Below are 50,491 nucleotides of genomic sequence, written 5' to 3'. Positions count from 1 at the left end.
TCTTCTGAGTGGACAGCGCTCGATACTACGTCAGAACAAGCCCCTCACGTTGGCGGCACCTTTTTTGCTCGGAGGGGGGACGAATAGCTTCCACGCACGGCGAGGCTGACAGCGGCGCGAACCCGAAATCCCGTCGAGCCCGAACTTGCGACGAAACGTGCGACGGATTCTCGAAAGGGGTCCAACGCCGACCCGAAGGGAACTGCAAAGAGCCGAGGTGGGAATATACATGGCAAAGTCATAGGAGTGGGCCGAGTCGCGCCAAGGAAACCAAAGACCACAGCAACGAGAAAGCATTGGTAGTTGGAATTGTTAAGGGCCATTGGTCGGCTCGGAAAGCATTGTACAAAGACTTGTTTAGTGACTGGGCTGAAGCTGCGTCGTGGATACACCGAAAGACGTGGACGGGGACAGACACGGCATGGACACCCCCGAGGTCGCGACGCCCACGTCCGGCGTAGCAACGCCGCTGACAGTGCCTTCGACGCCTGCGAAGACGGGCTTCATCCCGCTGGTGACGGTCGTCGACTTCCACCATGCGCGCGGGCCCGAGGTCGAGATGTGGTTTGGCGTGCCCGAGGGCAGCGACCCGGCTGTCGAGTACGACTGGGGGCTGCTGCCGTTCATGGCGTTGAGCGACGGCGCACATCTGTGAGAGCGGAAACCCCGTGTGCGGCAACAAGACAGGAAGCTAATACTGGACAGATCGAGCGAGGACTTTTCCTACTTCACCCTCCTCCGCCCTGCGACCGCCACCGGGCCCGCGACGTCCCTATTCGGCATTTCGTGCACGCGGCAGCTCGACGCCTCACAGCTGATCAACCGCCCCGCCGACGTGACCCGCTCGACGGTCCAGAAGGCCGTCGTCGTCATCGCCGACACGCCGCAGCACTTTGGTATGATGCGCGAGCGGCTGAGCGTCGTCACTCAGGCCTGGTTCGCCCAGCGCGAGTTCACCGACACGGAGATCCTACGCCGCTTCCAGGAGAGCCTGGCAGAGGAGAAGGAGCGCGGGCTGTTGACCGAGGAGGAGAGCCGCGACCAGTATCTCGGCATGAGTCTTAGGGAGCTTGTGCGCGAGTTCAGATGGCAGACGTTGGTTCTGTTCAAGTGCTGTTTGCTGCAGCCAAAGGTGCGTCGCGCAGTCAGCCCTCGACGCGCTCATACTGACCGTTCACAGATGCTCTTTTTTGGATCACGTTGCGAGCGGTTATGCATGATGCAGTTTTCTCTCATTTCATTGATACCCGGTCTTATTCGTAATCTCATTGACTGCGCCGATCCCGAGCTGAACAGGTATGAAGAGAAGCTGAGGAAGCCCACGAGTCTGCGGACGAGCGATCGCAACTCTCTGCTCACTTACATGGGCCTGCCGCTGCAAATCTTCGGCAAGGTGCGTCGAACGTCTTTCATCTCTTGAGCATAGGCTGACACCCAACAGGGCAGCTTGTTTGGCCCCTACACACCCCTCCAGCAGCTCGACATCCTTGCCGACTTTGGCACAAAGTCCTACATTGTCGGCAGCACAAACTCGCTGCTCCTGCAGCAGCGAGACCGCTACAGCGATATCCTAATCAACCTGGACGAGCACACCGTTAATGTCACCTCCACATCCCTTCGCAACGCCCTGGCACTTTCGGCGGCCGACCGCCGCTGGATCGACTATCTGACTAACGAGGTGAACGAGACCTGGGATGAGGCCAACCCGGGCCGGCCCAAGACCATGGGCTACGTCGGCAGCGAGGAGTTTATCCGCCTGCAGTTCGAGGAGTACATCCTGTCGCTTGTCGCCTCGGTCAAGTACCGCGCCCACCTCCTCGCCAACCCTAACAACCCGCGCGCCCTCCTCCCGCACATCGAGGGCGACCCGTCGCTCGACTTTGGCAGCGACTTTGTGGAGTACTGGACCCGCACGGAGAACCACCGCATCTGGAACGCCAACACCGACTCACACCTCTTTGACGTGGTCGAGCCGCGGCATCCATGCGCCGGTGGCCTAACGATCGACGACGTGCAGAGGCGCATCGCGCAGCAGGTGCAGGACATGCACCTCGACGAGCGCCTCGCCGTCGGCAAGGAGGTGCTGGGGCGCAACTTCGCCGCCGGCAAGGAGAAGGCGTCGACCATGTTCAACAAGTTCTACGCCGACATGGAGGCGTTCCGTGAGAAGAGGGCGGAGGAGCAGCGCATCGCCCAGGAGCAGGCCGAGAAGGCTGGCGCGTCGGCGCCCCCTACGCCCACTATCGGATCCGAAACGGAGAAGAAGAGCGCTCAGGGCACGGGAGGCAAGGCCAGCTCATACGTCAGTTCATGGGTCACCTGGGCCGGCGAGAAGCGAAAGGCCGGATGGGGCGGCAGCGGCGGCGGTAGCGGTAGCAATAGGGACAGCACGAGTAGTAATACCAGCGGAGGGGGCGGAGGATACGGCGGCTGGGGCAGGGGATGGGGCAAATCCAAGACAACGGACGCCAACAAGGACGGCAGGACGTCCACCTCGTCGGCGAGCACCGAGGTCAACGAGAAGAAGGCCCTGGAGAGGAGCAGCACCAGCAACCACGACTTCCGTCCCCTGACGCAAGACTCGTTTACGGAGTCGCTGTTTTCTGCGGGGACGGTAGAGTCGGCGCCGGGCAGCCCCGAGAGGGAGCGCCGGCCAAAGTCAAAGGACGGCCCTGCTGCTGCCGCCGCCGCCGAGACACCCGCGGCGAGCGCTGATGGCAAGCTGAACGGGCAGGAAAAGGAGAGCACCATCAAGATGGTGGCGCCCGAGCCTGACAAGGAGCAGCCGCCGCTGACCCCTAAGCCCGCCATCATCGCGAAGGAGAAGCATGAATCGTCCGACGATGACGAGGACGAAGCCGCCCAGGACACACACGTCACGACAGAAGCCGCCGAAGCGGCCAAGGCTTGGGGTAGCGAGCGCGACTAAACGGACGTAGAACCCCTAAAGTCTTGTGTTCTTTTTATATATTGTAGTGAACATGGCGTTACATTGTCATTATTTAGCATAGTCCTATTGAAGGCAAGGGTGGGTGGGATGAAAGAGAGAAGGAGATTGTTTGGTGTGTCGAGACAACGCATAGCGAAGCATTCGGCAAAAGAAAGATTGCCGTTGTCGAGGGATGAAAGTTGATGGGTTGCATCTAGAAAGGGGTATGTATATGTGAGTTTGGGTGTGTGGATCTCTCCGCGTGTGCGTCGATCTCTTTATTCATATTTACACATGCAATGATGAAGTGCGTAACGGCCTTGGGTAGGTAGACAAGTCTGGTGGAGGAAGAAGGGAATACAGAGCATCAACTAATCTGCTGCGTGCGTGTGCGTATGTCCTGTCCAGGTGCACGAGTTGGGCCATGTTTACAATCATGCATCTATTCAAAGGCGCGAACCGCAGCTATTTAAGCATACCTGTTGCGTGTGTTTACTGCCAACCTACATCCCTCAACGGCCTCTCGGTCATGGCACTCTGGAAGGCCATCGTCGGCTTGCGTGGCAACCTTGTCACCGCGGCCAAAAGCGAACAAATTCCAAGACTCCGGGTCCATGCATCAAGCTCATACCTCACGTCCGCCCTCACTTCCAGTTATTCAAACCGGCCCAAGGATCGCTGTTCTGCTGCGGCTGTGCAGACCTGGGGTGCGCGCTCGAGGGATACTGGCCTTGTTGTTGGTAGTTTTGCTGCTGCTGCTGCTGCTGCTGGTAGTCTTGCTGGCCGTAAAAGGTCTGCTGGGGACCCAGCGGAGGGGGCCCGGGAGGGGGAGGGGGCGGCACGAAACCCGCAGGCATCTGCTGCGGTTGCCCGGGATAGTTGCCGTAGGGCTGGCCTTGGTTAAATGACGTCTGGTTGGGAGGAGGAGATGCAGGCCCGCGAAGGACGGTCGGGCCAAAGGTAGACTGATGAGGCGGCGGAGACGTCGGGCCGGGTGTGCGTCCGTATTGGCTTGGGTTGTACGCCGGCTGGCCGTATGTGTTGGCCGGCTGGGGCGTATACGATTGCGTCGTTGGGGGGGCGGCGAAGCTGGGGTATTGCTGCTGGTTGGCCGGAGGGGACTGAGGGACTTGATACTGCCCTTGGAAGTTGGTCTGGGGATACCGCGGCGCGGAGTTGCTGGCAAAGTTCAACGGGGACGGCGTCGGGCGGTTCGAGGTGGGCTTGGGCGAGGTCGCGTTCGGTTCCATCGACATGCGTTCCATCAGTCCCCTGAGGCGCTCGCGCTCCAACTCGGCGTGCGCATCCTTGCGGGTGGACCGCTCTTGTTCGATGCTGTTGAGCAGCTGCGCACCCTCCGAACGCCTGTTGTTGACAAACGTCTCGACGTTCTTCTCGAGGCTCTGCACGGTCTCCTTCATTTCGGCGTACCACGTCTTGGCGCCCTGCAGCCCGGCCTCGAGGTCGAGGAACTCTTGGTACGCGCGCTTGTACTTGTTCATGACCGCCGTCCTTTGTCTCTGCACCGCCTCGTACTTGCTCTGCTCCGACCTCACCCGCTTGTCCTGCAGAAGTGTGTTGAAGCTGGCCGTAAGCTCCTTCATCAACGCCGACTGCTTGTGGTTTGCCTGAAGCAGCCGGTTCTGGTATGGCCTGAACTTTTCCAGCTCCGACTGGAACAGCTGAGACTCGTAGTTTGAAATGGACTTTTTGTTGAGTATGAGAATCTCTGAAATGTCGTCGTTGTGAACCTGTCTTGGTCAGCATCTTTTCTGCAAGCATCAACACCAGGACCTACCTTTTCCTTGAGGTCTTTCAACACTTGATTGCGCTCCCTCTTGACCAGGTTCAGCTTCCTCATGATCTCCTCCACTTTGTGGATCTGATCGACGACACTGGGGCCCCCTTCGTCAAAGTCCATATCCAGCAGGTTCTCGTTGCCAGAAGGGCTGGCCGTGTTGCTCGTCTTGCCGCGGACCTTGCCGACCGCACGCTGGAACAGAGCGTCAATGTTTCCGTGTGCCGCGGCAGCCCTCATCTCCTCGAATTCAGCCTCGTTTTGCCGCAGCTTGGCCGCTAATTGGTTGTCGCTCCGCGCTGCTTCCTCCAATGCTTCTCGATAATTCCTTATGTCGCTCCGCAGCGTCGTTGTCAACCTGGAACTCGGTTGTTGCGTCCATTCGTTTTCGTATTTTGAGCGCATCTTTTCGCAAACACTCTCCTCCATGTCCAGCTGCTTCGTGTTCTTGTCCAGCGTGGTGATGATGTAGTCCTTTTCGGTCCGGAGTGTCTCAAATATGGATGTCGGGTCCTCGTGTCCTGCAACGTCCTCGCACCAGGTCCTAAACTCGTCGTCGGGAAGAATCTCCTGGTCGAAACCGCCCTTTAGAACCTGCAAAGCACCGGGTAACCTTAGATAATCCAGACTGGCAGCCATCTCGCTGTTGGCAATGTCCACTCGTTCCGTCTCCGCTCTGATAAGCTTGGCCTTCTCCTCGTCGTAGAGACTGGCCGACTCCGTCACAGCCAGGGGCACAATCTTGGAGAACAGGTCTGAGCCGGTGATCCGTTGAATATCCTGCCCGGCGTACAGTTCGCTCACGGGAATCGGCTTGGATGCCGGGAGCTTGGCGACCGGTGCGAGGCTCGCCTCCGCCGGCACGGTTTGGTGGTAGATAAAGTCATTGTCCTTGCTCAGCTCCTTCAGCTTATCTTGCACGGTCGACAAGTGCCTTTTTGTAAACTCAACGAGGAGCCCTCCCGTCTCAGCGCTGAGGTTGGAATTCGGTGGCACGGAATTGGGGAAATTAGAAGCGATGCGGTTGGCCTCCTTCCCTTGCGATTCGGCCGCCTGCAACCTGGCAACGGCGTTTCCGTGTTGGCCTGCCTCGTCGTCGGCCAGGGCCTGATAGTACTGGGACATGGAGCTCATGAGGTTTGATTTTACCTGCGGGCGTTAGCCGAAGCTCGCCAAGCTGCACGGTGGGGAGACAAAAAGACAGATCTTACCTGCACCATGAGAAGCCAGACCTTCTCGAATATGGCCCTGTTGAAGTTGTCCTGGACGCCTTCGACCGCCTGCGCATACAGGTACGCAGCTTGGCTGGCAAGCTTGGCAAGCAGCGCCACCTTCTTCTTGTCGGCCACCTGTTTCTCCAGGAACACCTCCTGCGCTTGGGCCAGCATGATGGCGATGAGCGTCTTGACGGTCTCGCGGCTGAGGTCGGACGAGGGCGCGTGCAGAAAGTTCTCGTTGATGTAAGTGAACATGCCGGCGGACGCCTGGAACGAGTGGTACGCCGTCTTGAGGCCCGACTCCTCGGATCTCGTCTGGTGCGCGGCGTGGCATGACAGCACGGCGGATATGTTGAAGATTATGGAGGCTTTCTCGAACGCGAGGGAGTACTGTGCTGTCGACTTGTGGGTGAAGGCGTCGAACCTGTGATCGGCGGGTGTCAGTCTGCGGGCGCGGCTAGCTTGGGGAGCGGGTAGTACCATGTGAAGGAGATCTTGATGTGCTGCTCGTCGACGGGGAAGCGCAAATCGAGCAGCTCGAGCTGGCCATAGTATCTGTAGAGCATGTCGCGACCCGAGGTGCTGTCCTTGCCGGCGCCCCTCACATCCTGTCGCAGGCGGTTGAGGGTGGCGCATTCCTCGGCGTAGCGCTCGGGATCATCGCCGTATGTGTTGCGGATGTAGTCTTTCAGCGGGGAGACCCAGTCGATCTCGTTTGTGGCCTTGAGGGGCGAGGAGATCATGGGAGACTGCGTCATTTTGAAAGATGAGGGCGAGCTTGGAGCCCGGGCGATGGATCAAGTGGTTCGCAGTCTCGCGGGGGGTGAGTGTTTTGCTGTGGACGGGCAGCCTTATTCAGATGCCGTGATGATTGGGTGGCATACGGGGCCTCGTCGGAGGTGACCTCTGGGTGTTTGGTCAGGAACTCGCAGCAGGAGGTGGACGGATGCAGCTCGCCGGGTCAGGATACAGTCGGTGGTTGCTGTCTTGTGCTGTTGTGTGCGGAGTGCGGGGTGGGGGCGGGAAAGCGGCGATTGAGGCAGACCAGTGTCAGTGCACTCTGGGATCCGTCACCCTCTTTCTGTACGTACTCTGTAAGGTACGGATACTGCTCTTCAGAGGTTGGCCGGTGGTGCTGATGGAGAAGAGCTAGCGTGCAGCGGCTCCTCTCGGCGTCGAGGACGGCGGCGGCGGCGGCGTCGTGTCCGTCGGTGGGCTGCTGCTCTGCGGCCGGTCTCAAGTCTTCCGAGGTGTGTGTAGTTCGGTGGCACGATATGCTGGTGGCAGCGAGGGCCTTATTAGATGTTGCGGGTGCGTTTAGTTCTATTGCTTGTCAAAAGGAGTCCCGAGTTGGTCTGCCTGTGAGGTCATAGTGCTGGGGTTGAAATGAGAGACGGGCAGTTGATTGAGGCGGGGCAGACGGGCGCTGAGAGCTCCCTAGATAGGTAGCTGCCGGCGCGTCGAGGTGTCTGGTCTTTGTGTGACTCTTGTCGTCTCCGGCGGCGGCGGCGGCGGTGTTTGGTGGACGAAGCGCCCGACAGACGGTGAGTGCCGGGTGGGAGGGCAGGGCTCGGAGAGTTGGGGGCGATGAGAGAGGTGGGAAAGGAAGGCTGAGTGATGGAGGAGCGGTGTCCCGTCGTCTTGTAACTCTCAGCTAGGCGAGCTGGGCGGGCAGGTCGAACGAAGCTTTGTGCGTGGTGTTGACGTTGGCGCATAACGTGGTCCGCAGCAGGGCACGTTAGGCTGTCGTACGTAGCCGCCAGGCAGTGATGAATGATTGCCCGCCCACCAGGAACCGGGGAGGTGCCTGGCTTTCTGGCGGGGCCCGACCGAGGGGGCGCTTGAGGTCGATGAAGAGATGCAAGGTACGTCCTTCTCTCAGAGGATGCTTCCCTTCTCTCAACGAGGACATCAACAACGGGAATCTTCCAAATACACCACATGCAACGTCCGTCATTCAGCACTCATTCCCCATTCACCCCGGTCAAGCCCAACGCCTGACCGACCTGCGGTTGACCGACGCTCTTCCTGCATTTTCCATCACGTTCCGCAAGTGCGAGGTGCCAGGCAACCTCAACACCAAGCTATTCGTCGGGCAGCTATCCCACCTCACTTCTACCTGACATCGCCCGCTGTCGCTGCGGACCCGGCAGCTATGCTGTCTCCAATGAGTAAAGCCGTTCGCGCAGCAGCAGCAGCAGCAGCAGCAGCAGCAGCAGCATCGCGTATTCAGCCCCGGCCAGCAGACATTCACCAGTATGTAATTCGTCCTCCCTCGACACAACCGGACGGCCTATCCTTTGACTTTGGCCGGAGTAGAGTGAGACAACCCGATGCGACGTCCCCGTCTCTGCATGCTGCCTCACTCCACCCTGCTTAGGTACGATTAGCCGGCCATCTCGTGATATCCGCCGGTCTGCCCCTCAGCCAGACCGCACCGCTTCCTCGTCACGGTATCATCGCTGCTTACACCATGTGCGTCTGCTGCAGTAAGCACGAAAGCGAACCATCCGCATCTCACACAGGACCATTGACTCAGCATACCTACTTCGCAGGCTTCACGATGCCGTCTTGTCCCACCAAGTCGACCAGATTAAAGCACCGCTCGGCCTCAAACACCAGAAACACGATAATTCCACCAAAATCTCCAGCTCCTTGAACATCCCATGTCCGAGCAACGACATTGGCTATGCTCCCTTCCCGCCCTCATGCAGGTGACGGGCCACGCGAAGAGCTGCCCCTCCTCTAGTACCCCTCATTGGCCGGCGCTTCGCAACCCCACCACAGGGCCGGACAGGGGGGGCCAGAACTTCATCCCGACCCCTCAAGAGCGAGGTAAAGTTTCAAGCGAACTGGTCCGAACGGCCCGCTCTGCAGGGTTGGGAGCTCTTTGTGCGAGATCGATAGTCCGGCGTCTCTTGTCTGTCGTTGTGTCTTTGACATGTGTCTTTTGCAAGGTGCTGCAGAAAATGACCCAGAATGCCATTGTCACTGCAAGACAGACTGATCTTCATGGGGAGGCCATTTCTGCGACCGCAACGCTCGGCCTTCTGCGCATCATCTGCCATCATGCCGGGGTACATGGCGAGATGCGGAGGCATGGAGATGTCAATCAGCGGCCAGAGCCAACCGCGCGTTTTCCACAACCGAGCGCCTCACGCTTCAGACCTCAAGCGCAGCGGCCCCCATCACAATTAGGCGCCTCAGCCTCCCTCTCACAGTCAACCCGCGGGAACAAGTGTTGGTTGCTCATGTACATGTCTTCGTGATATTGATTGGGTGATTTCTCTGTTTGTAAAGTGTCTGAGGTGAGTGGCCTCCGCGGCGGGAGCTGGCTTTTCTTCCCCTCCCCCACCCTCGTGTGTCTATACTACATTGTACATTGCGGAGTAATACAAGCATCAATCGGCTTTTTCTCCAAACCACATAAGCAAGGGCTTCTTTCTAGGTGGTCTCCCCGCTCTGCCGACGCCAGGGATAGTTTCGTAAATAAAAGGACAGGACAGAATCAGTAAAACAACCGTTTTGAACACCTTCCATGCAAACACCCCACCACCGTCTAATGATGATTAACGTAAGTCTGCTGCACGTAAAGAGCCGCCCGCCGTCGGAGGCCGATATCGTTACAGCCAACGCTCACCGTCCGGGGTCAGCCTCTCACTTGGAGCCGTCCTTGTCGTCCTTCTTGTTGGGGTCCGAAGGCTTGCCGGCGGCGTCGTCGGGGCCCTTGTGGGCGGGGTGGTTCGTCAGAGTATGCCACATGGACTTGAGGAAGCCCTCATTCTTGTGAGACTCTGAGTCTTCCGGCGAGATCGGCTGCGACCTGCGCCGTGGTGGTTAGTAACCGGGTGACAGGGGCACAGCGGACGGAACTCACCCCTGGGGAGTGACGTTCATGATTCTCTTGGCCGTCTTGTCGCCCATCTCGTTCGCCAGCATCTCCACCAGGGTGCGCTGGTTCGCGCTCAGGTACTTGGGCATGTTGACCCGGAACTCCACCTTGAGGTCGCCCGAGCCGCCCCTGCGGCCATTGAGCTTCTTCATGCCCATGCCCGAGAGCGTCAGCTTGTCGCCCGTGTTAGTGCCCGTGGCGACCTTGACGTTGACCTGGCCGTCGAGCGTCGGCACGGTGACCTCGCCGCCGAGCATCGCCGTCGTGATGGGGATCGACGCCGTGTAGAGAATGTCGGAGCCCATGCGGCGGAACTTGGGGTCGGACGCCACGCGCACGAACACGTAGAGGTCGCCCTTTTGCGTGCGCATGTTGGGCTCCGTGTTCTTGCCCGTGACGGGGGCGTCGCCGGCGCCGTCGACGCGCAGCCGCATGCCATCCTCGATGCCGGCGGGAATGTCGACGGTGATGGTCTTGCGCTCCCTGACGACGCCGTTGCCCGCGCAGGATCGGCACTCGGAGCCGCGCGGGATCGTCGTGCCCGTGCCGCCGCACGCGTTGCACGTCGACGCCATCTGGAAGCCGCCGTTCATGAAGTGCACCCGCGTGCCCGAGCCGTTGCAGGCGCCGCACGCCGACCGCTTGGTGCCCTGCTTCAGGCCGCTGCCCGTACACGTGCCGCACTCCGTCAGGGGCGTTATCGTGATCGTCTTGCTCGTGCCTTTAGCCGCCTCCATGAACGATATGCTCGATTGCACCTCGATGTTGTCGCCGACGAGTATCTCCTGCTGGAACGGGTTGCGCCCGGCGCCGCCGCGACGGCCAAACGGCGAGCCCTGGCCGCCGGTGAAGGCCGAAAAGATGTCGTCAAAGTTGAAGCCGCCGCCGAATCCGCCCTGGCCGCCGAACCCGCCGCCGAACGGGTTGCCGGCTCCGCCAAACGGGTCACCGCCGGGTGCCCCGCCGCCGCTGGGGTCGAAGCCGGCGGCGCCGAACTGGTCGAACTGCTGCTTCTTCTTGGGGTCGGAGAGAATCTCGTATGCGCTCTGGATCTCGCCGAACGTCTCCTTCGCCGAGGGGTCCTTGTTCGTGTCCGGGTGGTACTTCTTCGCGAGGCCGTAGTACGCCTTCTTGATGTCGCCGGCCGAGGCCGACTTGTCGACGCCCAACGTCTTGTACGGGTCGCTCGGTGCGAGGGCGGGCGACGTTGCGTGGAATGCCTATAATGAAGCTCGTGAGCATGCTGTGCAGCTTCATGTCAGGTGGTGCGTCACTTACACGCTTGGATGAGGGAGCTTGACATGTCACCCGGGGAGCTGGAGACTTCGTGGATCTGGCGGTAAAGGTTCCGCCGCCGGTATGGATGCCCGCGCGCTTGCAGACGGCATCCTTGAGCTTGGTTTGCCGAGAAGAAATACGGCTCGACAACAGACGGCCTGGTGCCGCTGCCTTTGTGAGAATGCTTGCATTCATTGTGAGCTGTGTCGACGCATCTGAAGCAGTGGTGTCGTAGAGTTTAGAGGGTTAATAATTGGCTGGGGGACGCGGAAAAGCATCTAGCGCGCAAGTGGAACTCTCCCGCAAATTCTTTGCCCTTCGATGTGCCATTGAGTCGGGACGGTTATGATATCAACTTTTTTTTTTTTTTTTTTTTGGCCCGATGCTAAGCCGAACACCGGTGCCTGCCTGAGGCCACTGGGCCCTCGCCCGGAGCCTTTCTGCTCAGGGCGGTTTACAGGGGCCGCGGGGCTGCTGCACGGCGAACGTCAGCAATTTGCGACGACTTTAAGTGGTGCGCGCAGCCGCCCCACTCCAAGTTGCGTCCTGGTGGAAATTCGCGGGTAAATGCGCGTTGTGTGCGCCGCCCTGCTTGCTCTCTGCTCTGCTCTACTCTGCGCCGTGACTGGGAGCCGGCACCGGTTGCACACAGCCATGCAGAAGGGAAGGGATTGTGTGAGTGACCGAACCCAAAACGCCCAAATATCATTATGTAGTATCGTAACTATGTAAAAGGCCTGCGACGGAGGGTCTCTTTTGCCCCCGTCCGTCCTTTCTTTTCCATGTGGTTTCCCGCCTAGGATGAGGTATCATTATGCACTCCGAAGTCGCCCACGCAGCCTGTTCAGGCTGCACTTTCCAAAGCAGAATCGCATGCCAATCAGCTCCTGTAGATGCATGTTGTGGTCGCAAAAACAATGTGGTGTACGTCATATAGCGTCGTCAAGCGTCGTGGGGATTTGCTCGCCTGCTCCGATCGGCTTTAGTGATGGAGTGGCTCCTGACCTTGTGGATAAAGTCCACGATCACGTCGTTCTCCTGGACCCCGAGACCGTTGAAGTGTTTCCGCACAGTCATGGCGAGCTGCTCCTTGCTCTGCCTCCGGTTCTCCTTCTTCCGGGCCATCGTGGGGGACTGCAGCCCGATGCCTCCGGGTCGTGACAGCACCAGTTGGCGGTACGAGCAGGAGAAGGAGGTTGGGGTGTTGAGGTGGTGCTCGCGACGGTAAGCGTGTAATGTCTCTCGGTCGAAGGTGTTCCATTGCAGCTGGGAGAACGAAAGTGTTAGCAGGCTGCTTCGTGATCGTGGCGTGAGGGTGTCTGTCTCCTTACCCCTGGGTTCTGTGCCTCCTGCTTCGTGGGCACCGCCTCGGCAGCCGCGCTGGCGTTTGTGACCTCGCGCAGGTTGGAGCCGGTCGAGCTGGCTACACGCCGCATCTTGCCATTTGTATGACTTCCGGGGCCGGACGAGTGCTTTTCTTTCGTCGTTGGGCCCTCGGCTTTGGAGTCGTCGTGTGCCGCAGCGGTCTTGGAGTTTTTAGGAGCCATGACGAAGGCGACCAGGGTGAGAAGGGCTATAGAGTGGTTGTTAAATCGCCGAGGCCGTCTGTAGTGGTTCGGTCGGGTCTCTAGAGTGAAAAGTAGGCGTCGGACGGTATCACATTGTATTCGGAGCAGCAATTGAGCAGGAAGTGGTGCGAGTGGGAGAGAGCAGCCGGGGGGAAGATTTCACGTCATGGCTCTCTCTGTTGGTTGCTGGACCGGCCGGTTGCCCAGGGCCTTGCCTGCCTCAAAAGTGAGCTGCGGGGCGCTGGCGGCATTCGGGGACTCAGCGAGCTGTGTGCCTGGTGGTGCGACAAGATAGCACTGATTAGGTACGTACCGCGTGAGCAGCACCCTAAAAATGCCTGCCAAACAGCCGCCTGCCTCGGTGAGTGCTTGCTCATTTTTCAGCACCAACCACATTAGGATAGTGGGTGACCCACGCCGCCCACTTGGCTCTCTTGGCAGTCGGCCCCTCCCCCATCCATCCCGCGACTCATTTTTCGTGCAGGAACTCATAGGAGCACGCAGACGATTGAGAGCCAACGAAACAAACTGTCAACACGGCCAGCTGACATGGACCTCTACGCTTGGGGTGCTTGACTGGGGGAAGAGGGGGCATCGAAGGGGGCAGAAGGGGGCAGAAGGGAGTCATGCTCACTATGAAGCAGACCGGAGCAGACGACGCCCTCACCAAGTCAGATTACACCTACGATTCATGGGCTGCTGCAGCCCGGGCTTCACTCAGTATTACCTACTCACGGAGTAGGCGAGCCGGAGCCGGTGACGGCACAGACTGAGCCCTGCAACATGCCAAACATCAACGACGCAATAACGGGAGTTCCCATTGTCGTCACACCTTAAGTCGACGGAACAAAGAAGACAGACCAGACAGACCGTTACAACTTGCCAGCCAAACGACATAGTTCCGTCCAATCTAGGGGTCTCCCACACGGGCTGGGGCGCTTTTCGGCTTACCTCATGCGGATGGCTCGCAGTACGCTGCACGCACAGTTTCCCCACGCCGCATGACCCCTCAAGCACAAAATTTTACCTTACATCTGCGTTCCATACGGCTCCTGACAACAAGTAGAAATTCAATGCATGAGCCCGAACAACGGCGAACTGGAGGGCCGCTCGCACCCGGAAATCCCACAGACGGTGTCAACCCCAAGTTCTCCGCACGCCAGTACAGGTAGCCATACGAATACGTTGGGTGCGTGGGAATATGCCATACTGCTGCATGGTCACCGGCCAGCGATACCTTGGAGCAATAGCGTACGACAGGCCGGCGAGGGCGCCCAAGTTTGCTGTGCTCGCTGGTCATCCCATACCGAAAGAATGTGTGTGGTTTCTTATCCCGCGCTGGGCGACAGGCGTGGCTGGCCCAGCGGTCTGGGTCACGGCTCGCACGTAATTGATATCCCGCGTCCTGAGGGTCATCCCACGTCCGGACGCAGGTGGACCAAGAGACCCCCAAACTTTCTTTCAACGCCAGCCCGAGATCTGATCGATTCTCCAGGGCACGTCTCTCACAGCGCCGGCGTCGTGGACCCCGCAATGCCGAGAATGCCATCCCGGGGCCGATGGGCGAGGCGGCAGTTGAGCAAGTGCCAAGCTAGTCATTGGCACACATTCCCCCTCAACGACCCGCAAGGCGATGGTTGGCTGCCAGAACGATGGGCTGCTTTCGTCCGTCCGGTGGCGAGCAACGAATCGATTTGCAGAGATTTGATCAGGTGCTGCAGTCGAGGACCTGCATCGATGCAGCAACCTGCAGTTGAACCAGTTCGCCGCCGCTTGCTCGACAGAAAGGTCCTTTGTTAGAAGCACAGCACAAGCCCCGAGCGCTGCTGCTCGCCGGATATCCAAGAAAAGCAGCCCGTCTTCTTTCGTCGCCCTCAGCCAACACGCAAGGGAGACTGGCGATTCGATGGCCACCCTGGAGGCTGGCTTCGGGAGCATTTGTCCAACTCCCCATGTCCCTGATCGCGGCTCGCTCTCAGTGGGGATTGTCGCATGCTGACTGGCGATCGATCAAGGACCAGCAAATCACCCCTGTCCCCTTTCGACTAGGATTCTCGGTCTTCATTCTCGGAGCTGGAGAACGCGTCTGGAATTTTGACACCGCTTCACTCTGGTACGCCGAACGACAGGATTGTCTCAGAGGCACTGTGCGTTGCTAAGCAGTCATGTCGCTACTTCCGGCTAAGTGTACGGAAAGATAGTCGCCTGCCAAGCACAGCTCAAGCTGACCGGGCACATTACAACTACTTGTGTGAACGTCTAAACCCCAAGTTAACGACACGTCAGTGAGACATTCCCCCCTGTTGGATGACCTTCATCGAAGGCCCGCGGAAGTCGACTCGAGCCCACGACGCCCACTCTCGGTTGGTTTGGTCGAGTGGTGGGGGACCAATTCTCCACAGGGTGTGATCAGCAAGGGGACGACTCCAACAACGGGAGGTGCTCAAGATGCACGGTTTCTCCAATCTCGAATGCCAAATGGACTCTTTTGCGACTAGCGAGAGTCGTGTGCTGCCATACCTATTTGAAACCACGCCCATGCCCCATCAGGAACCCATTACGAGATGAGATGGACCAAGAAGATGATAGCGCCCAAGGTCATTAGCAGAGATGCGAATCGGCTTCACTGACGCACCGGCACAGTGCTCCCACGCCAGGCGGTAGACCCGGGAGTGCGGTATTTGTACCTGACGTGCGCTGCGCACCTCAGCCTCAGGCGTGGGGTGTTAGCGACCGACCGGCGACAACATGACAGCTGCCTGCGAACGAAGCTGTCTGCGTCTAGTGCCACGGCATGTTTGTCTATGGACGAGGATGACGGCTGGTCTCACAACTTAGACGCGATAGCCGGGAAGGCCAACGGCGCCGTTGGGTACGACATGGCACCAGATGAGCTGTGCCGGGAGGCTACTGGAGGAGACGGTCAAGTGAATGCAGAGGCGCTGTGGCCCGATGGCAGCATCAACTCCCATCGCAGGCCTCGCCCACCTGACTCTGCACGGTGCCGATGTCCATCTTCGTCTGTTGCACTATGCAGTCTGTCTGATTTCATTTCGTCATTCTCGAGCGCCGCTAACCCTCGCCAATATTGACACCAAGACAGCTTCCAGCGGCAGAAGGTCCCGAGAAGTGCGTGTGGCCGAGCACACTAGTGAGGACGATCCTGTGTTGAAATAAGCTGCAGTGTCTGTGGGCAAGCTCTCGCCCAGGCTAGCAGAAATTCGATGCCTTACAGATGCGCTCCCAGGAAAGCTCAAGGTGACACCGGCGGCCGATCCACGCAACTCGTGCGCAGGTCGGGGAATGGCGCCCCGGATGGGCCATGTCCAAGCTCCAGACCGTGCCCATCCCCACACGTCTCGTCTTCTTCAAGTGAACATCCTACACCGGGCATCCCTGCGAGACTAACCGCGCCGGTCACTGGGGGGCCATGTCGCCCTACAAGAGAGGGACTCGGGGTCTGGAGGGTCCTCTGCCGCTACAGTCGATCAGGCTGAACGCACACTGTCTGTCGTTATTCTCTGGTTTCCATCGTGCCATCGTACGACGAGTGAGGGCCGTTGAACACACATCATGAGAGAAGCCTCCATCGCATGCTGTTGTTCCAAGTGGAGCCAGCGGTGGAAGTAATGAGTCTGGAGGGCTGAGGGCTGAGGGCTGATGGTTAGTGCGTGGAACAGAAGACGAGGCGGGCAACGTGACAGAAGACGCTCGGTCGCCAACGCCTCCATTTGTCCACCTCGAAATCGCAAACGCACGACAAACAGTCCTTCGAATCAAGCCGGGATCAAACGGATCTAGACGTGACAGTCCCTCGACCGCCCGCGCCCGATGAGACACCGAGGCCAGTCCTGCTTTGGGGTTGGCACGATGGCAGACAATACGGCTGTCCCGGGCAAATATCACGCACCACAGAACCAAGTAAATGACGAGGCGCAGGCACAAGAGTGCAGTTCCTGTCACTTGTCAATTCTCGTTGCAACGGTACCGAAGACTGGCTGAACGCCCTTGTGGTTTGCCAGTGCCAGCCTTTGGGTGGTGGCTTGCATTTGAGCATCGGATATAAGCAGGTCGATGACGGCGCGAGCAGGGACAAGGGAAGCAACATGCTGGGACGTTGAGAACCGCCAGATCGATCAGATGAGAGCACCGAGAGAAAGCAACCCAACGGTGGACGTGGATCGACGACACGACACCGTGACCGGCTCGCTGGAGATGATGCCGTCGACTGACAATACACACGTCGTCTCACAGTGCGGGCTGGGTGGCCAGAGATGGGCATCTCGTTCTCGGGGCGCCGTCTGTCCAGGTACCTTGCCATGCAATTAGTGCCAGCCCAAGTCGAGTCGCCTCCCCCTCTCCGAGTGCACCCCCAAAGGCTGTCGCAACGGGGGCCACTTCGCGGCCCTAACAGCGTTCCAACCGCCTTTCCCATATTATTCGGGGCTACTAAAGGACCCCCATGGCGTGTGGTACACCACACTTTTTGGCAGGTTGCCGTCTCTCGATGCTCCTATGGGAGCTGGAAGCTGGCAGCTTAGTTGCTGCAATTACTGCTCCGGGACAGGTCGAGACAGGGCAGGCAGGGCATCGCATCGCATCGCATCGCATCGCAGCGCAGTAGGTACATCACGCCGCGGGCCTCACACCCAGACCTGGACATGGACCTGACTGGTCCCGACCTAGACCCGGGGGGAGGGGCTCCTCATTCACACCGGCCGGCTCATCTGGGAGGAGGTGGTGGGAAGAGACGCCTGGGTGCCAGAGGCGAGGTCGAGGGAGACGAGGGAGACGAGAGTGGGAGTGCCATAAGACCCCCCACACTCCCACCCTGCGTCTCTGTCCTGCTTTGCTGCTGCCCACTTCCCCAGGACCTGGACCCCGACTTGTGCCATTGAGGTTGATCAGTGAGACTCGACTTGACGACAGCAACCGCATCACGACGCGAACGGGCACCACCCACGCACGACACCACGCGATCACCAACCGCAGCCTCGAGGCCAATCTCGAACCCGCGCCCGCACGTCAGTCAACCTTCGAGAAGCTCCGACGAGTTTGCCTCTGTGTTTGCCAGTTCTTACTGCGACCCTACCACCTGCGAAATCCGCCAGACTCGCTTTCTCTGCCCTTGCATCTCTCGACTTGGCAAGGTAAGTCTGTCTTTAGGTAGGCCATTCCCGTCTCCCGTATGTCGCAGCTTTCCCTTTCCTCACCCGCGCCTGTTGTCTCGATCCTCCCCTTTTCCCCCCCAACCCCCAGTCCCGTTCGACATTCCACGGCACAGCAACGGCTTGGATGAGTGCCGTCGCGGGCCATGTCAGACGCGGGCCGCTACGCACATCCCATACCGGACATCGGCCAGGTTGGAGTCGTGGAATGGACCTGATATCCCTCCCAAGACGGCAGCCTGGCAGACCCCCGCCGCTGCTACTGCAGTTGTGAGGAGCGCCGGACACCGAGACGATGACGGCGCATCCCGACGAGCCCTCTCCAGCTCGACCTAAGGCAGAAAGAGGTGCCTTGTCCCCTTGAGGTATCTGTAGCTACGGCCAAGGTTCGCTGGGGATGCCATAGGCGGACATCAACGGCTCGCTTCGGTTCGTTTCGCTCCAGGGGATCATGCCGCGCCGGTGCGTGTACCTTTAAGCTACAGATACCCGCCCGCACTCAGCGAAGACCAAGCGATCGGCGTACCGCGGTACATCCCGCCCTCATCTGGTCTACTCCCTGTCTTGCTTCCTCGAGGCTGGACTCCCCCAGACCACAGCGCGTGCGACTTGAACGGCGGCGTGCGCCTCCCCCAGGAAAACAGACGGAACCTTTTTCTTCGCCCTCCACGTCCTCCAGTCACCTCCAACTGCTCCCTTCCTGGCATCGGACTAGTCCTTTTCGTCGCCCGTGTCCTGGCAATAGTACACCGAGCTATATCGTGCTTTGCTTCACGGGGCGGAGGGCTCACTTAGGGCTCAAGGCCTTGCATCACAAGAGGCCTTGCCCCAAGGTTGTCCCTCCTCCCACGGCGGGTAGCGGATGGCGGTTGGCAGGCCTTGGTCTTCTTCGTCTCTCGTCGTTACACCCCCGAACGGCAACGCTTGGTCCACGGCCCTTGATGACGGTCCACTCCATCCGCAACCTCCAACCTTGCCGTCTCTTATTTTTTTGACACCCACCCCCTCCTCTCATGCAGCCCGCGCTCGTCCATTTTACCGCAACAGGCGGCAGGCCCATCATTAATACCACGAACTCCACCGACATCCACTTGCTAACCCATCCCCAGCAGCACCAGTACCACCAACTCACCTTGACTTACCTCGCCTCAAGAGTGCCTTCATATAGGGAAATCTCACTCTGCCTTCTCAGCCGGCCACTCTTCTCGTCGCGCACTCGCATCTCCAGCTTGGCCGCCGTCGACTCTACTGGCGAGACACCTCCCCGACAGTCATGTTTTGAAAACCCCTCTCCAATTGGCTTTGGAGAGGCCGAAACCAACAACCACGAGTGCGATTTTGCGCACTTCGTTGTACATTGCGAAAAAGGACGGAAGCCTGGTGGACTGATCCGCCCCAGTCTCGCCGCGCCACCCACTGCACATATTCGAATCTCACGACGTATACGGTTTCCCTCGAGACGCCACCGCACCCCGCGCTCTCGAGGCTTTGTTGCGCGCCTGATCACAGTAGACGCCCGCGCCACATAGTCCCTTGGCCATCCAAGAAACATGACTTCCGTACTGCCGGCGCATACGTCTGACTTTACCAGTTCGATACCCCTCTCTCCCCGAAGCTCTGCGACAATGGCACCGGGCCACGACTCGCGGGCGAGCCCGCAGCAGTTCATCAAGCAAGAGCAAGACCCTGGAAGAGGGAGGCCGCGGGAGGGCTCCGAAGAAAAGGACGCCGACCTGGTGGACGACGATGGGGCCGACGGTGACGACGGCAAGGCCGGTTCGTCCAATTCAGACGGCGGCCCTGCGCGGAAGAGACGGAGGAGCCGCAAGGGCTTGGACAAGAAGTTTGAATGTCCCCAAGAAGGCTGTGGGAAGAGCTACTCGAGAGCCGAGCATCTGTCAGTAGACGCACCAAAGCTGACGGCTTCGACTAACACGTTTCCAGATACCGACACCAGTTGAACCACACACCCAAACAGATCTACACTTGCGACTTTCCCGACTGCAATCGCACCTTTGTCCGGCTGGATTTGTGTAACCGCCACAGGGACCGCCACACGGCCAAGGGATCGGCTCTGAACCGCAAAGACTCGATGATGAGCCACATTTCTCCCACGACCGACCGGCCACCGTATCCCCTGCCCGGATCGGCGTCGCCCGAAATCAGTCGGCCGGGCACCGGCTTCGCCAATGTGCGACAGAACCAGATGCAGCAGTTCCAGTCGCCCAAGGAAGCCACGGGAAGCCCTTTTGCGCAGGCGACTCATACGCCTCCCACCGGATATCCCATGGGGGCACCCCCGAACATGGACGGCTACATGCACCACGACGGTGGTTACGGAAACGTCCAGGCGCTTCGGCCTCCGCATCAGTCTCCAAACAACGGATCACGGCCGACGGTACAGACGAACGGGCCATACATGTCTCCGGTTTCCAACCAGCATGGATACCACGGCCAGCAGCACAACACCCCGCAGTCCGCAACCTACACTACCCAGCAAAACTTTCCGCCGTTCAACCTTCCACCGTCCGACTTCTCCAACGGGACGGGTAACGTACCCCGCGAAGCAGGCCAGACGTACGCACCGACCACCTCGGCCGAGTACAGCGAACAGGGGCATCCCCAGCAGTCAGGCGAGATGATGCTGCTCGACCAGATGTCGATGCCCGGGACCATCCCGGTCTTTGGGACCGACAGCATCCTCAGCAAGTCGCCGTACGTGACGATCCCGGAAGACTTTGTCGCCTACCTGTTCAACACCACCCAGCAGGGCGAGGGGTCACCAATGGGGCAGATAGTGCCCCCTCAGTATGCGAGCAAGTGAGTACATTGGATGTTCGTGCGTGAGTTGCGCTGACCTTTCTCAGCTACGGAGAATATGGAAACTCCTACAGCGTACCTTATGTCGGGACCGACGGCGTGCCGATGGGATACTTCCCATCCGGCTCGCACCAAGTCATGGCCGTCAACAACCTGCTGGACCAGAACCTACCAGAGGCGACCATTTCGGAAGAGAAGAGCCAGGAGATTTACGACTTCATCAGCCAGAGGTTCCATGAGAACGACCAAGCGCCGGCACTGCGGCAGCGCGACAGCATTCTGGAAGGGGACCGGACCGACGGCGACCACATGCTCAGCAAGCGCATGATGCAGGCCTACATCGGATCATACTGGGTCCACTTCAGTGACCAAATTCCCATCCTTCACAAGCCCACCTTCTCTCCCGATCGGACGCCGAATCTGCTGCTTCTCGCCATGATGACGATCGGTGCCGCCTGTCTCGATAAGACGCACGGGCAAAAGGTCACCAAGGCCGGCGCGCAGCTGTCCAACTTTTTGGCATGGCACTTGCGGTGGGAAATCTTCATGGACCCCAACTTCCGCCCGCCGGCGAAGCTTTGGCTGTTCCAGACCCTCTTGCTGCTGGAGCTGTACGAGAAAATGTACTCGACGAGAGAGTTGCACGAGCGGGCCCACATTCACCACGCGACGACAATCACCCTGATGCGCCGCGGCAGGTCGCTCATTGGCAAGTCGGCACTGGATTCGCCTCCGAACCCGCGAGACGATAAGAATAGCTCACGGCACTCCTCGGCATCAGGGGTCGCCCACACCGCCGACGAATGGTGGAATCACTGGATCACCAACGAGTCGACGCGCCGGGCCGCGTTTGCCGCCTTCGTCATTGACTCAATACACGCAACCATGTTTGGCCACTCCACGGTGATGGTCACCCACGAGATGCGGCTCCCATTGCCCTGCGACGATGCCATGTGGAAAGCCAACAGCGGCGCAGAGGTCGGCCGGATCGAGTCCAACATCATGTCAAACGGCATCAAGCCGATATCCTTCCTGGAGGGTCTCAAGCGGACACTCAGCGGTCAGGGGGTTCAGACCAACCCATTCGGCCGCATGGTCCTGATGGCCGGGCTCCTCAGCGTCAGCTGGCACATGAACCAGAGGGACCTCCAGGTCAACGTCCTCGGCGGTGGAGTCTCGCAGGCGCTAGGGGGCCGGGATAAGTGGCGGGGGACACTTACACGCGCCTTTGATGCGTGGAAAGAGGACTTTGACAAGTCACTCTCCCGGAACGAAGGCTCGTCGGATCCTTACCGGTTCGACTCCGCCAAGAAGAACGAGGCCAACGTGGTGTTTGAAAGTCGCACAGTGCTGCACCACCTTGCCCACATGGCGATGCATGTCGATATTGTTGACTGCCAGATTTTTGCTAGGGCGAAGCGGCTTTTGGGGCGAGCCATCGGGCAGCAGGACCTCAACAGCGCTCAGAGAAGGATGAGGGACCTCTGGGCGCCGTCCGCAAAGGCGCGAGACGCAACCTACTACGCGCTCAAATTTCTCTGTTCTGTCCTGATGCCTGACGGGGGAGGGTCGCCACAATCAAACGGCTTCAAGTACGACGAGCCGTATACGGCCCGAGACGACGTGCTTCTCAACAGGCCGTGGGTTCTCTACTTTGCAGCACTTGTCGTCTGGTGCTACGGGTTCGCCCTCGAGGGGCCCTGTCCCGGGGTGCCTCTGCCAACCACGAAGCAGGAACAGGTGCGGCAGATGCGGGACTACCTAGCCAAGTACGGCGGTGTGTCTTCGCCAGAGGAGCTCAAGAGCATGAAGGGCATCAACACGAACACGGCGCTACTGCTCGTGCTCAAAGACTCTTTCGGAACCACGCGCTGGGAGCTGCTCCACGAGGGAGCCAATCTTCTCAACAACTGCCTCCAGCTGAATTCTGGGGCAACGGCATAGCGAATCAAGACAAAAGGCGGCAAGCATGATTTTTCATCGATTGGCATCGGAACGAACCGTGACGGCGGCATTATGACGGGAGGATTCGGATTTACAATATACCACTTTTGTGCGAGTTATCATTTGAGGAGTCGGGACGATAATTTGGCATGAGAGACCTTGCGACCGCACTTCACATTTTTTCTGTACTGTATCTATACCCGACGAGGCGCCCTTCCCTTGAAGGCGTGTCGCAACGTTTGTGACATACGAATAGCATGAAGGCCGAGACAGAGAATACCTAGTCTCGGCGAGTACATTGGCGAACTTGTCACTTTTCACATTGGTGCACCCTGTGGTTCTCATTTCATTGCTGACATGGTCGGTCGTCTCAGTCGGGCCGCGGCCCATGGAGAGAACAGAGGCAACGGGACGTGGGGTGCGTGTGAACCGAGACGATGAAATCCCACCTATCCGGTCCCAAGGTGATGGGCGATCTTGGCGGTTGGGCTGCATTCTTCACGGCATTCGCTGCGCCGTGTTGGTGCCTTCATTTAGGCTTTTTTGAATAGGGGGCGACGGCGGGGCACGAGTTGGATGGGTGTGTGCATATGGACAGGCGACTTGCTCGAGGGGTGGCACATCTCTAAGGCATGTAGATGATGCCGTCTCCTGGCGATACGCGGCCCACGTGGTCCGGGGCTTTCGGCCTTTCGTCCAGTGATGAAGCTCAGCGTCTAAGCTTGTTTATTGAGTTGAAATACGCTTTGCGGCCTCCGACGGCGCCGGGTAAGTCCGCTGGGGCCCGGGTGGGCCGGGTGTATTTGAAGCTTTGCCAATGAGGGTGGTGAATCGGTGGCGTGAGGGTTGCCTTCATCTGGTCGGTTTGCCTGTCTATGCTGCCTCGGTAGACTGCGGGCCCGCCCCGGGCCGTCTGCCGGGTCTCGGTGGGTCCATCGGCGCCGATGGTGTAAGTGCAAGAATTAGACGAAAGAGCATGTGCGTCGACTACGTCATGATGATTAATGCAACGGTCCAACAACGCAAGCGCTGGTGAAGCAAGTAACAGTTGGGGTAGCTGGAACGGCGCCTCACTTTCAGGCAGCGTGGGACAGGCTTTTCTTTACTTGGTTGGTTGGAGAAGCGAACGGTACGAAGCAAACCTCAGCCGGTGAACCGTGATGGCATGAACTTGCCTGATTCGGTCGTAGTCTCCACCGCGCTGATACGTCGGAGCTTACCTCCTACCTCCGGAGAGTCGCCCGCCCACGTCCCCGCATGATGGGTTGGGTGTGGTGGACCAATCCAGGCCGACGACGTAAGTTTAAGCTTCTGTTGCGTCGTTCATCTCCCACCTCACCACATCTCGCACTCACCTCTTGTTTCGAAACGTTCTCATTCGTGAGCGAGCTGCGCGCACCTTGACTTGCAGAACAAATGGGTCACGCCGACGGGGCATCCAAGATGCTGCATCTCAACCTGCTGCCGGCGGAGATCCTCCACCACATCTTTGCGGGCCTCGAGCCGCGCGACCTCGGCCGCCTGCCCCGCACATGCCGCTTCTTACACACTTTTGTGAAGGGGAACCAGAAACTCTGCAAGGACGTTTATCTGAATGCGCTGGTGAGACGGCTGCGTGGTGATGCGATGAATGCGGTCTAACTGCGGCGACAGGACACCCCGGCAGACGCGGAACTGGACTGGGAGAAGGAGATTCACGACTACGTGAGGCTCAGTCTGCTCTGCACCAGTAGTAATGTAGATGAGATGGTGGGTTAACTTTCCAGTTCATCGCATGGTCATGAGGCTTATCATACTAGACTGACGAACTACCGTTCGTCTACGTCACCGTCAACAGACTCCTCAAGAACGCCTCATCCACGGGCGAAGCACAAAACGAAGCCGGGACTCACGCAGCGTCACGAAACGCAGCGTTTCTGGCGCGCGCCTTCCGCGAGGAGCCGGCGCGTCTGGCATTCCTTTGCCGCTCCTTCATCTTTGAGCGCGCGCGCAGCGAAGTACGGCCTATCCGCATCCCAGAGAAGCCCAAGGAGGCGCACCAGCAGAGCGCGAAGCTGCACTGCCTGTATGGCCGCCCGATCCTCAACTGTGGGCGCACGCGATCTTCGCGGGTGTATCCGTACGCATGTTCCAAGGTGTACGACTTGCGGCAGTACACCCCGCGGACGAAATGGGGACCGTTCATGGACGACGACACGGACCGTGTGGACTGGGAGAAGGTTGAGGCGATTCTGATTGTGCTTGGGAGCAACATACGCTCGCAGAACCTGACGGCCAAGGTGTTTAGTAATCTGTGGGAACGTCCGTTTGTTGGGTCGTGGGCTGGGAGCTACGTGCCTGCTCCGAATCGGGGGATCCAGGACTTGGATTTGAAGGACCCGTACGGTGTTGCCGGGACATGGCTAAGGGTAGGTGGTGGTTCTCACAAGTTGGCCGTAACTAACAATCCCAGGTGGTGTGCTTCATCGACTACAACGACTTTTTCGGCTACAACTTTCCCCTTGACGACCAAATGCCGCGGGAGGTTCCCCGGCCAGCCCTGGACGTGGGCGAAGCCACCCGCCTCATCGTCATGAAGATTCACGTCACGGACGTACAGCCGCCGGGCGAGCAGGACGGCAAAGACCTACCCGTCGTGCACTTTGAGGGCATCTCACGGTCGATCGACGACTCGTGGGACGAGAACGCCAACTCTGACCTCCGAGGTAGGTGCATGTGCTTGGCGTATCGTGCTCGTTGTCATTGTTAATTCTCCTCTAATCAGCAGTAAAAGGCACCGTCCGCCTGACGAAAGAGGGCGAGGTCCGCTGGACCACGTTCTCCATCTTTAGCGGCCACGCCCGATGGCGAAGTGAGGGTATTCAGATCGGCGGTGTCGGCTCCGCGAGAGGCGTCGTAGGGCATTGGTTCGACACGTACGTAACATCGACGACCGATGCGGGTAAAGTGCTGACTAGGAACAGAGACTACGATCCTCACGGCCCCTGCGGGCCCAGCGCGTACTTCAAAGTGTCTGACCGGGCGCCGAACCCCAAGGGGGACGATCAGCAGATCAGCTTTCACGACTTTTTGCCAATCATGGACTTTGAGGCGGACCTGGGCAGCGACGAAGACGACGAGGACTTTGTCGTGGGCGAGTGGGGTGAGGACGAGGAAGACGAGGAGATGGATGTCGAGAACGACAGGGAGGCCCTGGCGCAGGACCTGGCGGCGCTGGCCTCTGCGGACGCCGAGATCATCGACATGTTGCTGAACGGGCATCACGTCATTGGCGAATGATAATGCAGTGTACAATTATGGTGTTCTATATTCTAATGAGGGCCCCTCTGGTCTACAATTTGCTGCTCACAGGCGGGTCCGTGTTGTACTTATGGTGCTCACACGTAACCAGGATGACGTTGTCGCTCTTCCTCCGCAGGACGCCCTTGAGCTGGCATAAGGTGCGGCCGACCTGGACAATCTCGCACTCGACGATGCACTCTTCCCCACAGGGGGCCGGGCGGAGGTAGCTGCAGCTAAGGGTGCGCGAGACGCCGAGGAACTGCCAGAAGCCCGGCTTGTCGTTGATGAGGGCCAGCGGGAGGGTGGTGAGGAAGTCGAAGAGCGTTGCCGCGCAGCCGCCGTGCAGATTGCCACCCCTATTGCAGTGGTCCGGCTGGACCGTGAAGGAGAAGATCGCCGAGGGGTGCGGGCTTGATGCGTCTGTCGAGAGGAGAGTGACATGGGGCATAATCTCACGCATCCAGTTCTGTGTCTTGTTAGTCGTTTGGTGAGAGTCATATGTGAGAAAGACGCACCCCGGACTTGAGCTGACCATTGTCGTTCTTCTCAAGCGATATCCATGCTTTGATGCGATCCTCGGGGGTGTCGGCGTCGAAAATTGTCTTGAAATGAGACGGAGTGCGTTTCGAGTCTTTAGCCATATTGTAAACTTGATGCGGATTGGTGAGTCTCAAAGATGTGTGCTCAATGAAGGCTTCAAAATGATTCTACAAAATGAAAGTGTATTGGTGTCTATTGCATATTAAGTGATGTTGTTGATGAAGGAACTCCATTGCCATTCCGGGCTCCTGGGTGTCCGTCAGCAGCACTAACCACTGACACTACTTCCCCGGGTTCTGGGTCCCAGCTTCGCACTCATTTGCGTTTGCCTTACCCGAAACCCCTATCAGTACGCGATTTATTACCCCTCTACGCCACTTTTTGCTATTAACGACGACGCTACTAACATTAATTAATACGTTTTTTAATATAATTTAGGCTTTTTAATACTATTTAGAGCGTAATATAAGTATAATATTATAATACTAAAGTAGGATAATAATAATCCTACTTCTATATAACTAACGTAGTTATTAAAGCTAGTAGTATTATATAAAAGTAAGAATATTTCTTCTAAATTAGGATTTATATTAATAAGATTAGTAATATAAAAATCCTTCCTATTTACTTTAGTTCTCTAAGAAGAAAATTATAAAAAAGAGCTTATATTATATTAACTTTAATCTAACTTAAAATATATTACTTTTAATAAAATAGCTATAATAGGGAGCTTTTAGCTAATTATAAAAAGGATAATAAAGTTTTCTATTAGCTTTAAGAGAGGTAAAGTTAGCTTAATTAATAAGGGGTATAGTAGTAATTAGAACTCTTAAAGTAAGGTAAATATAAGAAGAAGAAGGTTTTATATTAATAGTAGTATATATAAACCTATAATTATAGTTATTACTTAATAGCTTTAGCTATAAATAAACTTTATAGATAAGTAGTATAACTTATTAGTATTAGAAGTAATAGAGGATAGTATTAGTAAAGTTAAGGAAATACCTATAGAATAGCTAGAAGTTAATAATATTAAGGCTATTATTAAGCTTATAGTTAAAACTTCTATTAAGCTACTAATTAATCTTACTACTAAAGAGGATAACCTATTTAATAAGTATTTTTTACTACTTCTATTATAACTATTATTATTATTACTACTTCTTATAGAGGTTTAAGTTTATATAGAGATTAAGATTATTAGGAATAAAGTTAAGATATAACTAAACCTTAAGCTTAGAAAGTTAAACCTAAGTAACTTCTACTTAGTAGTTAACTATATTATATATAATATAATCTAAGACTTTAACTATAAGTATAAGTTATAATATAGTAACTACTCTTTTAAGTTTCTCTCTACTTAAGTCTTTTTTACCTCTAAGTTAAACTATTAAATAGTATTTTTAAAGGAGATATTTTATATAAACCTAGAAAATATTAAAGTATTATAATTATAGCTATTTAATTATTAGTAATAGTTTATTAATACTATCTCTAATAATAATAAGAAGAATAAGCTATTATAAATTAAGATTCTTACTAACGCTATAATAAAAGAACTTAACTAATATATACTAATTTCTATAAGCTACTATTATAAGTCTTAGTAGTTATCTTTAATACTATTTAGTATAAGTTCTATTTAAATAAACCCCTCTATTAGAGTAATATTAGTTTAAAACTCTATTAAGATACTTTTATAACTAAGTACTACCTTATAAACTTTATAATAAAATAATAACTTTATTAAGCTTCTTCCTATTAAGTTTAATAATACTAATAAGCTATTATATTAATAGAGATAATAGAGTAACTTATTATTAATTAATAAGTTAAAGTAAAAGCTAACTTAAGATACCTATTAAGTAATCTAAGCTATATATAGATATAAATTAGAAGTTAAATATATTAATAACTATAATAGTATTACTAGTAATTATTATATATCTTAACTTTTTACTTTAATAAAGCTACTATTATATCTTTAGATTAATAAAATATACCTTATAGCTTAAGTAGAAGCTATAGCTAAAGGATTAATAACTATTAATAAAGCTCTAAAAGAGATTATTATAGATATAACCTCATATTATAATAAACACTTTATTAAGACTAAATCTAAGCTATAGAGTAAAATTATATTAAAGTTAAGAAATAATAGAGGTAGTAGAAGTAGCAGAAATAATATTAATAAGTTTAATCTATCCTCTCACTTAAATATTATAAACTAAATAAATATCTTATTATTACTACTATACTATAACTATATACTATTAAATTTTCCTTTCTATAACTATACTCCTACTTAGTTATTATTATTAATATTACTACTAATAAAGCTACTATTAACATTACTATAAGCTAAGAAGTAAGATTTATTAATTTTATCCTCTTTACTACCTATTCTTTAGATTAAGCTTATACTATAACTTCTCTATAAATATCTATAATATCTATAGAGAATAAAAGAGATAAGAGATAATAAATAAAATACTAATCTCTATACTACTCTTAATATTATCCTATAAACTTATTTTTAACTTAAATCTCTCTAAAAAGTATTAATAAATTAGTTTAAAAAGAATAACATCCCTATAAGTATTACAGAAGTAATTAGAAGCTAAATTAAGTAGTTCCTACTTAAGTAGTATATTATAGATTTAATAATAGAAGATAGTTTATACTTACTACTTTATATTATTAAAAACTAACTAATTTTTAAGTAAAAAATATAATACTTCTTATTAGTACTACTAAATAAGATCCTCTTACTAAATAAGATCCTCTTACTAAAATAACTAATTATATTTACTCTCTTACTATATCTCTTACCTAATCACTTAATAATAATAATAATAGCAAGCTTTAATAAGCAGAATAAGGTTTTTTCCTACTTCTTTATAATAATATAAAGATCTTAACTTTAATAACTAGTAGTAATTCATCTAATAAATAAGATATACCTCTAATACTATAGCTAAAGAGAAATATATTATAATTAAGGTATTATAAAGCTAACTAACTATTAAGATTAAATTATTTTTTTTATGTTAATATTATGTTATTTTAAGCAAAAGAGGCCCTTAATAGTATTAAAGTTAAATATAACTATAACTATAAAATTAACTTTATAGTAAGCTCTCCTCTCTATTAGTATCTTTAACTATTTTAATATAAATACTATAATAATAAAAGTGATTTAAGATAGCGTTAGTATTACTAGCTACTTTAAAAGCATAGTTATAAAAGAAATTAGTAAAAAAAGTATTTATTACTTTAAGTTATTTAAATTATATAAATCACCTCTATAAGTAACTTTTAAAGTCCCTAAAAAACGCCTTAATAAAGTTAAAGTCTAATAAGTATATAGATAAGTATAATAACTTAACGCTATACTATTAGTAAGCTTCTTCTAATAGTCTCTTATTATATTATACTATATTATCTATAACTAATACTAACTTTAGGCTAAGAAACACCTTTATCTTTAGTAATATAAAGTTCTTAATCTAAAATAAGAAACTATTAGTATCTATATATTTAAGATAAATAATATAATTAAGAAGACTATTAATAGTGAGGGCTAATAAAATATAATACTATATACCTCTTTTTAGAACGCTCTACTTTAATAGTTTTATACTTTTTAGTACTTAGCCTATATATCTAATACTACTTTAATAATTAACGCTACTCTTATTAATAAAAATAAATATATTAGTAGTATAGTTATAAATTAATATAATATATACCTCTTATATAGCTTAGTTTTATTACTAAGTAATATATTAAATCTTCTTCTTCTTCTATTAGATCTTTTTAAAGTAGTAAGAAATTACTAATATAGATATAAATAAATTAAACTCTTCTATAAGAAAAGCTTAAACTTTATTAAGGTAATAGTTAGTTTTATTATATAAAAGCTTAAAGATCACCTCTTTATAGATTAATAATATTTTATAATACTTAGAACCTACTAATTAATATAGTTTTAATATATCTCTAAATACCTCTTATTATTAATAATAGATCTAAACTATTATAATATTACACTTAATAAGCTTTATAATTACTTTATTATTAAAATAATAAATAAGTAGTAACTCTTTTAGCTAAGCTTATTACTTACTACTTAATAGCCTCAGTATTATCTACTCTATAATATTAGTATAATTTTAATTAAATATAGCGCTAATAAGGAGGATAGATAGTAAGAGGGCTATATTATATATACTTTACGTTCCTAAATAGGTTTAATAATAAGATCTCTAGCGTTAATATAGTTAAAATATTTTATTACTAAGAAATAAAATATAATTATATAAATATTATACTATAAAAAGAGGCTTATTAATAATACTAATAGTTAATTTATATCTAAATTTTATAATAATATATATTAATTTACTAATAATACTAATAAAATAGATAATAATAACGTTATAAGCTTTAAATTAATATACTTAGTAATAGTTTCACTTACTTTAACGCTTTAAGATATATACTTAAGAGGAATTAACTTTATAAGGATAGGTAGAGCGTTAGCTTATAAATTCTAGTGAAAGAAAGCTCTTCTAAAGCTATTAATAATTAATTTATATAATAATTCATAATAATTAGCGTTAATTAACGCGTTTTTAGCGTTAGCACGTACGAATAGGTAAAAGTGGCGTAGAGGGGCAATAAATCGCGCACTAACAGGGGTTTCGGGTAAGGCAAACGCAAATGAGTGCGGCACGCTAGCGGAAAGTGCCTCGGCAAATCCCATCGGTACCACCAACTTCCCACTCCTGACAAACCACCAGTCCATCAGAGAACATGTCGAGATAACAGCCTTCGACACCCGAATCATCACCAGTTCAATGACCGACCGAGGCCGCCCGCCATGGAGTTCATGACCGCCCTTCGGGGCTCTTTCGACGACCAGAAGCCCTCCCTCTTCGAGCTGATATCCGAACAGCAGCTCAACTCCCTCCTTCCCCCGACGATCCGATACCTCCTCACGGTCGCGACGCAGCGCTACCCGCGGTACCTCCTCCGCGCCCTCAACTCCTTTGACGAGCTGTACGCGCTGTGCATGCTCGTCGTCGAGCGCCACTACCTCAAGACCCGCGGCGGCAGCTTCACGGAACACTTTTACGGCCTCAAGCGCGAGAGGGCCCTGCATGCCGAGATCCCGCGCGCGAGCGCCAGCGCGCCGCACATCGTGCGGGACACGCTGAAGCTGACCACAAAGGATGTGTGGATGAATCTGGCCGTGATGGTCGGGATACCGTACCTCAAGCGCAAGCTTGATGAGGGGTACGAGGTCAACGCGCCCCGCGCGCTGCTGGGCGCGGCGTACACGCAGATGCCGCCGAACCCGACGTGGAAGCAGAGGTTCCTGCACTACTACCGCTGGTTCCTGCGCAACGTCTACCCCAGCGTCAACGCGGCCTACTACTTTGCCCTGCTGTCCTTCAACCTCGCGTACCTGTTTGACAACAGCAAGTACCACAACCCCTTCATGTGGCTCATCAACACCCGCGTGCGGCGGATGACGGGGGCAGACTACCAGGCCATCGACGCCCTGACGAGCGGCACGCCGGCAAAGGGCGGCGCGCCCCCCGGCTGGCGGTCGCTATTCTCACCGCGCGAGATGGGCCCGCGGCTGCTCTCAAGCCTGTCGATGCTGCTGCCGATGAGCATCTTTGCGCTCAAGTTTCTCGAGTGGTGGCACGCGTCCGACTTTGCGAAGCAGCTGTCGCGCAAGGCGACGGAGACGCTGGACCTGCCGCCGCCCGTGGTCTCGGGGCTAGCGAGCAAGGGAGGGTCCGCCGAGAAGAGCAAGGGCAAGGAGACCGCTGGTGGCCACGAGGCCGAGGCGGCTGCTGTCCCGGCCGCGGAGACGGCGCCCATTGCCACGCCTTCACTGCTGCCCATCTTCACGGTCCCCGCGCCCGAGGACTCTGCGCTGTGTCCGGTGTGCGAGGAGCCGATTGCGACCCCGACGGCGTGCCAGACGGGCATCGTGTACTGCTACTCGTGCATCCATCGATGGGTGGAGGGCATGCACCCCAAGCAGGAAGACTTCATGGCGGACAAGGAGGGCAAGTGGGAGAGCGGGCAGGGACGGTGCGCGGTCACCGGACGACGCGTCCTGGGTGGCACGGAGGGGTTGAGGAGGATCATGGTGTAAGAATAGACGTGGGCCAGCGACCAGTGGGATAGCATTCTACGAGAGGGATCATTTTAGAGCATCCGGAAAAGGCCGGCGTTTGGGATGCGGTGTTAGTTTGTCACATACACATGAGTAATATACCCCCCTTGATCTGACAATCGAGTCTTTTGCGAGTGAGCAGTGGGTGAAGCAAGGGTTTGGGGAGAAGGACGCCAGCCGGCTTCTGGAATGAAGAAACGCGTTGAGGGTGTCTTGGTCTGACCCCACGCCGCCCTCCCTTTTTACGGCTTTTCTAGGCGTCCCACTGGCGCCCGATGCGAGCCTCACGAAACACGTATTGGTCTTGTTCGTCAGTCTCTGGAGCCCCAATTCAGAGACAAAGTCTTGCGCTCGAACGGTGCCAACGCTCACACGTCGATGTCTGAGGCTCTCGTCTCCTGCGAGGAGGCAACTCCCGGCGGTGCGGGTGCATTCCACCGGTTCCTTTTTCCTGCTTCAGGCTTGACTTCTTTCGGCCGCCTGAATGGGATAGACTGTATTGAATTCTCTGTTTGGAAGCCAGATCAGTCTGGCTTCTCCAGCCCGGACCGAGGGGCGGACGTCATTCGCTGGGAGGGGTCTCCTCGGGCGAGCAGGAGGAGGCTGGGAGGGCTCTTGGGGAGACGGCGCCGGCGCGGCATTCCTTGATGGGATGGAGGGGTGGTGATGTTTCTGTTCCTGAGGGTTGGCGATGGTGATGCGCCAATGTAAGGGATATTGGGCTGGCGATATAAGGATGCCGCCGCGAGGCTACCCTTTGCGAGGGGAAGACTTATTGGTCTCATTGCACTCTCTACGAGCTCGTACTATCGTCAGTCCTTCGTTGTCCGTCTCGTATCCCACCCTCTCTTGTTTCTCGGTGGCGGTGTCGGTCACTTATACACACTCTTTGTTTGGAAAAGTAGCACACAGGATCAGGAAGCGGAAAGGAAAAGAAAGGAAACATGGCGTACAGCCTGTCGCATTCGTACTTTGGCGCCAATTTCGTGTCTGATTTCAACTGGATCAATCATGCCGATCCGTCCAACGGCTTCGTACGGTAATAAAGCCTCCGAAAGACCTCACGAAGACGCCTGCTAAGCCTTCCCTTCAACAGATACCAGACCCAGCCGGACGCCCTCGCCAAAGGCCTGTACTCAATCAACCCCGACACGCAGGCCGTGACCCTCGGCGTGGACGACACAAATGTCTACGCCCTCAGCGAAGGCCGGCCCAGCGTGAGGCTGGAGAGCAAGCAGGTCTACAACGGCGGTCTCTTCATCGGGGACTTTGCGCATATGCCCCCGTCAGTGTGCGGACTGTGGCCCGCTTGTATGTAGTCGTTATGTGGCGTACCGAGTTGCAAAGCTGACGAGCCGCAGTTTGGATGTACGGGCCCGACTGGCCTGCCAGCGGAGAGATTGACATCATCGAGGGCGCGAACCAGGCGACCGTGAACGTCATCTCCGGACACACGTGAGTCTCACCGTGGCATCTTCGAGACGGGGCTGACATGGCGTAGGACATCGGGCTGCACCCTGCCCAACAACCCAGCCGTCAGCGGCCAGACCCTTCTCACCGACTGCGAGAGCCCAGGGGTATGCTTCCTCAGGTCTGATGAAGTGCTCCCGCTGACCGTGACAGACGACCAACAACGCCGGCTGCAACTATGTCCCCCCCACCTCGGACACGCACACGTACGGAGACCCTTTCAACGCCGTCGGCGGAGGCGTGTACGCGCTGGAGTGGACGGACGATGCCATCAGCGTCTGGCACTGGCCGAGGCAGAGCATCCCCGCCGACATCTTGTCCAAGAAGCCCGATCCGTCCGGGTGGGGTTTGCCGACAGCGCTGTTTGGGACGTCAACCTGCGAGGTTGACAAGTACTTTAAGGATATGAGCATTGTGATACAGACGGTGAGTAGACGCGTGAACACGGCTGCTGAGTGTTGAGGCTGATTGTGTAGAACTTTTGCGGTGACTACGCCGGCAACATCTGGGGCGAGGCCAGTGACACTTGCAACCAGGTCGCCCCTACATGCAACGAATACGTCGCGAACAACCCCAGTGCGTTCACGAACGCGTAAGTACAAACGCCACTCGCAAGGCCAGAGACTGACTGCCGCAGGTACTGGGAGGTCAACTACATTGACGTCTACCAGCTGGGCCTGGGCAACACTACAACCAGCACCCCTGAGCCGACCACGACCACGACTGTCAAGACCACGTCCACCGTCTTCACAACGGTACCGAACCCCGCCACTATGAGCCACAACAGCACAGCGTTCATTTCAACCACTCTCCCGTCTGCTGCGGTCTCTACGGCCCCGCCAAGCCCGTCGACTGATCCGCTCGTCCCTGAGCGCGAGCCGGCGACCATTGACGGATACGCTTTCCTGGGCTGTTTCGGCTCGGCAACAGGCTTCAGCACGTTCACAGCAAAGGCGTCGGCGACGGATATGACACTGCAAAAGTGTGTTGATCTGTGCACGCCGAGCAAGTATGCTGGCGTCCACCAAAAGTGCGTGCCCCTTTCCCAGATGAATGTGTCTGCTGCTGACAGAATGTAAAGCGAGTGCTTCTGCGCAGACGAGCTCGATCCCAGTACTAGAGCCGAGGCCGAACGCGCACGCTGCAATATCCCTTGCCCTGGGAACAGCACGCAGTTCTGCGGCGGAAACGCGAATGTCTCACCGGCCCCGTCCCGTCTCATGTTCCTTCATCGTCGCGCCGCACCGGCCAACTACCTCCTCACCGTCTACGGCCGCGTCAGCGACCAGACGCCTCCCCCGGCGCCACCCCTGGGCGATCCCGAGCCTCACGTTCCGTCGACCTCGACCGTGGTGACAACCGTGACCTACACCACTGTCGTCGACGGCTCAATGGCGCCTACTGAACACGTGACGACCATCCTCGTCCCCGGCTGCAACAAGTACTGCGCCGGAGACGGGCAGCCAAATGTCATCATCGTGCCAATGACCACCACAGTGGTGTCTTGCAATGCCTGTGGCGCTCACGGGGAGAACCAGGCCACCATCACCATCCCTCTGCAGATTGCGGCAGCACCGGTCACGACGGCCGCAACTGGATACTATCCTACTGCCAGCCCAGTGACGACATCACCTCCCGCTGGAGGAGCTGGGGGAGCCGGAGGATCGTCTGGGAGTGGAGGCGCACCTGGAAGTGGAGGAGCGCCTGGAAGCGGAAGCACACCTCAGCCGTCGATGGTGCCGATCAACTCGGCGCCAGGCCGGCCTCTCGGCTGGTCTGCATGCGTGGGAGTCGCAGTCGGGGCGATCTGCTCCGTGCTGATGTTTGTTTAATAATACGGCATCATCGTCGGACGGGTGGGACTGGTCCCGGTGCATTTGGCGGAGCATTTGGATTTCTTTTGAAGCTTTTTACTATACCACGTTCATTAGCATAGACATCACCATGATACCACACCAGCGCAACGGGCGCACGTACTGCTAGAATACAACGCACGACAATATTTGTCATAGATCTACCACCTCCACCGGATTCCCGAGTCGTCCCGTGTTGCCGTACATCTGCGCCGCGTTCACCATAAGGCTGCTGGTGTTGCCGCCGGGCCCAATCATGAGCCATTTCCATATCACGCCGTGTATGCCGTAGCCGAGCACACGCAGAGCGCCCAGCCAGCCGGAGTGCGGGAAGAAGTCACGGACAAGTCCCCGCGGAGGCTGGGCGATGAGGGTCTCGTAGGCTCGCTGGCAGTCGTCAAAGTGTACGGTCTGGCGGCCATGGCCCCAATGTACGTGGCCAAAGACGTGCAGCTTGGGCCGTACTCGCCAAACTTCCTCCAGGAGACCGGCACAGCCCAGGCCAAGGTCCAGGTGGTGTTTCTGCTGCTTGTCAGAGGGAGCAAGACCAACAGAGAAGGCGACATACCGGAGGAGCGTGCGTAACGAGAATGTCAGTGTCAATTGGGACAGTGTTCGCCCACGGCGGCGAGGCGCGGTCGTATTGAAAAGCCATCTCGGGGCCGCCACACGCGGGGATATCAGGAGATCCGTAGATTTTCAGACGGCGGCCGCCCTTGAACTCCAGCGTCACGGCATCGTGCACCAGGTAGCGGATGCCCTTGAAGTCGAGCGTCTTGCCACGGTCCTCGGGGCGGCGGGCGCTCAGGTCGAAGAAGCTGTCGTGGTTACCGCAGACAAGGATCTTGTGCTGGTGAGGGAAAGAGGCGAGCCAGTCGAGCTGCGCCTGAATGTCGTCGGCCGTGCCGGCATTGGTGAGGTCTCCCGCGTGGATGAGTAGGTCGCCCGGGGGAACGCGGACGTTTATTTGGTCGTGGGTGTCGGAGAGGCAGACGACACGGATGGCGGGCTTGTCGCGGGGCGGTCTAAAGGGGCGGCCGCGGAGGAAGAGGAGAATGCTATATATTATCGTGACGAGCAGGTGGAGAGGGGAAATGAGGAGGGAGTCGAGGAGTGTTGGGGGCTCCCAGTCGTTTTTGCGGCGAAGGCCGAGGGCTGTGAGGAGAGTCATTTGAGGCGACGGGCTGGTCTGCAGCTTCAAATGCCTTGCCTGGGTGTCGGGAGGTGATTGATTGGGGTTATACGGGATCCATGCGGGTGCGTGCTGTGCTGCGGAAAGGACTGAGGTGAGGCATACGGTGAGAGTGAGGTTGAGATCTTCACATGGGACGGGGAGCTTCCAGCAGCTGCCCGAGCTGAAACCCCACCGATGACAGCACCACCACCACCGCCAATCCATTGTTTTAGCGTGGCAGCCGTTCGTCGCACAGCGAGGAGGGGGTCGAGGACCGGCCGACAGCTGGCACGTACTCGATACTGGGGGTCTGGCTGGTGGGAGTGGCCGGGGCAGCACAGGCCACCCTCCAATGTGCCGCCATCTATCCCAAACCTGGAAATGGCGACGGCATGCCACTGGGATCAACTGGCTCTAAACGCGCCGGGGGCTGGAGCTTGTTCCCTGGAAAGCTGACCCCCTAGTCGGGCTGGACGGAGGGGCCCTGCGCGGTGACGTGACGTTTTTATGACCCTTTCCGCGCGCCCAAGCTTTGCTCCTCCACGAAAACCTGCCGAGCGAGACATCGTCCTGTCATTACTTCAGCCACTGGCTGTCTTTTGTGAACCTGCTTAAAACACCTTGGTCTCGCCATCAACCGTCTTAATAGCCCTCCAAGGGATTGCGTCCCATCTTTGCAGTCCAACCACCACCTACCCGTTACCCGTGCTCAAGCTCGAGAGCTTGGGACGAACCTCTGACGCAGCCATGGCGAGCATCAGGGACCTGTACAGCAACAAGGACACGGCCGGGTTGGATTCCAACTTTGGAGTCGACTATGTGATCAACTACAAGATTCCCCAGGAAGGTGCGATTGGTCTTGAAGTTTCGAGGGAAGCCACCACCTAACAGCGCGACAGAGAGAACCGAAGCCGAAGCCAACTTTGTCCAGCTCATTGAGGGCTTGACCAGCGTGGGACTGACCACCGAGGTCCGCAGGGGCGACAAGCACTCACTGCTCATCTTTGTCAAGATCGCCTCCGACAAGTTCCTCGCCGACCAGGTCTATCGCTCCCGACTGCAGGACTGGCTGCACGGCGCCCGCACCGTCGGCCCCGACTCCGACCTCTCCCAGGCCCTCCGCGATGAGCCCGTCTCGGACGCCGAGCGCCTGCGTCTGGTATACCTACTTATCATCAAGCCCAAGAATGAGGGCGGCGCCGGTATCACGCCCCAGTCCGGCCGCTGGAAGCATGTGGACTGCGTCTTTCCCCTGCACAACCACCTCTTCAACAGGCAGTGGATCAAGAAGGTGAGCACCAAGGGCCAGACCGACGACACCGACCTCGACGAGATCCGCGACAAGTTTGGCGAGAATGTCGCCTTCTACTTTGCGTTCATGCAGTCCTACTTCAAGTTCCTCGTCTTCCCCGCCGCCGCCGGCTTCGCGGCCTGGATGTTCCTCGGCCAGTTCTCCTGGCTGTACGCTCTGGCGAGCTGCCTGTGGTCCGTCGTTTTCTTCGAGTTCTGGAAGAAGAAGGAGGTCGACCTGGCCGTCGAGTGGGGCGTCCGTGGCGTGTCCAATATCCAGCACCCGAGGCCGCAGTTTGAGTACGAGCGCCAGGCCGAGGACCCCATTACCGGAGAAGCCGTCAAGATCTACTCGCCCATCAAGCGCCTCCAGACGCAGCTTCTCCAGATTCCCTTCGCCGCGGCCTGCATCGTGGTGCTTGGCTCTCTCATCGTGACATGCAACTCGCTGGAGATCTTCATCAATGAGGTCTACAACGGCCCGTTCCAGGCCTATCTGGTATGTCTAATGCCAGTCTCGGCAAGTCTCAGCTAATCATTCAGGGCTTTCTCCCAACCATCATCTTGGTCGTAATGACGCCCACCTTCTCCACCGTCCTTACCAAGTTCGCCAACCGTCTGACGGAAATGGAGAACTACGAGACCATTGACGGTAAGTGTTGCGTCTCCCCTAATGCGACACAACTGACAGCTCCCAGCCCACCACGCCGCCCTGGTTCAGAAGGAGTTCGTTCTCAACTTCCTGACCTCGTACATGGCACTCTTCTTTACAGCATTCGTCTACCTCCCGTTTGGCGACCGGCTCACCCCGTTCCTCAACTTCTGGCGGTCCACCGCCCAGATGCTCACCCCCAAGGATGTCAGCTTCCAGACCCAGGAGTTTGTCATCAACCCCGAGCGCATCAGCAAGCAAATGTTCTACTTCACCGTGACCGCCCAGGTCGTCAACTTCGCCACCGAAGTCATCGTGCCGTACGTCAAGCGCCAGGTGTTCCAGGAGGTTCGCGAGGTGCAGTCCAAGATGGCCAAGGAGGACGATGCTGCCAAGATCAAGGACCCCGCTGAAGAGGCCGCCTTTTTGGAGAGAGTGAGAAACGAGGTCGAGCTCGAGACGTACGATGTTACCAGCGACTACCGCGAGATGGTCATTCAGTTTGGATATCTCTCCCTCTTCTCGGTCGCGTGGCCCCTGACGGCTTGCTGCTTCTTGGTCAACAACTGGGTCGAGATGCGGTCCGACGCCGTCAAGATTGCTATCAGCAGCAGACGTCCCATCCCGTGGCGTGCGGACTCGATCGGACCTTGGCTCAACGCTCTCGGGTTCCTCTCCTGGTTGGGCAGCATCACCAGCGCGTCCATCGTTTTCCTCTGCAGTGCCAACGGCGACGGGCCGCGTGGAACACCGTCCAGCATCAAGGCCTGGGGTTTGCTCCTCAGCATTCTCCTTGCCGAGCACTTTTACTTTGCCGCGCAGTTCCTCGTTCGTCTGGCGTTTAAGAAACTCGACAGCCCCGGACTGCAGAAGGAGAGGAAGGAGCGCTTCCTGATGAAGAAGAGGCTCCTTGAACAGAACCTGGGCCAGGGTGTTTCCGACCAAGCTGCCACGCCTGGTATTGAGAAGACTGAGGAGATTACCCTCCAAGCGTTGGAGGAGGAGGCTCGCAGGATTTCCACTCAGGGCCACGGAGGCCCAGAGGAAGCGTGAGTTTTTTGAGTGTCATATCCGCTCAAGTCGCTAACAATGAGTAGCTTTTGGCGCAGACAGCGCGGTATGGGCGAGACCATTCAGATCGGCAGGAGCTTGATCGCACAGGTGAGCATGGCTGAAAGGCTGCAGTTGTGGCGAACTAACATCTGTCACAGAGCACTTCCGGCAACAAGACCAAGGCGTGAGGGGGTCACGACGACACGAGGGGAGACATGGGCCCTTGCCCAATCACGAGAACATGATAACCTGCGTTGGTGTGTACTTTTAGCGGAGGCCTTGAAAACTGCGGGCATTTGGGGCGTTCGTTCCTAGGAGTAATCAATTCGATTTCTTGGACTTCATGGTCGGTGACTGAAAGGGCGACCGACGGTCAATTTGAGCAATTGGCAGATGACCGATCCGCCAGATATGCGCCCGCAAGACATACCGAGAGGCTTAATCGGGTTGCAGTGATTGTCCACTTCCAGATGATGGAGGGGAGGCAATCCATCTGGACGCATTATTGAGCTGCGCCCCTCGCTAGCTGGCCTGCCTGACGTGCGCTAGGGGTACGTACTATGTCGAGGCAGCTTTTAGCGCAGTTGGTCCTCGAGCTGAACTTGCCCACGACATTCCCGTCGCTTGAAGTCACCAATCGCGAGACCTTGTCAGGCAATGTGCCACACCGATGGATTCAAACGGGTCTCCCCAGAACGCCCCGGAGCCGCTGGGTCATTTACCAAGATACGGGCATCGGCAGCCCTACCTCGGTTCCAGGCCTGTCGTTTGCTTCCGCGTCTTCTTCCGCACTTCTAGGACTCATCGCCCTCCATACCGAGTTCGTCTAGTGACTAGTCTCGTCCCGGGCGACTGTTCACCCTGCTTGCACGTTGCTCGAGGCTTTATGGGTGTGTGTCTCGGGAGCTGTCTGACACCCGAAAACGCCCTGCATATTGCCCACCATGTCTGCCCATGCTGTGCCGTCCTGCGGCCTGAAGCTGTCCTTGTTCGTGGTCCTGAGCTAGCTGCTCAGCTTAAGGACAGCCTGGTCGAATTCTTCTCCATCTCTCTTTACTCTCCATCACATCATTCAGAACATCAAAGGTCGATTCTCCAAGACGTTGAATGACTGCGGGCGTCGCACCGGCGTAACCTCCGTGCTTACCACGCTTACCCCGCCAAAGACAGATCAACACCATGGATATCGTGGCCGACCTAGTGACGGGGCCGTACAGGGAGATTATCGAAAAGGGAAACACGGCGATCGAGAATGCGGGCCACAACCAGGAGATGCTCTCTGCGAGCCAGAGGGTGGTCAAAGGTGCCGAGCGATGCCTCAAGATTATTGAGCCGCTCTGCGCACGCCATCTGAAGGAGTCAGAGGTTGCTTTCACGAATGCGCTCAAGGACAACAGTAGGTGTTATATCGGTGTGCTCTGAACATACTGACAAGCGACAGATGAGATTGCCGAGTTCAGGTTGCAATTGACTGATACGCTCTGGGACTTTGACGAGTACACGGAAGCAGACACCTTCGACAAGGACAAGTACACGGAGCTGTGGGAACTGTGCAAGAAGTCGGGCGTGAAGATTGGCGAGATCCTCAAGAGGTTGAAGCTGGAGGCGCCTGCGGCACCCGTCGCCGCAACACCACCGGCCGTCACAACTGGTAAGGGGCATTGAAATGCGAGGCAACATTGTCTGACCAGCGCAGAGAGTCAAACACCAGTCGTCCTGATCGACTCGGGCATTGTTCATCCCACGAGTGAGGCAGAGCCCAAGGTTGAAGAACTTGAGCCCCCTCCGCCTCCCCCGACGAACCCATGGGATCTGAGGACGAATCCAACCATCGAGACGGGGGCCACCTTGGGCGAGACCATCGAGAGGCGGCCGCCTGTGTCGACCATGAGCTCTCCCGTCTCCGAGCCCAACAGCCCCGAGTACGAGAGAAGGTCTAGTCGCCTCTTGGAAACCGGCGTAGACAGGTTGCTCACGGACGAGGAGCGGTATCACATGAGCCCGCAGGACATGAGGCCCCCTCCTCTCTCACCGCGTGGGCGTACATCCACGTTGAGTGCGTCCAGTCCGGGGGACCACGCGATCCAGCCACGGCCTCATCGGTACTCACAAGCCAGCTCCGTCCATTCCCACCCCTCGAGGCAGCGCTCGCTGGAGTCGATGCACGGATCAGTGTTTGACGGGTGGAAGGAAGAGGGGACGAGAAGCCCCGCCATGACGGATCATCGCTCTTCAACGGCGTCCGGCCAAGACGGACAGCTGAGTCCACTGTCTCGAGGTGCAGTCATACCGCCAAACTTCCCACCAGGCATCCACGAAGGCATCGAACGGGTCCCGTTGGTTACGAATGACTATGAAGCGCCCATACCGGTCGATTCGGAGTCAACCCACAGCAGGCCCGCATCCATGATGTCGGCTCGGCCAAAGGATTGCAGCATCGGCCTGAGCAGCTCGTTCTATCTATACAAGGGGTTCTGCGACGGGGCCAAGGAGGTCATTCGAGGAGGCGCTGGCATCAAGAAAGTCAAGAAGCCGGTACGTATGCTGCGATGGAGTAAGGAGCCTTTCTAACAACCGAACAGGGCTTCTCCGGCGCGCACGTCGTTGCCCAGTGCGAAAGCTGCTACTACGAGACCGACTTTAATCAGATGCAGGCAGACGTTAACTACGCAGAGGAAGCTAACTACCAGCTGAATAAGATTGGCTACCGCGTCCGCTTCCTGCAGAAGAGTCATATCGCCACGAAACGCGCCGACGAGGCCCTCTACGGCTGCGTCTTTTGCGTGCAGTCCCAACGCACCCTCGAAGAGTGCGATGCCACAGTCTTTTTCAGCCAGAAGAAGCTGTTTGAGCACCTCGCGCGCCACCCGCGCCCGCTGCCGCAAGTCCCTGGGGTCACCGTGGTAGAGGAGGCAGAGATCCCGTTCAACCTCCGGAACAACTACGACTTGCACTTCCGTGCTCCGCCCAAACCATCGCCGCTGGCAGACAAGCAGCTGGAGCTGTCGCAGCTACCACACGCCACGGCCACGCAGACGGTGAAGCGGATGTACGGGATGCGGCTGTTGTACGACCAGACACCCGCGTTTGAGCTTGCAAACGGCGCCAGGCTCAGCGGAGTGGCGTTTCCTGCCAAGTATAACGGGGAGTGGATCATGGCGTGGCATGAGGGAAACTATGGCTCCGCGCCGGTTGACGTGGTGAAGCTGGAGCCGCCGCCCAGGGCTGAGATCAAGATGGACACGACGAGCAACATCTCTGCGGTGGCACGGTGGAAGTTTGCGCCCAAGTCGAAGGATGGCGGCGACTGGCTCAAGTTTGATCAGGGAGAGAGATTAACAAATATTAGCTGTGAGTTAACCGCTCTTACATGTTGACGCAAGCTGACGCGGGGTAGGGGCGTGGCAAGATCACTGGTGTTGGTCTGGGACGAATGCCAAGGGGACATGGGGTATCTTTCCGCAGACGCACATCGATACCAACACGATACGGGAGACTACGGACCGGTCGAGCATCTCGAGCAGCGAGAGAAAGAGGTCTGAAGGGTTCTTTGGGCGGCTCACGAGCCGGAAGAGTTCGCAGAGGCCGTCCAGTGTAGCTGAAGTGATGGTATCTTCGGGGCCCAGGCCTTCGGTGTTCTAGAAGAGATGTACAAAGGAGTTTGGAGGAGCTTATACCCAGATTACGAATAGACGTTGACTTTGCATGCCGGTAGTTGAATCTGCCTCGTGCCGCCCCTATCCGTTGTCGGAATCCCGCGACTTGCCGATAAGAACGCGTGGGATTCGGGAACGCATCCGCGCCTCGGGGCATCCGCCATTCGGGGATAGACCGGGTTCACCACCTTCGCCGCGGTCCCTTTACACCGAAGAACAGAACGTCACCGACTTATTACCCCGCACCCCATTGACCCGAGGTGGGCCGCTAACGCAGAGTCGTATCCTTGGTGGGGTACGGCAGTGTCTGACGGTACAATGAAGAGCGAGCTGATGACCTTTCATCGGTTTCGCCCCCGGCCCCAACCCCGTCTGGGCTTCTCCAAGCGCCCCCCAAGACTCTCCTCGAGACGATACCATACCAGGGACTTTTTTTTTTTCTTTTTTTTTTTTGGAGACCGGTCCTCGGACCAAGCTTGCTAGACACATTTTCTGTCGCGCGCGAACGACCTCATCTTTTTTCCCTTTTTTCTATCCGTCATCGGTGTGTGATTTGAAATTCTTTTGGACTGGAGCGAATTGGCCACTTAGCGTCTTCTTAATCATCCTTACATCTACCCCGTGGAGAAGCGATCTACCCGTTACCCCGGATTTTCTTCTCAATCACAACATTCCCATTCGCCCGAGAGCAGACATCGCGAAAATGGGACTGAACGGCGACGAGATTGCAAAGCACAACAGTGCCGACTCCTGTTGGGTCATTGTTCATGTAGGTTGCGTCTGCTCAGACAGAACGCTGTCAATTGACGCGCAAACAGGGCAAAGCCTACGATGTAACGGACTTCTTGCCGGGTGAGTACCCCCCCAACACCGTAGAAACACTTCTGACGATGCCAGAACACCCCGGCGGCTCCAAGATCATTCTCAAGTATGCCGGCAAGGACGCGACGGAAGAGTTCGACCCCATCCACCCGCCAGACACGCTGGACAAGTACCTCGAGCAGTCCAAGCACCTGGGCCCCGTCGACATGACATCCGTGGTGGCGGAAGAGAAGGAGGAGGACCCCGAGGAGGCGGAGCGCCTCGAGAGGGTCGAGCAGAAGCCGCTGCTGTCTCAGTGCTACAACCTGATGGACTTTGAGGCCGTCGCGCGCAGGATCATGAAGAAGACGGCGTGGGGGTACTACTCGAGCGCCGCCGATGATGAGATTGTGAGCAGCCCGTCGCATTTCACCAACTGGTACTGACCGACAGACCCTCCGAGAAAACCACAGTGCCTTCCACCGCATTTGGTTCCGCCCACAGATCCTCGTCGACGTCGAAAAAGTCGACTTCAGCACCACAATGTTCGGCGCAAAGGTCGACATGCCCTTCTACGTCACCGCGACCGCCCTCGGCAAGCTGGGCCACCCCGAGGGCGAGGTCCTCCTCACGCGCGCCGCCCGCAAGCACAACGTCATTCAGATGATCCCGACGCTGGCCTCGTGCGCCTTTGACGAGATGATGGACGCCGCCGAGGGCGACCAGGTGCAGTGGCTGCAGCTGTACGTTAACAAGGACCGCGAAATCACGAAGAAGATTGTCGAGCACGCCGAGAAGCGCGGCTGCAAGGGCCTCTTCATCACCGTCGACGCCCCGCAGCTCGGCCGCCGCGAGAAGGACATGCGCTCCAAGTTCACCGACCCCGGCGCCAACGTCCAGTCAGGCCAGGCCACCGACCAGTCCCAGGGTGCCGCCCGCGCCATCTCGTCCTTCATCGACCCCGCCCTCTCGTGGAAGGACATTCCCTGGTTCAAGTCTATCACCAACATGCCCATCATCCTGAAGGGCGTCCAGCGCGTTGAGGACGTCATCAAGGCGATCGAGGCCGGCGTCCAGGGCGTCGTCCTGTCCAACCACGGCGGTCGCCAGCTCGACTTTGCGCGGTCCGGCGTCGAGGTGCTGGCCGAGACGATGCCGGTGCTGAGACGCATGGGTCTCGAGAACGCCATTGAGATTTACATTGACGGTGGCGTCCGTCGCGCTACCGACATCATCAAGGCGCTCTGCCTCGGTGCCAAGGGCGTCGGCATCGGCAGGCCGTTCCTCTACGCCATGGCCGGCTACGGGTTCGAGGGCGTCGACCGCGCCATGCAGCTGCTTCGCGACGAGATGGAAATGAACATGCGTCTCATCGGCTGCACGAGCGTCGACCAGCTCAACCCCTCGCTTCTTGACACGCGCAGTCTCTTCAACCACGGGTCGACGCCGTCGGATAACCTCGGTCTGGCCATCTATGACCCGCTTGCGACGCCCACGCAGAGGCCCAAGCTGCCGAAGCCTTCGAAGCTGTAGACCTTTTGCGGTGTTTTTCTTGTCACCATCGTTTAGAGCAAGCATGGAATGTTTCAAGACTTGATCTAACGTCAGATGTATGATACTATACACTATACAGGGCGCTATATACCGCAAAGACATTTGAATTGCAGAAGACACTGTTCGCTGAGCAGCCATGGGGTTTTCCAACCCCAGTGATAAGATGAATGACCGGTGGCAGTTTGAATCAATTGCCGATTTGCCCTGGTATCTCAACCAGTCGACCGGGTGAGACTGACTCTGCCTACACTACAGCTGTCTCACGGTGCCTATCCCGGCGTATCGCGACTTTATTATACTACACTCTTACATTCACACAAATTCTATAGTACGAGAAGCGGAAAAGAACAAAAGTGTATTTGCCTACATGCGTCTTCTGTGCAACATGCCAACCTGCGGAAACCGAGAGGCCAAGTCTTCAAGCGACCGATTGCCGACGGCCTCCTTGAGTGCGATCGTGGAGATGGCCGTTGGCAAATGAATGGCGCCATACACTCCGTTGTCAGCCCACTTGAGATGGTGGTAGACAAGGTAGAACTTCTTGCCATAGTCTTCTGGCTCGAGAATCCAATTCCAGGCTGGCTTCGGCTTGCGACTGTCCACGGTGACATGAGAGTCGGCCGCGACGCAGCGGTAGTCAAAGGCCCCGTTTTCACGCTCCTGCGTGAAGAACGCGAGATGGGGCAGACAAGATCTTGCCAGGATGACCTCGATGTGGTGCACCTTTTCGGCACTGAGAGCAGGCAACCCTTCAAAGGCGGTTTGAGTCTGCATGTTCAATGTCTTCTCGATAGCGAGAACAAGTCCGTAGACTTCTTCGGCCAGCCCCGGGTTGATCTCCACGACATCGTTGACAGGGACGGCTGTAAAGAGACGGTTGACTCCGTGGTTGGACGACATAAAGTCTACCATCTTCACCCGGTAAGTGTCCCAGATGCCTAGCATCTGCCACAAGGCTCCGAACGGGAACAACTCCTTGGTGATGCCGCCGCAGACGTCAAGGATCAAGGGCAAGCTCTCGTCTTTGAACGATGCGGCCGGGCCTTTGAATTTGATCAATGGGGGACTCGTTTCGTCCGCGGTCCAAGACATTGCGACATCCATGATGGCGGCCAGACGGATGAGCACTCTGGTCTCGTCCTCGTCCAGTGTGCCGTTCTCGAAGCCGTGGAAAGTCTGAGCGAGCATGGCTGCAGAGAATAAGTCGACGTTGAGTTCGGCATCGCCACCTACAAGGCAGTCAGCAATCTTTTCGGGCCAGCCCTCCTTCACCTTGTAGGCATCCGGCGTATTTCCCTCCTCGAGGATATCCATCAACGTGAGCATTTGGTGCACGTGGTCGAGCACGTCGTATTGGTAGGGCATCTCGATCGCAACATCCTCCATGGCCACGTCAGAGCACATGTTGGCAAAAGTGTAAAGGAATTCGAAAGGCGTCTGGTCCTCGGACGCCGGTTCGGGTCTCCAGGGTCGCGTCTTGAGCGCCGTGGAAAGGTCAAAGTCGCCATAAATGACCGCTCGCGGGTCTGTTGTCTTGCGGAGGTAGCCGATCTGATGGTACAGTTCCATGCGCGAGAGCCCGACCATATCTTTCATCGTCTGGCAATGGTCATCATCGAAATAGAACCTCCACGCCCGATCAGTAGCGATGATGTATCTGAGGTTGGGCAGGTCCACGCTGCATGTCGTCAGGCCCGGAGTCAGGTCTGACATCACGAACATGGACGTTTTCTGTGGGATTGATCGACATTGGCGTTGAAGGCTTCTGAGAGCTGCAGGCGAGTTAAGGTAGCACACTTGCCAGCCGGCTTCGTGCGCCGTGACTATGGCCTCGACGGCGACTCTGACCGGGAGAAAGGACAGGATCGTGATCACCTCACTTTCACTAGCAGCCTTAATCACGAGCTCGACGGTGGCCTTTGAAATGTCGGTTCCGGCCTCAAATCTCTCAAAGGGGAGACTGAGCTTAGCCTCGGCCTCTTCGCAAGCGGCCGAGTTGTATCCCAGGTCGGTGGATGCAAAGGCCAGCCTTCCGAGAGCTTGGCCTTTGTGCATTCCGAACGAGGACATCACCACGAGGGTGCAAGCCCAGCCCTTGGTCTTCTCGAAAAAGTGGTGGTAGATGTGGTCGCGAATGACGAGCTGGCCGAAGTCTGAGTACAGGGTGCGCTGGCCATCAAGCTTAACAATGATGGTTGTGCCTGCTTCGTCCATAGCCTCGAGGAACTGTTCGCTGTCATTTGTGAAGATGTCTTCCCATGTGATTACAAAGCCAGCAACCGACTTTTCCTCTGCACTCAGCCAGACAAACTTCCTCTCTAGGAGACTAGGCACGATGAAGATGGGTCTTTTCCCGACTGTCTCAGTGGCGACGCTTGCGGCTCTTGCAATTCGTCGCATCTTGCCGGAGGCGGGCGGTCCCGTGACCTTGAAATAAGAGAAGCCGTCGTTCTTCTCGATGGCTGCGACGATGGGCGTAATGGTGTTGTTCCAGTCCGTCGCATGGTATCGACCGGAAGGCTGGTTGTGCCCTGCATTAGAACCCATCGCTGCTATCGTCTGCGGTTGTTGTCGTCGTCCGTTGTCGCTGTCGCGTTCTTGTGACTTTTGCGAAATGGGTGGCTTTGACGAGACAGTTGTATTTCGTGAGTTGGCGGCGGCGGAGGTAAGTAGGCAGCGGCCAACGGAAGCGTTGACGCTCCTTTTTTTTTGTTTTTCTTGCGGGGGCCTGGGGCGAGCGTCTTCACTTAGGTCTTTGGATATCAGACTGCGAGTGAAGAGGAAGGAAGGTCCTGGGGCGAGGTGAATGGCAGGCCCGGCTTCGTTCTACCTTCCTCAGAACACAACGTTTTCCGATACGGCTCACCTCTTAGACACGCATCTGCCCACAACACGGAGGAAAGAGAACCACAGCAAAGAAAAAACACTTCAAAAACAAACCCCATTGTCGCCAAAGAACAACAACATCAGCGATGGATGGTCTACTCGAGAAGATCAAGGCCTTGCCTGACTTGCGCAAGCTGGATGATACGACCATGCTTGAGAGGTTGACGACCGAATGGCCACACTCACTCAAGGAGAAGATGGTCAATGGGGCATTTGGCACTACGACCCGTGGTCTGGACGTCCTGCTCGTCTTCGTGAGATACCTGGTCGTGATACTCCCATCTGGCCCCGACATCGATACGGGTTCGAATCCCATTTGGGAACTGGCCTGGAAAGATCTCCAAAGCGCCGAATACAAGGACAACGCGTCAGTCCTCAAGCAGGAGATCATTAACGCCGTCAGCAAGGACAACACCTCGTTCTTCTCACTTTGCGAGTCTCAAATTATGCGCGAGACTCTGTGGAGCCTCAAGGAACTCCTTCTCTGCGGGAACCCCGAATACCTTGAAAACGGGTGCAAGGACTGGGAGAAGATTGACCCACCCTACGCGGCTTTCCTCGCAGAGATGAGCTTGGTGAGCTGGGACGGCAAGTCGGAGGGGTTGTACATGGCCGTGAAACAGGTGTTTTGCGAGAGATACCGCTCCGACGGTGACGCATGTCGCCTCACTATGCCGAAGCCCGCCCCCATGATCATTCGCGTCCACCTCAAGCCGTCCGCTGGATCCAATCTGAAAGAAAAAGATCTCCTTCGGTTCCATGGCGGCGAAGGCGCCGATTACAAACTGCTGGCTGCAGTCCGATTAGGGACCGACGGCGCAAAGTCGGGAGATACGATCCAGCTGTACGCATCCAATGGCATTGATATCTTGCCCACGCAATTCAACGCCAGCCGCTCAAGGCGCCCCGAAATGCTTGGGGAAGAAGGTCATGAGTATATGCTGTTCTACTGTAGCTATAGAACAGGGATTCGCATCAAGGACCGTTTCGCCTGCGAGAAGAACATGTACGTGGACATTGACGAAAATATGACGAAGGAGCGGTTTCACGCCAAACCTGAAAAACCTGCGAAGCCTTCCACTGAAGAGGACTCTTCGACCACGCGCCCCAGAACCCGCATCAAGGCCATACTGGATGCTCTCCAAGGCAATGCCGCCACGGGCGACACAGGCTCCGAGGCTGAAGAGGGCGGCCCTGGCGACGAGGCAGGTCCTACCGGCCCGAGTGGATTTGGAGACCATGATAAAGGTTACGATGGTCACTGATGACGTTCACTGCGGAAATTTTGGCGGGTAAGAGAAGCGCTCTTGATCATCGCCACGAGCCAATGCCATTCCAGTGTGACGTCCTAAATCAGGCAACACGCACCGCCTACAGGATAGGATCAGCAGAAAGAGACTACTTAGCATACGATTTGAATCGTGGTTCGATGCAACACTTGAATCTTCTTAATGTAAATGGTGCTAT

General features: G+C 55.3%; 13 protein-coding genes across 13 annotated transcripts; 7 read left to right on the top strand and 6 right to left on the bottom strand.

Moving 5' to 3' along the window:
• Nucleotides 1–421: 421 nt before the first annotated feature.
• Nucleotides 422–2,929, top strand: AVL9 (Late secretory pathway protein AVL9; the record flags this gene model as incomplete). Its single annotated transcript, XM_036636635.1, has 4 exons — nucleotides 422–651; nucleotides 706–1,132; nucleotides 1,181–1,393; nucleotides 1,442–2,929. 4 exons carry the CDS (start codon nucleotides 422–424, stop codon nucleotides 2,927–2,929), a joined length of 2,358 nt encoding a protein of 785 aa, XP_036498073.1.
• Nucleotides 2,930–3,573: 644 nt separating this feature from the next.
• On the bottom strand, nucleotides 3,574–6,702 carry BRO1 (Vacuolar protein-sorting protein BRO1; the record flags this gene model as incomplete). Its single annotated transcript, XM_036636634.1, has 4 exons — nucleotides 3,574–4,680; nucleotides 4,728–5,876; nucleotides 5,939–6,368; nucleotides 6,425–6,702. 4 exons carry the CDS (start codon nucleotides 6,700–6,702, stop codon nucleotides 3,574–3,576), a joined length of 2,964 nt encoding a protein of 987 aa, XP_036498070.1.
• Nucleotides 6,703–9,601: 2,899 nt separating this feature from the next.
• CGCS363_v004784 (DnaJ-like protein 1) lies at nucleotides 9,602–11,309 on the bottom strand (the record flags this gene model as incomplete). Its single annotated transcript, XM_036636633.1, has 3 exons — nucleotides 9,602–9,767; nucleotides 9,822–11,056; nucleotides 11,115–11,309. The coding sequence occupies 3 exons, from the start codon at nucleotides 11,307–11,309 to the stop codon at nucleotides 9,602–9,604; spliced, it is 1,596 nt and encodes a 531-aa protein (XP_036498071.1).
• Nucleotides 11,310–12,056: 747 nt separating this feature from the next.
• CGCS363_v004783 (uncharacterized protein) lies at nucleotides 12,057–12,661 on the bottom strand (the record flags this gene model as incomplete). The annotated part of the gene is made up of 2 exons (XM_036636632.1): nucleotides 12,057–12,380; nucleotides 12,446–12,661. 2 exons carry the CDS (start codon nucleotides 12,659–12,661, stop codon nucleotides 12,057–12,059), a joined length of 540 nt encoding a protein of 179 aa, XP_036498076.1.
• A 6,814-nt stretch (nucleotides 12,662–19,475) lies between these two features.
• Nucleotides 19,476–22,614, top strand: klf1-1 (Zinc finger protein klf1; the record flags this gene model as incomplete). Its single annotated transcript, XM_036636631.1, has 3 exons — nucleotides 19,476–19,747; nucleotides 19,795–20,670; nucleotides 20,718–22,614. The coding sequence occupies 3 exons, from the start codon at nucleotides 19,476–19,478 to the stop codon at nucleotides 22,612–22,614; spliced, it is 3,045 nt and encodes a 1,014-aa protein (XP_036498077.1).
• Nucleotides 22,615–24,030: 1,416 nt separating this feature from the next.
• CGCS363_v004781 (uncharacterized protein) lies at nucleotides 24,031–25,893 on the top strand (the record flags this gene model as incomplete). Its single annotated transcript, XM_036636630.1, has 6 exons — nucleotides 24,031–24,216; nucleotides 24,268–24,363; nucleotides 24,414–25,022; nucleotides 25,067–25,319; nucleotides 25,379–25,529; nucleotides 25,578–25,893. The coding sequence occupies 6 exons, from the start codon at nucleotides 24,031–24,033 to the stop codon at nucleotides 25,891–25,893; spliced, it is 1,611 nt and encodes a 536-aa protein (XP_036498074.1).
• A 52-nt stretch (nucleotides 25,894–25,945) lies between these two features.
• On the bottom strand, nucleotides 25,946–26,537 carry Acot13 (Acyl-coenzyme A thioesterase 13; the record flags this gene model as incomplete). The annotated part of the gene is made up of 2 exons (XM_036636629.1): nucleotides 25,946–26,362; nucleotides 26,412–26,537. The coding sequence occupies 2 exons, from the start codon at nucleotides 26,535–26,537 to the stop codon at nucleotides 25,946–25,948; spliced, it is 543 nt and encodes a 180-aa protein (XP_036498075.1).
• Nucleotides 26,538–33,579: 7,042 nt separating this feature from the next.
• CGCS363_v004779 (Endo-1,3(4)-beta-glucanase) lies at nucleotides 33,580–35,937 on the top strand (the record flags this gene model as incomplete). Its single annotated transcript, XM_036636628.1, has 8 exons — nucleotides 33,580–33,674; nucleotides 33,732–33,946; nucleotides 33,997–34,090; nucleotides 34,137–34,212; nucleotides 34,259–34,531; nucleotides 34,582–34,697; nucleotides 34,743–35,135; nucleotides 35,187–35,937. The coding sequence occupies 8 exons, from the start codon at nucleotides 33,580–33,582 to the stop codon at nucleotides 35,935–35,937; spliced, it is 2,013 nt and encodes a 670-aa protein (XP_036497181.1).
• Nucleotides 35,938–36,111: 174 nt separating this feature from the next.
• On the bottom strand, nucleotides 36,112–37,129 carry rglC-3 (putative rhamnogalacturonate lyase C; the record flags this gene model as incomplete). The annotated part of the gene is made up of 2 exons (XM_036636627.1): nucleotides 36,112–36,480; nucleotides 36,527–37,129. 2 exons carry the CDS (start codon nucleotides 37,127–37,129, stop codon nucleotides 36,112–36,114), a joined length of 972 nt encoding a protein of 323 aa, XP_036497180.1.
• Nucleotides 37,130–41,306: 4,177 nt separating this feature from the next.
• On the top strand, nucleotides 41,307–43,769 carry CGCS363_v004777 (uncharacterized protein; the record flags this gene model as incomplete). Its single annotated transcript, XM_036636626.1, has 5 exons — nucleotides 41,307–41,523; nucleotides 41,569–41,778; nucleotides 41,824–42,662; nucleotides 42,710–43,478; nucleotides 43,525–43,769. 5 exons carry the CDS (start codon nucleotides 41,307–41,309, stop codon nucleotides 43,767–43,769), a joined length of 2,280 nt encoding a protein of 759 aa, XP_036497175.1.
• A 717-nt stretch (nucleotides 43,770–44,486) lies between these two features.
• On the top strand, nucleotides 44,487–46,117 carry CGCS363_v004776 (Cytochrome b2; the record flags this gene model as incomplete). The annotated part of the gene is made up of 4 exons (XM_036636625.1): nucleotides 44,487–44,552; nucleotides 44,602–44,635; nucleotides 44,681–44,994; nucleotides 45,038–46,117. 4 exons carry the CDS (start codon nucleotides 44,487–44,489, stop codon nucleotides 46,115–46,117), a joined length of 1,494 nt encoding a protein of 497 aa, XP_036497174.1.
• Nucleotides 46,118–46,501: 384 nt separating this feature from the next.
• On the bottom strand, nucleotides 46,502–48,685 carry CGCS363_v004775 (uncharacterized protein; the record flags this gene model as incomplete). The annotated part of the gene is made up of 1 exon (XM_036636624.1): nucleotides 46,502–48,685. The coding sequence occupies one exon, from the start codon at nucleotides 48,683–48,685 to the stop codon at nucleotides 46,502–46,504; it is 2,184 nt and encodes a 727-aa protein (XP_036497173.1).
• A 425-nt stretch (nucleotides 48,686–49,110) lies between these two features.
• CGCS363_v004774 (uncharacterized protein) lies at nucleotides 49,111–50,289 on the top strand (the record flags this gene model as incomplete). The annotated part of the gene is made up of 1 exon (XM_036636623.1): nucleotides 49,111–50,289. The coding sequence occupies one exon, from the start codon at nucleotides 49,111–49,113 to the stop codon at nucleotides 50,287–50,289; it is 1,179 nt and encodes a 392-aa protein (XP_036497172.1).
• Nucleotides 50,290–50,491: the final 202 nt, after the last annotated feature.

This window comes from Colletotrichum siamense, assembly GCF_013390195.1.
Source record: "Colletotrichum siamense strain Cg363 chromosome Unknown KSG_Cg363_contig03, whole genome shotgun sequence".
NCBI lineage: Eukaryota > Fungi > Ascomycota > Sordariomycetes > Glomerellales > Glomerellaceae > Colletotrichum > Colletotrichum siamense.
The sequence above is the reverse complement of the archived record's forward strand: the minus strand, read 5'-3'. Positions and strand labels throughout refer to the sequence as shown.